The 72089-nt window shown below is 42.6% G+C and overlaps 2 protein-coding genes across 6 annotated transcripts in view; one reads left to right on the top strand and one right to left on the bottom strand.

Annotated features, from left to right (window-relative positions):
• ap3s2 (adaptor related protein complex 3 subunit sigma 2) overlaps positions 1-5868 on the bottom strand; it is a 6261-nt gene extending 393 nt beyond the window's left edge. The window contains exons 1-6 of one of the 5 annotated variants that reach the window (XM_071513557.1): positions 5693-5868; positions 4450-4541; positions 3868-3979; positions 3404-3475; positions 1156-1263; positions 1-783 (exon numbers count right to left, since the gene is read on the bottom strand). The exon at positions 1-783 is cut by the window's left edge and continues 393 nt beyond it. In XM_071513557.1, coding sequence (XP_071369658.1) covers positions 658-783; positions 1156-1263; positions 3404-3475; positions 3868-3979; positions 4450-4541; positions 5693-5761 — 579 coding nt within the window. In that variant the 5' untranslated portion in view covers positions 5762-5868 and the 3' untranslated portion in view covers positions 1-657. The remainder of the gene's footprint in view (positions 784-1155; positions 1264-3403; positions 3476-3867; positions 3980-4449; positions 4542-5692) is intronic. The other 4 variants (XM_071513559.1, XM_071513558.1, XM_071513562.1 and 1 more) reach the window with 4 other exon arrangements.
• A 6347-nt stretch (positions 5869-12215) lies between these two features.
• LOC139639465 (insulin-like growth factor 1 receptor) lies at positions 12216-68822 on the top strand. The gene is made up of 21 exons (XM_071513567.1): positions 12216-12520; positions 20231-20794; positions 52923-53226; positions 53725-53861; positions 54368-54512; positions 56069-56277; positions 56576-56702; positions 57155-57390; positions 58393-58560; positions 58769-58976; positions 61108-61418; positions 61898-62031; positions 62428-62587; positions 62888-62987; positions 63419-63489; positions 63688-63917; positions 64225-64332; positions 65388-65550; positions 65911-66040; positions 66440-66574; positions 68273-68822. Exons 1-21 carry the CDS (start codon positions 12430-12432, stop codon positions 68820-68822), a joined length of 4281 nt encoding a protein of 1426 aa, XP_071369668.1. The 5' UTR covers positions 12216-12429.
• Positions 68823-72089: the final 3267 nt, after the last annotated feature.

The following is a 72089-nucleotide window of genomic DNA, read 5'->3' as shown; positions in this document are numbered from 1 at the left end:
CTGACCCCAGATAGTGAGAGTACGGACACTTACAACAAGAGGTACGAGATCTGAGAATATAATAGTCGGATACAGAAGCCCAGGATCATATTACAGTGAGGTCTGCAGACTCCATAAGCTCATTCCAGACACAAAGGGAGGTTTTTAAAACTCAGGCAGGAAAACCAGTGATGAACTTTAGGGAGATTTGGAAAAGTTATGCAGGAAAAAAGTACAATGGGCCAACACACTTCACTGCTCATTTAGAAAGAAGAGAGGCATATTGTGCGAGAAGAAAACAAACAACTCTACATGGAGAAATAGAAAACGAAACATGAAAGGAATAGCAGAATATACACGGATGTCAATATTACTCTTTATGCTTCATAGCATCAAACTTTACAATGTTGTGCAAATCCCAAAACTGGAGTAATCTGTAACTTGAATACAGTAGAACTCAAAAATAATCCACAGCTCATCTCCCGTACATGTAAAAACATTGGGTTGGGGGGGAATGGCGGCGAGAATAAGCTGCTGCGGTTCCATAGTACATATATAAAAACATCAGTGTGCTCCGTGTTAATAGCAGAGCTGGTTGGAGGGGAGCTGCAGGGAAACAAAGCCATCAGTAGTACATCGGCCCTGCAGAGTTCAGCCGGGACGCCGCCCTCCGTCCGCTCAGAACGGGGAGAGGCTCGGCACTTTGATATTGATGTCTCCGATGTTGATGTTGCGGGGAATCTCCGGGAGGTTCATGTTCTTCACGGCAGAGACGGCGCGGGCCGGTGCCGCCGACAGCCCTCCCTGTCCGAACAAAAGAGAACAATATCATCACAACATCACACATCTTTCATTACCTGTTGCATAACAGAGGTGAAAACTGTGCAGTGTGATGAAAATCAAAGAGGACACACACCAAGTTGTGAAATGAACACCGGCCCCATGCTGGCCAATTGTGGTTGCAGCTAGTAAGCTACACTGTCTAGTGGTAACCAGGCTGGGAATACATTACACTGTCTACTAAATACTGGTAACCAGGATGGGAAATTCAGAGTCCTATTTGATGCTAAAGTCTAGTTTGGCAGTAAAACAGTGGAAGTGGAAGATGCATTTTGTGATGTGTCAGCCATTGTGGTGATGGATGAAAATGCATTCATGTGGCCAGCAGAGTCTGACCTCTGACTTCTCCATGCGGTTCTGCAGCTCAACCTGGGCTACGATCTCATTCATGTTGGTCTCCAGCACCATGCCTCCCATCACCACTTCCTGCAGGATGTAATGGACCTGCAGACAGAGCAGAACCCAGCGGGAAACACACAGTAAGACAACAGCAAAACCCTGTGCACCGCCGTACATGTCAACTCATTTACTGTCATCAGAAATGGCAGAAAATGTATGCTTCAATAATTAAAGTTGGATCCATTTAAAAATGTTGCCTAGTGCAGCCGTACAATTATGATGTATAGTGTTCAATAATAAATTAAAAAATTGTTGTACTGCCGGTAACACATTAACTTGATATGAACAATAAAAAGACGACTACTTCGGTAATGGTTTCCTGAGTTGACACGAGGACAAAGACGCTATAAACTCATAAAAACTGGTGATGCAGCCTGCAGTGAAGAATAATCAGCTCAGTAACTTAGACAGTGAAAACACATTTTTAGACAGAAAATAGTTGCTATTTTACTGGATGGCTTCTAAATACAACAGCAAATATAAACCAAGCTCAAGAATTAGTTCATTCAGTGTGTTCATGACATACTACGAATTTTATGTTTAAAAAAAAGACTAACTTTAAACTATCTGTTGAATATTGCGAATGTGTATGAATTACAGGGTAACCACATTCTACAGCGCTGTCCGGCCAGGAAGAGTTCTCTCTGTTAGAAAGCACAGGCCTTTCTCTGGGAGGGAGATTCCCAGGTTTCATCTCGAGGACATTCCTGTTCGGCGGATCACAGCGCCGACTTCAAACGAGTCCTCAGCCCAAACCCCTCAGCACCACATGACATCAATTTCCTGCTGGGAAAATTCAATCAAGATGGCCGTGGATGCGTCTGATCAGCCTCCAGCAACACATCTCACTGAGCTCCGGGAAGAGACAAGTAAACTCCTATGAAGCCTGAACACTGCAGTGCTTCAATTTAACACCACCTTGCTCTTAGAACCCTCTTGGCCTGCACTGTCAATCATGTATAACTGTATATCCAAATTTTAGCTTCCACAATTCAAGCCACAATATGCAACTTTCACATTAAAATAATGATACCTAAATAGGATAAATTATATATTATGTCTGTGTGTGACCCTGTGTTTGTGCCTACACCCCTGCATTTGCCTAAAATTGTCTTTTTTCGGTGATGTTCGGGACATTTTTGGACGTACAATATTTGCTGTGGGTGTGGCCAGTGGTGAGCTGATTGTGGCTACCAAGGTGACGCTAAACGTGCTGCAAGTAAGATAAGACCCTGTCAAAAACACGGGACATTGCTTTCACCACAGCGCTGGAAAACATGAGGTGGACTTCTTCAATGAGAAGAACGAACACTGTCTTAATGACGGGCAGTGATAAGAATTTATGCATTTATTTTCCTCCAGCAGTCCTCCCTAGCCTTGGCAGCAGCAGCAGCAACACTGTTACTTTTCACTGTTATCATGTTTTTCTATTGCTCATATCTATTCATTATTTGTTTGTTCTTCTTGAGAGAAGGAAGACAAATGTTAGCAATCCATTTCTTTCCCATACCCACTTTTACAATCCACTTAGCGTGTTGAAGCATATGTTTACATAATCCCATAATTGTTTAAAGTCTATTGTTGTGTATATTGTTTGATTGTTTTATTAATTTCTATCACTTTATTGCTTCTTTTGATATTCTAGTTGTGTGCTTATAAAATCTATCCTTTTCCCTGCTGAATCATAGGTAGGCAGACAGCTCATTGGATGGAACTACGTGGAGTAAAATAATGAAGTTTCCAAAAATCATCACAATATCTAGCAAAATAATAGGTATTACCATTTGGGCCATATAATAATCTAGCCCTAACCCTTCCTCCATGCTGACTATAGAGCCACACCCTCATCAGCAAGGTTGTCTGGTTTCAAACAGACAAATTTAGGCAAGGACCTAAGCCAAGGTCTGAGAATGAGCCGGAAGACGTGTCGACCAGCAGTTCAGTCTAATGCAACAGCTAATGCTCTGCTGCTAAAACAAGTGCTAAATCAAACCCCTTCCAACGCTACTGAACTCAGCAATGTCAATTAATATTTTATACTTGCAGTAGTAATGCACTGCAAAAATACTTGAACATGACCATCGATCCGAGAAGCAGAACTAGCCATCATCTGTTGGAGCCACTTCAGCAGCTTATCGAACAGACAGAACCCCAGAAAACAGCCGAAATGCGGCCTTCATCTCACCTTGTCCATGTGGAATATGAGGTCCAGCTCACAGACGTTTTCAAAGCATTTGTCCAGCGTCTCCACAAACACCTACGAGAGGGTTTACAAGGTCAAGAATCTCATTTCTCATACAAACGACCACATATGGAAGAGTGATCCTTGAAGTGACATTATCAGAAACATGATAAAGGCATATCAGCATTCCAGGCGATAACTCAGCCAAGCCCAGTTTAACCAGAACTGCAAAAACATTACAAGCAACCAAGGAGGTCAAAGGTCAAAGATTCAGCTAATACTCATGTATGATAGAAAAGAGCTAGATTAGGAAATAAGAGCTGAGGGGAGAGGTAATTTATTAATTTGTTTTTACAAGACTGGACCATTTCCAGAGCAGATAGAAGATAATACGGGAAAGGGAGATGCGATTTCACCTCAGAAAACAAGTATTAAATATCTACACAGAGTAATAAGTAGCAGCTGACCTGGATCAGGTCCAGAATGCCAAGCTCACTCTCAGACGAGTCCACACAGAAGACAAAGTAGAGGGTGGCGTAATGCCGGTAGATCAGCTTGTAGTCGGAGCCGCCAATGAGACTGCAAGCAAAAAAACAAAAAAACCTTCCGATCTAACTATATGCTGTGTTTAGTAATATTGGGACAGCAGGAATGCCATTCTTTAACCAAACAAATAAATGCATGCTCTGAAATTAGTTGTTGGGCCTACATGTATGTAAATGATCATAGGTAGATTCACACAAATTCTTCAAGAGCTTGGATATGGAAATTAAAGCTTTTTCCAACTGTAATAACACAGCATGACTCAAATTACAGCTGTGGTTTACTCCAGTGTTAACAATCACTGCCAATAAACTAGAGTCTCAAACTCCATAAACAAATCCAGTCATGTAGCAGCATATTGTCAACAGTGGTACATAGCTGGCCACTGACAAACCCTTTTGGAAATCCTTTTGATTATAAATAAAGAAATAGGCCTAGGTGCTTAATTCTTCAAATGTGAAAATGTGAATATCATCCAGAACCACAGCAGACTCTTCAGTACTTGCCTTCCCCCCTCCAAGAAGTTGCAGACATTGTCGTCCCTCTTGGACACCAAATGGAAAGTCTCCCGGATTATCTGCTGCTGCAGATCCTCCGCCTGCCAGGGAACACGTGACACAGTCTACTAAGCACTAGTAACCAGTCTGTGGCTGGTAGTCAGTCACCTCTACAGGTACCCAACCATCATTTGGGGTTCTATTACATTCTAGTTGGCTTTGTACACCGTGATCATTGGTTTTACCTAACCAACTGTTAACTTCCCACTCACAGTCAGTAGACACATAATAACAGTCTGTACTAAATCACATTTAAATGATTAAATTCTTGATAGCCAAAATACCTAGGCTATGTATTTATGTTCTTTCTACATTCAACACCAAAAAAAAACATTCAACACAGCTCCTCTAATTTCGAGAAATTAGAGAAATAATTTCTGTCATGTCACAAAGCATAGTGAGCCAACTACAGTGTCTAGCAAGCTAACAACCTCTATTCAAACTTCAACTGTGGTTTCTGAACGCTTTCATTAGCCTTGTCAGACACCCAGCAATTGACTGACTTTGATGTAACAGTAGCTTGGCACAATAGTTACTTGCTACTGTGGTTCAGGGCCAGCCTTGATCTTTAACCTTGCTTCATTGAGCTCTGTTATATAAGTATAGGTCTATAGGTCTATTATATAGCTATAGGCTGAAGTTTATGTCGGGTTACAAGCAGTGTTGCAGTCTAAACTATGACCCCCAGTCGGTGACCACCATAAGGATAACGACCATCAAAATATTTTCAGAAAAGCATCATTTATGCTTTGTTTATTTTGGCAAGACCACATCTACATCAGTTTGATACTGCTTACTATGATTTACACTATGAAAATATGTCACAAAGATTCATTTCAGCCTAAAAGGGGGTATTCTGCAAATAACGATGTGGATAAAGTGAGTTTAGGTCCAGTACACCCTTGAAACTAGCATCAGCTAACGTTAGCATCTGTGACTTTGACAAAACTGTATCTCTTCGTTAAATGTTAGACAGCCAAGACAAAAAATACAGAACGATGGGTTAGCTGCTAAGCAGTGATAATGATTATTATTTTGATGATTAAGGTGATGATAATGATGGTGGTGGCAGTACTAGCAGACAAAAGCAAGTAGGAAGCTGACTGCTAGCTAACCTAAATGAGATTGAAGTTACTGCATTAGCATTAGCCAACAGGCTAATGTTTTGAACAGCATCCCTCATAATACTCACAAAATACTGATAGAACCTGATCAGCCGCGGTTTCCCGTGGTTGTTGAATATCAAGATGGCTTTAATCATTTTTATACTCTGGTGTTTTCAATGACAATATTAAACACGCTCTAATTTAACTGGGACGACTTAGATAGCGACGGTGCTAACGGTCTCCCAGCTGCCAGAAAGGTTTTTTGGTTACATCCGGTTGCGTCTCCATTTTCAGCAGTCGACCTCTAACAAAGTCCTCAAATCATTTGTTCCGCACGGGTCATTAAAATCACGCAGACTTATTATGCGATATGTTATGAAATATGTCATGTAATATGTACATGTAATACCCACTGTGTAACATTAGTGAATGGTCAGTCAGAGAAAACTTTGCAATTGGTTGATTCCAGCAGCAGGACAAAATGAGCAATGCAGCAAAGAATTAAATCGAAAATAAATAAGACGTGACTAAATGGGCGGCATTAAACACAACTCAAATGACTATGATACAGTAGGTAGGCTGTTATGTCTTGCTATAATCTGTTTTTGTGTGTCTTGCTCTTCCTGATATCCTATATCTTTCTTCTCTATGGTTGATTGTTGATCAGTTAGATCTAGTTAGGCTCATTCTCTGTTAAGTCCTTTGAGACATGCTTGTGATAAATAGCTATATAAATAATCAAACTTGAACTTGAAGTAAAATATATGACTGGAAAAAATAAAATAAAATAAATAAATACATTTACAGCATATACACAGGGTGTACAGAACTCAAAATAAACCCAAAATTAAAAAAAAGTGGGGACAAATGCTAACTCAAACACAACTCAGCTAACATGATGCTCAGCCAATACTGTATTTTATAAATCCAAGTGTGAGAGTCTAAGCAAACCTATAATGACCTCTACTGGTAGCATAACAGTCTGCTTGTAAAATGAAACACCATTTACCTCCACATACTGCAGTGGCTAGTCTGCGGCTTGTAGCTAGTGGCTTGTGGTAAAGTCTTCACCCCAGTTGCCAAAAGAGATAAAGTGACTGATTAGCTTGACAGTGATGGAGTTGTGTCAAATCTTGTCAAAACAACAACCTCCTCTGATCTGTAGTGAGACTGGGATACACATTTTACAACACACACAGCATTCAGGTAGTAGCCATAGATCTACATGTGCTCAGTGGAATATTTGCATGTGCATGTCATTTTGTCTCTATTTGGGGTATAATGGTCCTGTGAAATTTTATCTACACCCTTCAGCTCTTTATCGACAAGTCTGTGTTTGCTCTTCTATGCTTAAAACTTCAATGAAGCAATTTGTTGTGCAGCATAATTTTTTTGTCCCATTAGTAATTTGGTGTGGTGATGGTCTCTAAATATATATTCGTCTTGTTTGTCAGCTGGTAGAGGAGACTGGGAAGCCTCATTAGGGGACTTAATGTTACTTTCACACATTTGTGGGCAGGAACCTAGACGCTCCAGAAGTTGGCTTGTGACGGGAAGGACGCCAGTTCAGAAGCCCCCGACCAGCTGGGAATCTGGTTGAGGAAAGTGTATGATTAATGCTGACCAACTCACCATGTTGTAGTTACCTGCTCTGATACTAAATAACTAACACTACCAATTGGTCATACCATCCAGTTACACAGCCTAGTTGTTAACTATAATGAACAATGAGACGGCAAAAGCTGCACAACATTTTGTAATAGTAATATTTTTCTGGTATGCTCTTGATTTACTAATTTACCTATTGTAGATGAATATGCAGATCAAGTTTTAATCTTCCAATTACCAAATCTACCAAATACCTACCTGGCCCCAGTAAACTAACTGCACTAGTGTCAAGCCAGCCAGGCTAGTTGGCACTGTCAGCAGGGTTACAGTACAAATGCTATGCTAAGTTACATGTCAGTGTAGATTTACAACAACTGATTTATGTTGTTTTGATATCAAATAGAACCACGACAGTGTTGACTATCTGTGTTAATAATAATAATGAATTTTATTTATATAGCACACTTTAAAATACAACGAAATCTCAAGGTGCTTCACAGAAGGAGTAAAACAATCATAGTACGATGTTAAAACTGGACAATTTACACAGAAAACAAACATGCGCATAACCAAAATAAGATATAAAATGAGATGAATAAAATTAGCGACAAATAGGGACCCAAGTTTAAAAAATGCCTTGGCCCAGAGAGTTGCTGTATGACTCAGTGCTCCACTGTGTGCGACTGATCACAGCACTGTATGCAGTATATGTAAGGGAGGCAGCAGGTCTGTTTTTATCTGTGTAACATTATTATGTAAGTGTCACTTTTACCATTAGTGAAAGACAAACTTTTAACATGGCTTTTTTCAGCCTGTTGCTGTTAGATTAGTCATACTGATAGTATTATCATTGATGGTGTTACTGATTATATTCATATAATTATCAAACTGACAATCACACTATTGTCAGTTTTAACAGTTATTCTGTTAAAATGGCCAACATTGTTATTTATGATATTGCAATTCATGAAATATGAATAATGACAAATAAATACAATTTCTCAATCTCAAGCCATAAGGTTACCTAGTTACATCATAGCAACAGAGAATGAGCAACAGAGAAAGAGCATGGTGCTCAGTCAACCTATTAATAATAATAGTTGCTCCTGAAAGGGGAATAAACACTGATGTCTACAACACCTGAAAACTGTTGCATCAGGCTTCTACTATATTCTCAGCGTCCTGCAGGAGGTTGGACACACTGCAGTATTTACTGTTCGCTGTAGCAGTGATTCCCATATTCTAGAGGAGTCACCATCAAAATGAGAAATAGTTCGCTTTCACTATGATTTCACTCCCTAGACGTTTACACAATGACAGAATGTAGAAATGACTTTTCTGATCACAGGTTTCTCTCTCTCCTTAGGAAGTCCTTAGGATAAATCTTATGGTGGTCTGTGGTCTAATGTGAACCTATTTAGGGGTCCTTGACCTTTAAAAGTTTGGGAACCCCTGGGCTACAGGCCAAGCTTTCCGACCAGACACCATCCTGTATTCCTGTGCGATTAACCTCAGCAACATCAAAACGTCCGACCGCATTTCCTGTTCCGATTTCATATCCATTAATGCTCTGTTCTGCGTTTTTCCATCATTAGTGCTGCAGAGCCACCGGAGCTGTTGTCTGCATATCATCTATTATCTCCCCCCCCCACCCCCCCCCCCCCCCCCCACCCTCTCCACCCAAAAAAAAAAAAAAAAGATTTCCCTTCTTCCTGCATGAGCACAGTGGAAAACAAACAGACGCTCATTAGCATGTGTGACCCGTTGGTGGTAAACAGGCTTATTTCCACATGAGTGCAGTGGGAGAATGGATTGCACCGGGGCGGTCGAGGTAGGTGGGCCCGCCGCCTGCCTTCATGGGGACTTTAATAGGGACTTAACAAATGCAAGTGGACAGGCACAACATTCTCTGGCACAGGGGGTCATGTTGGTACAGTGAGCACTTGTTAGAGGGTGACTCACTGTATTTGGAGTCTTGGGTGGCCACTGATATTCACTTCATTTTTAATGTGGATTTTTTTTTTTGTGCTGATCGTCGGAATGTGACGGAAGCCGAGCGCTGCCTGCCAACGCTGAGGTAATGCGCGGCGTTCGAATAACGCTTCTGTGCTTCTCCTCTGTGAAGTGATGAAAGCGGCCTGTAATTACAGGGATAATCAAAACTGTCAGGGACTCTTCGGCGGGCGGTTTTTGTTTTGCCCCTCCGCCTCTCTCACAGCATCACAAGCTGCCGGCCCGATAGTCCTGCTGGCCTTCCGCTTCTTCAGACTCTCCACAGTTCACTGCAGATGTACCTGCATGGGTCTCAAACAGCTTAAAATCACCGTGACGTCATGAGCTGGTTAGGAGGAGGATTACACCAAATTTGGGGTTAGACTTTAAAATAAAACAGTGGAATCCCTACTTACTGTATGGACACAACTTGTTTGATTATGAGTTCAAGGTTAAATGCTTCACTTTAATTCTACTGTTGTATCCATGCATATGTATTTCATGTGCACTTTTTGTTTGTTTGGGCTTGTCCATAACCTTTTGATATGTAAGAATCATTGTTTACTGTACAAATGTGTCTTATCTTTACATTAACATTAATATTTCTGCTTGTCTTTCATGCGTATAGCCCATGACAAAGTGGTCCTAATTTTTTTATTTTATTGTATCCTGGTTTGAAACTATGTGCATATGTTTTGGATGTAGATATTGTGTTTTAGTGGGACGCCAGGAAGAATAGCAGACACCCTTGTGTGCAGCTAATGGGGATCCTTATCAATAAACAATGAACAATAAACAATAAACAAACAATAAACTTGGGTTCTTCTGTGTCCCAATATTGGTAACTCAATAGGTAGAGCAAGGCACTAACACTGCAGGGTTAGGGGTTCAGTTCCCATGCTAAAAATGTATTTAGTTTTGGTTTTGCAAAGCAGTTTGCATAAAAGCGTCCAGCATCATTTTCCAAAATATACTTCACACATTGCATTTCTTAATAGTTTCCATGAGCAGCAGTATGTTGTTTTCACTGTAGGTTGAACAGTCTGCAGTGGCTTCCTCAGGCCTCCAGGTGGCAGCAGCTCTGTGACTTTTCTAAAGGAAACCCAGTGTTGCAGAGCTGCTTACCACGATACTCCCATAGAGATTAAGAATTTGCTTAGTGTTGTTGCTGTTTTTATCTCTATGGATACTCCCCATGAGAAACGTTTTGTCTAAATTGTGTGATTTATATTTGAAGAGCTCGTTTCCAAAATGCTGCATATCCATTCTGGAAATAACATCATCTCTGAAGTGCGTCATTCCATATCTCTAAAGTCTGTAGAAGCGCTTTCATTTTATTAACCTAGGACTTAAATTTATTATCTTTTAAAAACAAACATTTGTATTGATTTTCTGCTATGTGTAGGTGTCATTTTTTCATATGGTGTCCCCCTGCCTCGTACCTCTAGGTTGGTATGGAAGACACCGTTCCTGTCCCAAACTAAAGAGCACATGTTAAATTATTAATATAGTATTGTCATATATAAACACACTGGTGACTGCATAACAGCTCAAAATATGACTTCATTCTTAAATAAGAGGCAGATATGAAACTGCGTGGTGCAGACATATTAAACTGCGTCTCTGCGCATGGACGGTCCTCTGCTGTGAATTTGTGAGCAGCAAAACAATCCCAATCCTGGATCAGCCGTCCGGATTCCCTTCCCACCGCGTCGTTAAACGGAGCCACTACGACGGGAACCAGAGAGGAGGAGGAAACACAGAGCTCTCACTCTGTCTCGATTTGCAGACCCCACAAACAGAGCAGAGTTTGCTCTCGATATGTTGTCAGAGATGTAGAGGGGAAAGCCACCTGAAGTCACTTTACACACCTTTTATTTGCAGAATAGAGTTTTTCAGGCTGAGCATGACTATCAGTCTTATGTTGTCACGTAATCTTGTTTTTAATACTTGCTTCAAGTTGAGACTTTTAAGAAAAAAGCATAACCTAATGCTTTTCTGAAAATATAATTGACTTTCGTTTATATTGGTGGATGTTGCTTATGAAAATCTCTGACCAAGCACCTTTTTATTTACCACTACATCAGTAATTGGCATTAATGGAAAAGGAAAAGTAGTGTGATATGGCCTTCCTTGCTGATATGAACGAAAAAATAGGAAGATATATGGTCTTCTGTTTCTACTGTTATATATATATATTATCTAAGGTTTATTTGGGCCAACGTACAGATATATAACTGACCTTTTTGTGATGAGTACCATATTGGTCACTATGGTAACTGCTATGCTAAGGCTAAACTACAGGAGGCGAGGGTTAACGCCCACTTTTCCAGACTGGAAGGCGGCGCAGTTTTTTTTTTAACCATAGAGTGGTTAATCTTCTAAAACGGAGACGATCTCGGAGTACGGCTCCTTGTTTACAGCGAGCAGAGCAGACTGCAGACTGACTGAAGGAGACTGGGTATCTACCTGTCCATTAATCTGTCTATCTATCTATCTGTCGACGGAGGACTTTAGATAATCAAAGGAACTGGCCTGACCCGAAGCGTTAAGCTCGACATTACCCTTTCCGTCGATATGAAGGCGAATTATACCTTAACATCGCGGTGTGTGTGCATGATGAGCGGCTGAGGAGGAGGAGGAGGAGGAGGCTGCGGTCTGAAACCAGATTTTATCCTGGACATTTTGGATCAAACGTCGTGTCGTTCACACAAGGAGGCTGTGCACCTATCTGTTATGTTCATTCATGTGCTAGACCGTCTCCTTCCAGCTCGGTTTTGACAGGGTTTTGACCTGGTTCGTAGCCACTGAGGAGTCTCCAGCAGCGGGACGTTGAAGGTTTTTTCCTCCAGATATGGAGTGTGAAGATGCGGATTACAGAGGAATCCCCACCGCTAGTTTAGCCGCACTGGTTTCTGTGCACACAGCATCGTGGTGTTATTGTTGGCAGAAATAAACGGGACTATGATGATAGTCGTGTATTTTCTGTCCAAGGGAATAAATCGGTGATTTTGGAGCTTGACTGGACTCCCATTAGCTTGTGAGAGCTTTCCAGCTAGCCTGTTTGTTATAGCTATTAGCTCCATTAGCCGGCTAACAGCTAAAGGCTAAACTGGCTGTAGGTTTAAAAGCTTTTATTTAACAACCCTGACCAGGTTCTACCGACGTTTCCTCTCGTCAACATATTTATTTACAGGATCTGGAAGGATTTATTTCTCCAGGAATGAGGTCTCGGATGGAGAGGGAGCGTTTGACCTTGTTTTGGGGTCTGATGCTGGGTCTGTCCTCCTGCCTCCGGCCCGCCACCGCAGAGAGTAAGTCTGCCACTAACACCGTTAACTTACTTTACTGGGAAAACATTTTCATGCTACATTACTGTATGAATGGAGAGAATAATATCAGCTTACATGACTGTGAAAACATACTTTACATAGTACATTTTTGTGTTCATAGAGCAAATAATGTGAACATTATTATATTGAATATTTGAATGGAGAACATAATGTTAACAGTTACTGTATGTATGGAGAATATAATGTGAATTTACATTACTGTAAGAAAACAGTATTTTACATTGTGCCTTGCTTAATGGATGGAGGAAATATCAGTGGGAAAACGTAGTGTTTTTTATACCCTAGTACTTTACTGTATGAAAGGAGAAAACAAGAGTAGTTCACATGGTTTTAAAATACTCACTGGTGAGTACATTACCATGACTCATAATGGGGAAAGTAAGCCTAGTAGGGGGGCTGCTGTTGACTTGTTTTTAAAGTCTACCACATCATGTGGTGAATACTTTGCAGTGACTCAAGAAGGAAAGGCAGACTGTATTTAAAACATGTGTTGGTAAATACATTATTATGACTCAGCCCATGGAGGAAGCAAGTCAAGCAGTGAAGATAGCCTATATTTTAAAAACAAAGCTATCACATTATGTGTTCAATTCAGTGAGTGTGACTCAGAATGGACAAAGTGAGTCAAGTGGTGAATGTAAACTTGTGAGCAGGCTCTCTCGGCCCTGGGGTCGGGGCTCCACGTGCGCTTCCCTCATATGAACATGGGGTGCCGGGAGTATTCCCTGTAAAACTAGGAGGAATGTAACCGGCGATGTAGTGGGAAATAAAATGGTGGGTCAACTATGAGCTGTCGTCAAACAACCAGCAATATGAACAAAAAGCAATTACATTTTCAGTGTATGTCCCTGTGATAGACTGGCGACCGGTCCAGGGTGTTTCCCTGCCTTCCACCCAAGGTATAGACTCCAACCCCCTGTGATCCTGAATAGGGATAAAAGATTAAAGACAATGAATACATGAATGAATTTTCAGAATAGCATCAATTTTTATTTTTTTCCTTTTTAAAAGAACGTTTTTAAATAATTTGACACTACAGATTTATGTCATGAAGATTATGTTAGCCAAACTATTCCGCAAATAAAATGCTAGGTAAAGAGAGATTAGTTCCCTCCACTCCTTCCATGATTGTGATATTTACAATCATTTTGAAATGAAAAAGAAAAAACTACTGCCAATTACATGCGAACAGCGGAGCATGGGAAGACACTGTTAAAGCCTTACAAGAGCAACCTGGAAATCAAAGCTCTATGCACTCTATCATAAAGCAAACATTACAACGCCAGGACGCATTTTAATTGGTGGGAGTCTTAGGAATTTGTTGACCTCCGTAGGGTCACACCTGCTAGAAAGGGTTGGGAAGCCCTGCGTTACTGTTGTTCAGCGACAGGCATTAACAAACTGTGCTGGTGTCTGGAATGGTTTCACTTCATGACAGCGTGGAAACCTAAAGATCTACAACATGGCCTCCACCGCCTCCAGTAGCAAGCTGGTGCATGGAAATGTTGTATTATAACATATTATAGGCCTTACACAGTCCCACACTTTATCATTATGGTGCTGAAATGAAAGCTCATCCATGCCGATGGCCAACAGCAAACCATCAGAGCTTACACCGATGAAACAACATTGAGCAGTATTTTAACGAATATGTAAAATGTTACTCTTTATTCATTGCATGGTAGAAGTACAGCTGCTTGGTTTTGTGTTGTCCATTGTCAATGGCTGCAAACTCACTCTTATAACGGAAGAAGCACAGAGAAACATATTAACCTAATGATGACCTGTTTCTGCTTGCTGTACTAATCGCTTAGAGGTCTTCGAGTGTGCATTGTTTCAGCACAGTTATAAAGTGAGTGGTGTTAGTTTGGTTTAGACTTAGTTTAGATCACAGAATATTAGATTTCCAAGAGTCCTGGTAAGACAAACCTAGACCCAAAGCCAGTGGGATATCCACAACACAGCCTTGACTGTTAATTTTCAGGATTCTGGTGTGTTTAGGTGTCTATAACAAAAGGTTGTCCATTTTAATAATCCTCCTACAATATTGACAGACACCACAGGAATGAGCACTGTTTGTATGAAAGCGTCACTGTGTGTGTGTGCACCTATTATTTATTATCTTTTGTTAATCAAATTTGAGATGCCTTTACCTTAGAAATATTTGCATGAGAAATTGCGATGCCAGGCTGCTGCAGTTCCACAGCAACATCGTCCCATTATACCCGTCATGGGACCACAGGAGGGCTGAGGTTATAGATGTTTTCCCATTGAAGTAAATTATACTCTAACTGCTAACTACTGAAACTTTGAGAGACTTTTGAGAAGCACAAATTGGTGCCACACAGATGGCTTAGTCCAAGGAATAGGACTGTTCTAGTGATTAATAGTGCTGGTGTGCCGAAGTTCACATGCTCCGTGAGCTTGTAAACTTTCAAAATGTAAAAAGGTTTAATAACTTATAACATATAGCATTTTTGTAAAAAAAAAAAAAATCTCCTTTTATGTGTTACCACCAGAAAATTTCCATGTTTCCAGGTATACTGCAAACAAGGCTTCCCGATTCATCCCATTCATCATGAGGGGGAGGGGGTCTGGGTTTTAAAATAGAACAAGCCAAAGTACATTCGCAAGCAAAACAGACTTGGTTCTGTTGATTGGAAAGAGTGAGGAGTTTGTGAACTGTGTGTTATGGGGTTTACTGTTAACCCCAGCGGTCACAGGACAAACCTGGCAGCAGCAGAGAGGTTCTCCCATCGAAATCCTACGTTTATTCTCACTCCGGTGTGGAGCTATCTGAAGGTTCCTTGTGTGGCCAAACTCTGAATATTCTGCTGGTTTGCTGTATCAGTCGGGGCTAAGGGCCAACCGGCATGTTTGGGTTAACTAAGTTCAGCTCTGCTGCTGCAGACCCAGCCACGGCTTCTCACATGAACCTAACGAGAGTTCTATCTGTCAAGAATGATCTTTTGTCAAAGCTTCCCAGCTCATTCCTTCTCACCTTGCCTCTCATGTGGAAGAGTATTTGTGAATAGGTTTCCCCTCGGGGCAGTCTGTCACTAACAGGATGGAAATGAGGAGTAAACAGGCTTGCTGTAGTCTAGTGGCAGCGGGTGAAGCACCAGCTCAGAGGGCTTATTGCTTCCTGTATCTTTAGGAAACGTCTAATGTGGCTTCCTGCAGATTTCCTCTGGTTGTCTGTGGACAGTCTGGGCGCTGCAGCCAGCTGGGGAAAGGTTATCAAAAGTAAACATGTGATCTGGAGGCCCATCAAAGCTCTGGAGATAGGCTTGTGTACTCAGCAGTGTGAAATGTGTCAGCAGAGGGGGGTTAAGCCGCTACACCTGCTAGCGGTATTTCCACTTAGCTGGTGCGCACGACGTCAATTTGGATCCGAAACTTTGTTTAGTATTTTCGAGAGCGAGGTGAGGAGCAGTTCCCATGAAAGACGTCCATGCTGGCGTTGCAGCGAGGCCACAGAGGGTGAAGCTGTTTGGCTGTGGTGATGTAACCTGCGGTACGTAACGTCACAAGGCAGTGTGTCTTTTTACAGGCCCGGGTGTTGTGGATTGTATTAGCAGGTAGGCAGCACGCTCTGGGCTGCTGACAGTGTGCGCTGACAAGTAGATTACATAGAAAGACATAACAGCCATACCAGCACACTGGCTGCCCTAAATCATACCAAAGGCCTTTTGTAATAGCACACCGAAGGCCCTGACGTCCTCTCTGGAGAAGACTTCAACTCACAGCAGTCTCATTCAAAATGCCTCCGGCTCTTAACCCTCTTTTATGTGAGAATTGAATCGTCCTCAATTATAAAAATGAACATTGTTGAAATGAGCAGCATTACAGGTGAAATATCAAAATAAAGGAAACACCAATGTAAAATGTTTTACTAGGGCACTGGTCCATGACAAGCCACCAGAACAGCTTTAATGTGTTTTGGCATTGATTATACAAGTAGGGCTGGAACCTTCTGGAAACTTTGGGAATTTATGCTGTTCATTTTATTTTTGATTTCTATAAATTCGCTAGGCATTCAATTGGATAAAAAAGAAGTAGAAATGCTCTGAAACTTAACGTACCTCAGTTCGTTTTTTGAAATGGATGTGGTGTTAAGTCAGGTCAAGTTTGTTTGTTTGTTTAGCCCTTAATCACAATTACAGGCTCAAAGGGCCTCACAACGCCCACATTATGAAAACAATGCATGAAAACATTGCTGTGTTTGCCTTTGTGTTTTAGGACTCTGCTGTAACTGCAGGCATTTTTAATAAAGCTAATTAGGGAACAGGTGAGCTTGATACATCTACCCTGGTATCAAGTGAGAGAGTTTGCACATTTGATTTAATATGCACGGTGTTTTTCCACCTATTTGAAAAATACCATCATGGAAAACTACCAAGGAGAATGTCTGTAAATTAGCAGGAATATCACCTCCCTTTACAACCCTACACAAGTGACTGAACTCTGTTGGAGGGATGCCACTCTCTCACACAAGCATCATGTGTTATGGAACGTTCATTGAGTAATTATGTGACTAGCCCCTGCTTTATAGTTTGTACTTGTAAACTACGTATGTTTCCTTTATTTTGTCAGTTACCTGCCGCTTACATGAGAGCAGTGTCATACAAACAATGTAACCTGAGTCTATCTTTGGAACTGTTTTTTCATTAACTGACTCATTGACTGGGACTGATTTCAAAGCCATATGACTGCATAATTATGGCTAAAAAGAAAGTTGTGGTTTTGTTAGATATTGTGTTCATGAGTATTAATCACATTAGTCTTGATGATTTGAGGAACAAAATTATTTTACTGTACTTTGGCAACTTATATTAATATTTTGACTATAATGACAGTGAGCATTCTAAATTAAATTAAATGTTTTAATACTCCTGATATACCAATATTGTATGATTATTGACTGTGGAAAATAAAATCAGGATATACAGTTATACATGACTCATTGTGGAGCCCTACAAAACCAGGGTAGTGGCTGGTGAACAGTTTAAAGAGCCAGTTTAAAATACAGTAAACGCTGATGTTTTTGTTTTAAAGATTGTTTGTGTGGCATTGCTGCATAGTTTCCTCAGATATCTTGCTAGTTGCTGCTCAAAAGTCTTTGTCACATGTCTGTAGAAACAGCACAAATAGTCAAAGTCAAAAGTCAATTATGCCTATTTTGATGTCAGTACTGCATATTTATTACAAGTTAAATAGTGGCATGTGCTTAGTTAAACTATCAAATTGTGTCAGTTTTCAGGCCCAGGTGGCCTGCCTCTGTGTTTTGGAGAAGTACAGACTTTGGTATCAGCAGGGCTGTCTGTAACTGATCTCGTATTTTGGATTGAACCTTTTTAGGAGAATTTCCAGTGTGGTAGGGATTAACTTTGTTTGTGGTGATCTTTATTTAGTCTGAATCATCTAGAAGCTGTCCTCACATGCTACTATTCTGAATATAACGTCCAACATCAGTTAGGAGAGCAGTGTTTGTTTTTTCTTTCTACTCTTTAACATGATGCATAAAACATATTATTACATTATTTGCCATAAAATGCTAGAGAGATGGAGAAGAAAAGAGTGATAATTGTTTTGATTATGAGTTTATTTCATACTACACTCAGTACTAACATGGACCTTGGAAAAGGCATACAGTAATGTGTACAGCTCTGTGGTGTGACCATACACTGTAAAAGGGTCGGACTCCTATTGTGGGAATGTAACTACTGCGCATTGTTCCAGCTCCAGGTTTTACTAGGTAATGAAGTAGTTGTTCCATCCCTTGCCATAAATTAAGTTCATCATTTGGCATGTCATTTGGCATGTATTGCCAGTCCTAATGTTTACATACAAAAGGTGTAATTAAGAAAACAGTTTATACATGCATGTTTTTTTGAAAAGGTTTGCTGAGCGTGCACGGTCTTCCCAGAACCTCCCCGCTTCACATTCGTACCGTTAAACTTTAGAGTAACATTAAACAAGTAGTGTGACAACCTGCTAGCCTGTTGGTGTGAGTTTTCCATGACTCATTGCCCTCCGGCCTTTGAAGTCTGAATCCTCCTCACGTTGATGTGTGATAATGACCTCCATGTTTCTGTGGGTGCTGCTGGGGCTTCAGGCTAAGTATTGTTTAGAGCACAGCGCACAGGTGGGAGTCAGTCGGAGAGGTAAAGACCTATCATCACCGCGCTCTTAACGAATTCTGTACCAAGGCTTACAAATAGTCGTTGGGAATTTTTTCTGTTCCGGGTTCTGCTTCTTCACAGACCACACCGATTCCAGATCTTTGTTGTCGATATTATTCTGTACGTGCAGTTTCCTTTTCCAAATAGAATCAGACCACGCTCCACTGTTAAATGCCTTCAGGCTTGTAGAAAACCTGAGCTCCCACTGTGAGAATCCAATATTTTGAAGAATTGATGCTTTAAAATCAATATCAATACCAACAATCGGTACAGTACAGATGGGTATAATTTTCTTGATACCCAGACACACTTATGATTTACTGAATCAGTATGGACAGACTGGAAAGGAGTGCAAAAATAGGCTACATATTATCAACTATTTTTAATGATAAAATATCCAATTTGTTTAACTAACTTTTGGTTATATTCAGAAATGAAAATGTAGGTTTTTAGTGTTCTTAGACCTTTCTTAATCAGCCAGAACCCAAAATACAGTTTTAGTCCAGTGATTAAAAACATAACAAAATGTGAACAAACCTTCCCAGCCTCAACATAGCCTACATGAAAAAACTTGTTTTTAGCTGTCATATACCATCAGTCCTTCGATCAGAACCTCAGACATTACAGTTCTGTTGAAGATAAGTCTTCAATCCAATAGCCCACTATGTGAGCAAAGCCAGTATCAGGGTGACAGTCTTTCAACGGGGGGGCGCTACACTGTACAACTTAGGTCTTTTATGAAATATGATATTGTCACAGAACTTACAAAAACATTACCACATAATCCACTTTGCCTAATCCTTGTTTAAAAACGTTGTTTCATCACTTCAGCGTATATTTGATAAGCTGACAGGGTCCAGGTGTTTTATGGATGATGTCTTTTATAGTATAGCCTAATCATTTCTAGGCCTTTGAAGTTGTGCTTTTATTAAAGCTTGATAAAAGCAGATAATGAACAATAAACTGTGGTGACATTAGGTGGACATAAGAGCAACAATAGCCTGTAGGCTGAGTAATCAAAGCTTCATTACACTGTTAACCTATGCTTGAGTGGAACCTGACTGAAGTATTTACTTTGTCACACCGTATTGAGCTTGGCATTGAAAATGAGAGAACTGCAAGGCAAACATGGTCTGTCAACAGCTCAAGTGTACTATCAATATTTGAAAAATGTATTGGATACACATCTCATTATAAATATAAGTATTTCAAGAATGGAGTACATTGTTTTGTAATAACTCATATTTAACTGGTATTCATTGCATAGAGAGTGTGTAAACAGCTTTTGAAATGTCTTCAGTGACCGAATTATTTGTAAAAACGACAGTTGTGACCTGATGATGTTACAGTGTTTTCATGAGGTTGTGTTGCTGTTAAACTTAAACATTTAGCTAAGATGAAGACCTCATATTGTGATGATGATTCTATAAAAACTGTATTCTCTCAATCACCTCACCCTCTCCCTTTATTTCCCCCTTCCGTCCAGTCTGCGGCCCCAGCATCGACATCGGCAATGACATCAGCGAGTTCAGGCGCCTGGAGAACTGCACGGTGGTGGAGGGCTACCTGCAGATCCTCCTCATCGGCGACAAGAACAACAACGTCAACCAGGAGGTCTTCCGCTCGCTCAGCTTCCCCAAGCTGACCATGATCACCGACTACCTGCTGCTGTTCCGGGTGTCGGGCCTGGACAGCCTGAGCACGCTCTTTCCCAACCTCACCGTGATCCGCGGACGCAACCTCTTCTACAACTACGCCCTGGTGATCTTCGAGATGACCAGCCTGAAGGACATCGGCCTGTACAACCTGAGGAACATCACCCGAGGCGCCATCCGCATCGAGAAGAACCCCGAGCTCTGCTACCTGGACTCGGTGGACTGGTCCCTCATCATGGACGCCGAGTTCAACAACTTCATCGCCGGGAACAAGCAGTCCAAGGAGTGCGGTGACGTTTGTCCAGGCATCATGGAGAACACCCCTCAGTGCAGGAGGACCATGTTCAATGACAACTACAGCTACCGATGCTGGAACTCCAACTACTGCCAGAAAGGTAAGCTGTCAATAGCACATGATAGCACATCAGGGATTTGAGTTGGAATTAGATCATGCAGACAGTTTAGCCTTTGGCCTGTTCTGCATAGATGTGGATTTGGACGTGTAATGAAAGCTTCTGCGCGTACAGCTGTGGTCTGTTACCTGTCACAGTTGCTGCTATTAGCTTGGACCCAAAGGACACATTTGGCACCTATTTGCTGCTACAGTAATGTCTTGTTTTGGCTGCAGCGCTGTGTGGTGACAAGATGGAGAAGGCCACTCTGATGTGTTTTTGTATTTGGTTCATTTAGGTTAATTCCAAGCCGAATTCCAAGCGAATCAGGGCTTATAAGCAAAAGTCACAAGGACTCATGTAGCTTGTATATTTAACAGAGTTTTAGTAACCTGTCATCCCGTGAGTTGGGAGCTTTTGGAGGGGAGGGGGGGAGGGGGGTAGTCAAAACAAATCCAAGTCCAGTCCCCATACGATGATGGACTTGTCTGTGCTCTTTGCTGTAATTTACTCTCTCTGGTGTTCATACCAGTTAAGAGCATATGAATAAATAGCTGAACATGAGCATCAATCCAGATTGCGATTTGCCCTCAGTTCATATTGTTATGCTAGTCCTTTCGAACATGAGTAACTGTTGGCTATCAGATGTCAACATCCATTTACCTATACCCATAAAACCATATGTTTTTGGCTTGTTTCCTGTAGTCTGTTTGCATTGTGTTCTCCTTCCTAACACAATGCACTGCAGTTCTCATGGAAGAGGACCAAGTTCTGCATTTTCAGGCGTCTCAATGCAGTTGTTTAGAGTCACCCAAGTTCAAATGGCATTGTTCTCACCTGATCAAACAAACAGAACCAAAGGAGTAAACGCTCCAGTGTTTACACAAACCGCTCCAAACATGCTTGTGTGAACGCGCCTTTCGATGGTGTGTTTCAGTGGAGTTTTAGATGGTGTGTTTCAGACGGTGTGTTTCGGCTGACAGAGTGTGTATGTCTGGCTGAATTATTTCCGTGCCGACCGGCGACCTTGCTGCTGACTCTGCATGTTGATGTTTTCAGTCTTGTGACTTGGGACTGTCGCAGGACTGGCCTGTATTACATGCATGTACACATACACACACACACACATGCACAAACACATACGCTAGCGTGCACAGACACAGATGCACACACATCGATATACAGACAAACACACAGACACATAAACATTTCTGTCTGACGCACACACAAACACCTCGCCTGCCTTGTGGGTTGGGGGAGGGGGGAGGAGTGTGGGCATGCTGGAGAATAAATCAGAAGGTGGAGTTTGGTGGAGGAGGAAGTGTTGGATGGATGGAGGAGGTGTCGGGTGGAGCAGAACTCGGCCATATCTACTGTTTCTCCAGTCAGCAGGGAAACACTATAGATAGTCCACAATAACTCCATGATAACATAAAGCCTGCACCTGGATGACCCTTCCCTCCTCTTCCTCCTATCCTCCTCCCTTTCTGTGTATTGTCTGGCTGAAGCGTCTGGAGGTCCTGACAGACGCCATGCACCAAGCACAACATTCAGCACTAACTTTTTGTGTGTGTGTGTGTGTGTGGTTGTGACAGGGGAGACAACCAAGCCTTGTGTTTTATTAATGTCATGTATTTGGTCCAAAGAAAGACCAGGTTTAGCACCTAATAAGAAATGACAGCTAGCCAGATCCAGTTAAATTAGCCTCCTCTACTTATAACCAACCATCATTTGGAGTCCTATTCTAAACATCTAGTTGGCTGGTAAAACAGTGAGACTACCCAAAAGCCCTATCTACTGTTGTGTCTTTGTTAGTATCAAGGCCACCTGTCTTCCTTCCTGCCCCACCCTCAACTCTGCACTGAGCTTTCACAACACGTCCCTGATTCAACAACACATTAACATCTGCGTTCTCTCTTATCCAGTTAAGTCAGTAGTAGAATAAGCTTCAATTCCTTATTATTATCAACATTACCAGCAACCAGTAGTAAGCAGGTCAAGGGTGACAGCACTGTGTTGACAATCCATAGTTTGTCTAAAGTGTTGACCTCTCAGATGCAAGACCTGACAACAGAACAATGTCTCCTGATAAAAGACTGTTCTATCTGTTAACTCCACTCTGTTGAGACTAGACACTTACGAATATCTCAGCTTTCTCTGCACTCTGCCATACTGTCCTCCATATTGCGTGTGTGTGTGTGTGTGTGTGGGGAGGAGTGGTGGTGACTGAAGGACAGAGAATAAATGTATATTGTTAAGCAGCTATCAATACTAAAGGCCTTGGCTAAAAGTACTACTACTACTACTGCTGCTGCTATTACTACTTGTACTGCTGCTACTAATACAATTATTACTACTATTTCTACTCCCACTAAGACCAACAGAATTACGACTGCTGTTGCTACTACTGCTGCTACTGTTGTGGTAACTACTACTATCACTACTACTGCTACTACTACTTCAGCTACTATTGTTGCTATTGCTACTACTGCTTCCGTTACTACTACTACTACTACTACCGCTGCTACTACTACTTCAACTATTGCCACCACTAAAACTACTATTACTACTACTCCAGCTACAAGTACTCCTGCTATGACTACTGGAGCCGCTTCCCTCCTGTGTGCTGTTAGTAGCAGCTCTACTCTGTGCTGGACTCCATTCAGTTGCCACTAAATTGTAGCAATGATGAACTTTCCTCCTCTGCCAGCCACACACCCTCTCTCTATGATGCCAGAGCCCAACACACATGCACACACACACACACACACACACACACACACACACACACACCTCTGCTCCACTGGTGCTTTGACTGGCTGGTGTCAGCACAGATAAAGCGGTGTCTGTGTGGAGAATCTCAGGGCTATGCATAATTTTTGTTTTTTCCTTAAAGGGAGACTAAGTAGTCCGCCTTTAGTATTTTTATTCTTTATTTAGACAGTGGGAAAGTAGAGAGGGACACAGGAGGGAAAACTGTCGGGACTGAATCCCAGGACAATGAAGATAGATGTAGTTCCAGAAAGGGACTCATCCGCTCCACTATGTTGGAGCGTGGGGCTCCAGATAATTAGATCACACTTTCCTAAATGCCTCCTGGTCCCAGTTTGTCCCAGGTCATGTCACAGGACCTGACTGGCAGGACAGATGACACTTTGAGGCAGCTGATGCGTTTGTGTCCAGTTAGCGTCTTCCCATCCAAGAGGATGACATGTTTTGTTGTTAGCAGTCAGTGTAAATAAATAATAAGAGCGACTCTGTGAGGATGTTTAAGCCAATTCACTGAGCTCTAAAGGGAGTGTGTCAGCCGGGGCAAACGAGCCATCAGTCGCCACCGCTGACTTAAAACAGAATTGATCTCAAACAATGTGAGCCCTACTGCTCTCTCTGCGGAGGCTGCATTGTTGTGCTATTTATTAGGCAGTTTATAGGAGCGGTGCATTGCTAGTAAAGCCAGGTTTCATTAAAGGGAGGAAGTCAGATAGCCAGAGTAGTTGAGCTGGCAGTCCACACAGTGTTCATCCCCTCTGGCAGGTCCCGGACCTCCTACAGATCAGAGGCTTTCTATGGTATATAGAGTCCCGTGTGTTCCTACTTAGTCTGTGCCAATGAAAAGGGTAAAGGCTGATGCTGCTATACTGGGAATCATCTCTCTTTACTTGGCGTTGGTGCCAGCAGCAGCAAACACACTCGGACCTCCCTTTGGATGGAAGCAATAGAGGACCATATTATCATTATTATCATTTTTCCCTCCTGATAACATCCCAGTGTCAGCACAAGGCTCAACTAGGTGTTCAGCAGCAAGTTTTCCTCCGTTCATTCATCAGATTGATTTGTCATTCGTTCATCAGATTGATTTGTGACGTAAAGGAAAAACACCAGCACTGTTTTCACTGAATCAATAGAGAGCTCACGCGTTCAGTCTGAACTCATTCATAAAATGATTACCAGGCGAGTAGGGTTCAAAACCTGTTTCCTCTCTGGGAAAGCTGCGTGCGCTCGTTGCGGTGGTGGGGGCTAAATTCTCCAGTGTTTACTTCCCTCGTTTGTTTTTGGAATCTGGTTTGGATGTTTTGTCTCGTTCATAACTCATAAGCCTCTAAAGGAGAGCCATGTCTGTGCATGCTGGGAAGCAAATACACATTCTCACACACTCTCATACACACAAACGCACACACACATGCTCACTCATTGAACAGCATGGGGGATGTTTTTCTGGTGCTTTGTATGGTCTGGGGAGATGAAAGCACATCATTAAAGTACAAAGCAGGTCTTCTGGGGTTACTGGAAGGACTTTTTGTCTTTTGTTAACCCCTGGCTGGAGGGATTACACATTAAACTAGAGGAAGATCATCATCAGGGCAGTTATTCAGCCTGACACTAGACTAATTTACCACCTTTTACATGTCAGCATTTGCTCATTTACATTTACATTTTAGTCATTAAGATGACAGTTTTCTCCCTACAAGACAATAGGGCTCATGCATGAATGTTTTCTTTTTTTACTGTTAACTTTGTTCTTTAAATTCAGTTTGTGCTATTGGCAAATTAGATTAGACATCTTTATTGGACATCTTTATTGTCCACTCACATGGAAATTCGTCTTTGGCTTCACAGACTTTTGGTTTCAAAGTAGGGCTGAACGATTTTGAAAAAATATCTATAATATATATAATTGCGATTATTTTGACTGATATTGCGATACGATTTGCGATATTAGAGGGAATGATACTTTTTACATCATTATTGTCAGTTTCATTGAAAAACGTATTAAAATGACTAGCCTATGGTGTGATTTTTGCGGGGATCTGTACCAAATAAAGATGTTTTCTTAAGTCTGTAGAATATGATGTGTAGACCGGGACATCTCTGCAGCATGACAATATTTAATTTAAAGTGGTATTTTGAGACACATTTCGCCTTTAACAAATATTGCGCCTCCTGCGATTTGAAAATTGCAGTAGGCCATATTGCGATTTTGATAAAATATCGATTAATTGTTCAGCCCTACTTCACAGACATACATACACTTAAGAATTTCCTCTGCCATGGATTAGAATACATGAGATAAAGACAATGAATAAGTGGGCCTGTAGTAGTAAACGGTTGGGATGAAAAGTGCTAAAGTATTAACAATTAATACATATCTTAAACGGACATAAGACAGCAGCAGTCACTAATATCCAATAAAAGGTCATTTGTTTAGTAAGATGACAGAGGATGGGATAAAAGATCTCTTAAAAATGTTTCTCGTTGCTATGGGTACCCTATATCGTCTTCCTGAAGGGAGTTTTTCAAATTCAGTAAACAAAGGATGTGAAGGGTCCTGAACTATTAATGTTGCTTTCCTCCTGGTTTGTGTGGTGTACAGCTCCACCAGCTGTCTCTGGGGGTTCTGTGTAATCTTGCTGGCTGTATTAACTATTTTTGTGAACTTGCTTTTGCTCCTTGCCCCTAAATTTCCGTACCAGCATGTGAATGTTGTAGGAAATTATACTTTCCACTAGACTAGTGTAAACCATCCTCAGGACTTCTTTGCTCACGTCAAAGCTATTTAATTTCCTTAGAAGGAACAATCTTTGCATTGCCTAGGAGAGGAGTATTATTGATCAAATAATGGTTGAAGGAAGCTAAAACAAATTTATTAACAGAATCTTTATTTCATTCTGCAAATGTCTTGTAAATAGTTTTTTTTTTAAAACCATGTGCCCTAACTTGACACCAACATTTGTGCATGCTGAAAAGAGTGTTCCCAAGCTCTCTCTTACCTACTAAGAGAATATTTATGAATGCCAAAAAGTTGCTTAACTTGTACGTAAAAACATTTTAATTTCTAGATCATTTCTAGATCACCAACATTATAATAAAAATACCTTCTTAGCTTGAATGATAATCGTGGATGACTAAGAAGTATTTTTTTGAGCAAAAATATAAATTTAAAAGCTGAATACATTGCAGGTGTAATGTGTGTGACAACTAGCTACCTAGCAGGAACACACACTTCTCTGTGTGTGTCTGTGTGTGTGTGTGTGAGAGAGAGAGAGTGTTAGAGAGAGGGAGAGAGAGAGAGAGAGTGAGTAGTGGATGCAGTCCCAGCCCCCCTCCCAGTCCTGTTTTCTGGTTGGTTTTGGATGTGGCAGACAACCTGTGGTACATCCAGTGTTTATTTGCTCAGTGCTTCTCTAGTGCTAAATCTGAGGCCGTTTTTAAACATATATTTTCTTAACCTGAGCTAGCCTTTTCCCAGTTTCTGTCTCACCAATGTTTTTGGATTTTTCTGTAGTAGACCATCTCTGCTGTACTTGAGTTTCTGTTCTCTCCCAGCATGCTGTGGATGGGGTAGCTGGGATGGGATGGGTTATTATGTGATGCTGTGTTATGTGTATGGTTGTGTTATAATGTGTTGTATTGGGTCATGTTTGGTTGTGTTGTCTTTAGGGTTGGGAACTGAGACCTGGTTCCGTTGAGGAACTGGTTTCACTGTTTCCAGAACCGTCTGTATGGAAGCACATTTGCCTGATTGATTCCCGTTATCAGTTCCCAATTTCTTTTCTGCAGTTTTTTTTTTTTTATAAATAACAAAATGTGCAGTTTTTAATGCACTATCATCTCTCTCTCTTCATTCCTCCCTGGTCTGCTGTGTGAGCAGCTGAGGTGTAGTGAGTCTCAGACAGCACAGTAGGTTCAATTCAGTTCAATTCTCCGCAGCACAGCAGCAGTTTCCTTGTTGCTGAAGCATGTAGCAACATAGTGAGCAGGGGAAACATGAGAAAGGAGAGATGATAAGTGTGGCTACTTTTCCATAAAAAGTCTAGTTGCTCTGCTGCTATGAGTATAGCCGCTATAAGGAAGCTGCTGCTATACCACAGAGAACTGAACTGAACACTACGAAAAGATTGAGTTCAGTTTTATTGTAACACAATAATAAAACGGTATCATATGAGCAGTTACGTTTTTTGGGGGGTTTTTTCAGTGTAATTGGGATTTTTAGCTGAATTTCAGTCAGTTCAGGTACGGATTTTTTTGCAGTGCAATAAAGGTCTGTATAGGTGATATGAGAAAAACTGATAAGGGAACCACTAAAGAATTGGATTGTTAAGAAGGAAATGTTAAGTAATTGACTTTGATAAAATCAAACTCCCAACCCTAGTTGTGTGTTGTATTGGGTTGCGTTAGGTTAGGGTATGAATACTTTTTAATGAAGTTTAATGTTAATGTTAAGATGAAATTTAGTGATTCCCTTTATTTTTTTCCTACCTTAAGTCTCTTATGTGTGTGTATCATAACACATTTTTTAAGGCTTTTATCAGAGTTCTGTGTCAAGGACACTTCAGCAGGATATATGGCTGTTGATGAAATATAGATGCTGTTGTGAGGATCAAATGTGTTACCCTCTGGTTACGGGACGTGTGCGTACGGGTTTCTCTAAGCACTTGGCCAATGGAGGGAAGGAAGGAAGGAAGGAAGGAGGGCGTGAAGTATTGAAGGAAGGAGGGAACGGATGAATGAGTAAAGGAAGGAGAAAGGGAATGAAGGAGTGATCGAGGGAGGGAACGGATGAGATCGGATGAGATCAGCGCTCTAATAAGGTCAGACATTAATTGAGAGTATTTCTGTGTGTGTGTGTGTGGAGTGACTTGGCATGTCCTGATAAATATAGTATGGGAGTCAATAGACAGGACGGGCTGTTCTGTCTTTTCCACTGAACAATATGGTGGAGGATCTGACTGTCCTCAGTGTCAGACTGTGCATAGATTGTAACAATCTGTCACATCTCATTTTGGGGATGGGGATGTGCTCTAAGCTGCATGTATAATAAATACTGAGAGGTAGATAATTTTCTCTGACAAAAACATAATAATAAAATTCAATCAGTCGTTCAAGTCCATTATCAAACAGACATTTAGCAGGAGATGCAGGGCAGGTTTAGCACCCTCCTTTTACGTTTGGTTTTATAAATGTTTTTTTAGCTGACACTGTCATCTGAAGAAGAACAAGCTTCACTTCCTTGATGACCAAAATTGCAAGCAACTAATAGTAAGGGAGTCAAGGGCCAGAGGTCACTGCACCTTGACAATATTCCTGTGAGCCTTGAATCAGAATCCCTTTCATCACCAGGTACAGTAAATGCACAGGAAGGTGTCTTGGTGACATTGGTGCAGAGAAGCATTGAAAACTAATGCAGTACAGTACATACTGACACACATGGTACAGGACAATAAGACTGCGAACAGATTAACATAGTAGTACAGTACATACTGACACACATGGTACATGACAACAGGACCTCACATAAAGGGCATAAGTACAGGGCATACCAGACAGTAGACTATACATATCCTGCTACATGATTATAATAAAAGCTGCAGCTGTAGTGATCACGTAAGAAATAAAAGCAATAACTAAGGAGAGATGGAGGAGGTGTTTTGGAAGTAAAGTCAGTAGCGGTGCCCAGCTCTAGCAGAGAGGTCATGTTATCCAGACAGCCTGACCTGCATGAGCCGATGCTTAAGGCTTAAGGAAGCCCAGTCAATAGCAGTTCCTCCTGCAGTCTGTCTAATCTCGGCTATGATTAGCTCCGTACCATGATGTACTGAGGAGGCCAGACACCCGCTCTCTGACTCAATACACACATTGGCCTGCTAGTCTAGAGCTGGGAGAAGCGGGCTTGTTGTGAGCAGAAGGTCACCTGTTTGAATCCCCAGACTGGCTGGGGAAAGTGAATGAGAAATGCTCTTCCCTACCTCAACAGCTGCCAAGATTAAGAAAGGCAAGTTGCCCTGAGGAACTTGTTCCCTGGATGTGGCTATTCTAATGAGTGAACTAGTAGAGAGGGTTCAGTATCTTGCTGAAGCCTGAGGACTGACCCCGTCGCCATGGTGAAGCAGGTCTTTGTAGGTGAGGGGGAGAGAGAGAGAGATCAGATAGGTGGTTTAGATCTTTAGGTGGCTAGTTGTGCTGAGAGCTGCTAGTCAGTCACATAGATTAAAACTAACTGCAGCGGTGCAGTGTAGTGATTAGACAGACCGTCCTACAACCAGAATATCCGGGTTCAAACCTGCTGAAGTTTTCTTGAGCAAGACACTGAATCCCTACCAGCTCCAGAGCTGCTGCTCTGTAGCTGACCCTGACCTCTGACTTCCCTGAGGAGGCGGAAAGAGGAAAGGGGATTTCCGTACAGGGAGCAATAGAGGAGCACATTGCATCAAATTAAAATACAATCAACACTCTTTGTTGCTTGTCTTTGAAAACAGCACACATGAAGACAAAGTCAATTTTGCCTGTTTTGATGTCTTTTTAAATAGTTATGTATATTTTTGACAAGTTACATAGTTTCATCTCTTTAGTTAAACTATCCCATTGTGGCAGTTTTCAGGCCCAGTTGGCTTGCCTCTGTGTTTTGGGGAAGTACAGACTTTGATATCAGCAGGACTGCCTGTAACTGATGTCATAATATTTTGCATTGAACCTTTTTAGGAGAATTTCCAGTGTAGGGCAGATTAACTTTGTTTGTGCTGATCTTTATTTGGTCTGAATCATCTAGAAGCTGTCCTCACATGCCACTATCATCACCATCAGCTAGCAGAGGCGTGGATGTCCAAGTCAGGGCCTGACTCCGCTGAGTGTTTCTTTTGTCTTTCTACTTTCAAATGAGGACGGCAATGATGGATCCATAAAGTATGTGGTCTCTACCATGAGGACAGTAGATGTGTCTATGTCCCGCAGTCCTTTCAACATTTGAGACTCTCCAGCTGCTGTCAGGCTATAGCAGGCTCAACCTCAATGGTACAGTAGTGTTTCTGTCTGTCTCTCTCTCTCTCTCTCTCTCTCTCGCTTGCTCTCTCACTCGTTCTCTTTCTTGCTCTCTCCCTCTCTCCCTCCCTCTCTCTTTCTCATGTCTAATCATTGAGACAGTGTGAAATCACAGCAGTTTAGGTTTTGTCCACAGGCCTCTGTGAACCAAACCTAGCCACCTGTCAGTGAAAGACCTTTGACCTTGGGCTGGTTGCAGGTAGGGATGCAGTGGTATGGGATTTTGATGGCACGAATATAGTCTGAGGTTTCAAGGTTTTATACTTATTATGCTGTAATAATTTTTACAACACTAAGGACACAGAAAATCAAATGAGCATTTTATAATCAAAGATATATTGTATTTTTTCACTACATTTCTTTTGGTCCTGCAAAAAAAACATGTACTCAATATTGAGAACACGGTTGCCTTTTAGAGTTCACAGTAGTACATATGGACGTTAGTGGGGAGATAAACTACTCATCCCAGAGAGAATTGCGCAATTGAAGTCCCCCAATTACTAGGGATGGGACAATATATTAAGAAGAAAGAAAAGCGTGAGTGCTGGCTTTTCTTTCTTCATATATTTGGCCGTGCACCTAAGGAGGATTTTTTGATTGAGTTGTGCTCGCACTTGGCAGAGATGGGACAATATATTGAAATCCTTCTGCACAGTCATACTTTGTTGTCATTGAACTTATGTTATTACATTGTCGCGTTACATTGTCATGTATCGAATCGTGAACCACATATTGTGTATTGAATCGTATTGTGAGATAAACATATTGTCCCAGCCCTACCAATTACAGAACTCAGAGAGGCACTGTCATCTTGTCAGGTGGGAGAGACAAAGTACAGTATATCTAGAGCTAGTCACACAAGATAGACCTAAGATTACAACATTAAAACAAAAAGAACATGGTCCAGTGTTTTGTACCGTTTTGTAACCATCGGTCAGGAGTGCACAATTGCACTTCATTCTACCACCTTCCTTTGTCTCAGTCGGCAAACATGACATGACCCTATATTGAAAGTTTGTTTACATTCTGTGAAAAACATGCATACTTATAATATAATAATTCTATGTCTATTTGCTTGACGCACCTATCAAATTGACACCCACTACACACTAAGTTTGTTGTGCTATCACCATAGTAACGGCCTATAAGGGTCATGGATATTGTAGTGCTTGGTGCTGTTTGAAACACAGAAGCAACAGAAAAATAATAATTTCACACTTAACGAGGTTGAAACATTTGTAACCGAGGATTGTTGAGTGTCATTTTGTCGGCATGCTTTCCAAATTAGATATCAGGTCATTTTTTAATCCCTGGAGCATTCTGAATCCCTGTAGGGTCATTTTATTTTATCTTTCTTGCTCACAAATGAAATGTATTAGTATTATTGTTTTTGAGGTATCCAAAATGCTCCCACACTGCTGATTTAGGGTGCTTTTTTGGTGAATATAAGGCTGGGATATCGTCTTCTCTCTGTTAGTTAATGTAACCTCACACAAACACGCACAAACAGCGTGATTCACTCTTGTGAGAAGTTTTGACAGGTGCAATTTCTTGCAAAGGCAAGACTGCATTCAAAGAGCATAGAACCGTAGATATAGATACCATAGCTTCTGAAATGCTTAAAGTCAGAAAACCATGGCATTTTAAAAACAGTTAACAGTGACATTGGTTAATTGCTGCATCCCTAGTAGTAGGTATGAACATCACCCTGTCTGAAGATGAAACAGTAGAGTGTTCAGGATCTGTACTTGTCACGAAAGGCTAATCTCCATCATCAGCTTACCCATTACAGATAGATTAGCAAGACCAAACCGGGAAAACCAAAGATTACAGGTTCGATCACTGCAATAGCCACTGTGTCCATCAACAGCCATGCGACATGTTGAAATATCCTTGAATCCCTTACATCATTGTAAGTAACTCTGGATAAGAGCGTCGGATATTTGCAGTAACAGTCAGTAAGCCAGTTGGTCAGTAAACCAGTTCATCAGTCAGGGTTAAAGTCTTAGATCTTCTCATGTCTGTAGCAGAAGACTGGACATGTGATTGACCTCTCTCTAACACACACACACACACAGGTACTAAGTCACTGACTCATTTACACACTGAAACACACCCACACACACTACTGTTACACACACACTCATACTACAGCACTGACTACTGTTACACACACACTCATACTACAGCACTGACTCATTTACACAAGTCATATTGATAGTGATATCAGTGTATGTTCAGTTTCTGCTGTCACTTTTACCTTTTCCAATTTACTTTTACTAGTTTACTTTTCACACTCCACTTCCATAGTGAAGCAGACCAGAAACTTTCGGGAGACTTACAAATCAGATTTAGTAAAGTAATTTTGAAGAAAACTATTTTACTGCACTTTTGGCATCATCAAAACATAGTTCCAAAGTGCTTTTACAAAGGAGTAAAAAAAAATAAAAAATAGTTTAAATTGATCAAAAAGCAAAAAGCAAAAGCAAGGTAAGAAATATAAAACCAAGGCAAAAGAAGAAAGATTAACCATGAAAGGGAGATCAAAGACAACTGATAAAAGATCACTGCATAAAAGCAAGAGGACTCTCTGATCTGGCTCATATGGGATTAAAAGGTCTGTGATGTAGCTTGGTGTCAGACCCATTCCTGCCTTGTAAGTGATCAGTAAAGTTTTAAAATAACTTCTGAAACTAAACAGATGTTAAATTAGACTGATGTGATCTTGTTCTTTTGTTATTATGTCAACATCTTGTCTGTTTTCAACTACAGTGGGCATTTTACATGAAATTAAATCTTTCAGCATTGCCAATATTGTACAGTTATTAATTGTGGAAACTAAAATGGCAATGTATGACGATACACAACTAATTGTGCAGCCCTAACCCTGACCCAGAGCCCAGAGGCTGTCAGGGACGGTAATTGTAGGGATAGCATTGTAAACCAGGCACATCTATGACTCCCTGCTTTTAGTGAACAGTCACACCCATCCCTGGAATTCCCAAGAGAACATTACTGGTTTGGCTGTGTTGAGGTGCCCACTGTAATTATGTGGCCTTTAACTGTGCTCTGTTAACACCGTTAGATTGGGATGAGCTGTGAGCGGCCACAGGGACTTGCCGACGAGTCTCTCTCTTTGTGGATCTGAGGCTGGTTGGATTTGGCTGGAAGAGTTTTTGTTTTATTATAAAGGCCCCTCCCCGTTCTTTCCTTGTGCCTTGATCGCAGGAGAAAAACAGAATGACAGAGAGAAAAGGCAAAATCTAGCCTATCAGCACCTTTGGAAGTTTTATTTGCCTTCTAGTTTATAGCTATAGTGTTTTGTGTTGTGTTTTTATGTAATTAGTTTCAAATTTCACAATTTTCTACTCAACAATTTTCTACTTCTTTGTTAGGCCATTTTATGCTTTTAACCAATTTCCCTTCAAGGAAACCATTCAAGTTTCAATTTTAACTAATCTAATCTTTACTCTTTTCCAGTGTTCATCTTCATAAGTTTCTGTCAGCTCCATTAGTGTTGCTGTGCAGCTCCGAAGCCCAAACCTTTCTGCTTAATCCAGGCCTGGACTGGTACCTCTCCTTGGTGATTTAGCTGCGGTTAGGTCACTTTTGACTCTAATATTGTTGTAGAACAGCTAATAGGATTGAACTGCTTCTGTCTGTCAGTCCGTCAGCTCAGGCCTAATCACTGAGACACTGTGAAATGACAGAAAGACAGAGTCACAGTTTAATGTCTGCAGGCTTTCTGGACCAAAGCTAGCTACCGACCTGTGAAAGAACTTTGACCTCTCCCCTCGGGCTGGTTGCCGGCCCATTCCCTGAGAGTTCTCATACTGACCTGATCAGCCTGTCTGAAGATGGAGTGGTATAGCATTGAGGATCTCTATGTGTCACGGAAGGCTAGGCCAATCACTGTCATCAGCTTACCCATTATAAATAGATTACAGAGACTGACCTGTAAGCCAAAGGTCACAGGTTCGATCACTTCAATACTCAGGGTGTCATGTCTTGTTTAAGAGTTTTTGAGCAAGACAGTGAAGCCCTACCTGCTCACTTCATTGCTAAGTGCCTTAAATGTCCGGTTTCAACAGCAAACGCTCTTCTGATTCCTTCAGCACTGAATGAAACCATTTTGCACAAAACATTCAGGCCTTGAATTGCGGTTGTGGTCAATGGCCCAACATTTTTTGAAGCTGCCAGTGAGGTAGGTCATTAGCACAGCCAGCCAGGCCAGGCTGCCATAAGGTGGATGGGAATCTTATCCTCGGGCCTCCTCCAACCCTTCCATCAAATTCCAGGGATATTTCGGTCTTCCCACGCCAAGTAAACACACAAACACAAAGACTTAGGAATGTGGACAACTCCTTCTGATGTAGGCATTGGGGAGGGGGGAGGTTAAAATGCACTAAGTATAAATATTGGGTTAATTTGACCCACAATTTTATTGATCAGTTGAAAGTATTATTTGAAAGTCCATTATAGTTGAAAATGGTCACGATATTGATATAATATGCAGGAAGTCCATTAAAATCTTTCTTGTGATCACAAGATCTAGCAAAATAATTTGGATTTTGGTTTAGGCCATGGTTTTGGCGACCATTGTCAAAGTATGAAACTAGAATTCGTATGAGCAAACCAACTAAAAATGGTAATGTTTAAACCTTTCATGAAATAATCACTTTATACTTTGACCAAGAGTTATGTGTCTCCCCTTGGACTAGTCACATTCCCAAAACAGTGAAAAAAAGATCACTCAGTGATAATCTATCAACAATATTAATAAAAACAGCAAAAAATGGTCCTTGAGTGGTTGAAAATATCATGTAGTATTTTATTGAAAACTTATTTTAATTTAATGGATTTTGGCATTTTCTTGCTCCTAAGGGATATTATTAAAGCTTTTTAATGTCAAATGGAAGATAAACATAGTAGTTAATGGCAGTATGTTGAGCCAGGCCAATATGGTCAGGCTCCTGTAGTGTGAAGCAGTACAAGACTCACCAACACTGAAATCTGAGAGTGAGGCTGGCAACAACCAGTGGGAGTTTATATACAAGGGGAAGAAAATGAGACGGAGCCAGAGGAGAAGTCACTTTAACAACAACAACACCCACTCAAGCAGATAATTTACGTCCGTAAGATTCCCAACCTCATTTGCTCAACTCTTGATAAGTTGCTGTCCCAATCCAGTTTTTGGTCTGTGATACCGATCTGGGTTATTAAATTTTGAGTATCTGCCGATACCGAGTACGATCCGATATTTTTGTAATTCATTGAAAAGTGTTTATTTTTCAACACTGCACTTAAAGCTGGGCAGTCAAACTCAACAGTGATATGGGCCAAACCTCTGAGCTCCAAATGACTGTAGTGATAACTTAGGCTACAGGACAGTAGCAGGAGGGCAGCAGTGTCGGTTGTTCCAAATGTCCCATTAAATAGCCAGGGCCCAGATTTTCCACCAGCAAGAGGGGCTGCTCATCCAGTGCAATAAATTCAATAATATTCCAGTTTTTTTATTTTTTTTTTAGCTTTTTCACTGTGGTGGGGGTAATTTATCTTATTTTTTCAGCGCATCCTCTAATTAGTTTGCAGCCTGGGCACAGACTTCTTCTGAGCTACTATTAGTGAGAACTCATAATCATTCGAATGGTGTTTCTTCAAGTGCCCGATTAAAGTAGTAGTATTGTAGTTACCTCTGCTGCTAGCTGTTTGACTGCTTTCGATCTCCAGTTCAAAGTAATTCCAGACTGCGGACATCACTGCTACCCAGCTGCTTTCAAACAGTGCTGTAAGTAGTGGACGATGTTTGTATACCTCAAAATTCACCTGGACCGGCTCCAATTCCAGTTATCTTTGTGACAGCGTCACAAAATATGTATGTAATGTAAACTAGCTTCTGTACAGTGAACTGCTCTGATAGAATGGGGAAATGTTATTGAGTGACAGAATCGGGTAGTGTGTGATCTCTCGTCTTCATGTGTGATCTCTTGTTTTTGCCCCGTCACGTAGTGTGAACAGCTTCCCGACAGGATGGCAAACAGACCAGTCGTTTAGTCTGAACTGCCCTCATTGGGCAAGATGTGAACAGTCTTGAAGTCTGACCTCGGCTTTACCTCAGAGATGACAGACTTTCATTGTGGCCATTCTTCTCCCTGGAGCGCTGGTTTTGTATTCCTGGAACTGGAGCCATTTTGGGTGCCTGTCCTCCATCTTTGTGAAGCTGCAGGTATCAGGTAGTGGCTCAGGTGACAACACCTTGTATTCCTCAACCTTCCCTCCTCTGTTTGGGCTCTCTGGAGGCTCTGGGGACCAGACCATTTGATTGTTTTGTGTTTTCCAGGTCAGGAGGCGGGGGGATTCCAGGAATTCCTTTTGTCTGGAGTTATCCTGTAGTGTCAGCTGATCTGAGAGGATGTGGAGATGGTGGAGCTGATAGTGTTTTCCCATAGAGCTGTAAAAGGCTACATGGCCTCCGTCTGCTGGCTCTGTTAGGAATAGTTTTAACATCATATCTTTCTGATGTTGTTGCTTACACTTTGACTATACAGGGATGATTTTACTGTACAAGCTGTACAGGTAGTATTGCTGATAAGCTTGACTTTTCTCTGTTCTTGTGTCCCGGGGGACTGTATGGTACCTTAAAACAGAGTGACCGGTGAACCATTTGCTGTACACCTGAGTTGTAGGCAGGTAGGTAGGTGCTGTAATGCATCTTACAGGTGCTATAATTTACATATCAACATACTGTATGACACTGTACGTTTGTACAGTACATACATACAGTGCCAAACAGTATGTTGATATGTAGATTGGTGTCGCTGGTGTAAAACATTGGTTAGGGTCCATGTAGTTTCCAGTTTTACAGGGATGGAGGCTGCATGAATATACTAAAATGACTGCTGGGATGCATTGGGTTTCTGGGGCCGAGTTCAGTTATCAGTTTTTTTACATTTTAATCAGGCGATCACGGATCGCTGACTGAAATGATGCATTTTACCCAGACTTTCTACTAACAACGGCACATCATGTAAAAGCGCACAGCAAGTGCACAGCAAGCAGAAATACCAGTAGCAGTAAGCAGTAAAATACCAATAGAGCACTGTGTTTAACAGATTGTTCTCATGGCCGCATGACATAGCTAGCCTATCAATGTGTAAATAAATCATTGGTTTTATCCAAACCAAAAAATCCAAAAAAGTAAATCCATGTTAGTATGTGCTTGATGACTCAGTTGTTTACTCACCTATTGCCACTGGTAGCACATGAAAAGCTTATCATTGCATCAACATAGGCTCTGTCTGATGTTCAATATATTAAACTGGTTCTAATATCTGATCATAGGCAGTGAAATTCAAAACACGTCAGAAATGAACTGTCAGTGCCAGATGGAAGACATGCCTATGCTAACGTTCTGCTGCGAATTGGCTCATACCTATTTACGGCATGCGCTCCACTGCTTTCCTGATCCGGCAATTGAGACTTTTTTTCCTTGATTGGCAAGATGAACTATTTAGAACCAATGTCCAAAAGGCAAAAGGTAGCACACACACAGATCTTCAATACAAAATTGACAAATAGATGAGTGAAGAGCGTGATGCTCTGATTATGCTCTGATCTGATGAAGGCCACTAGGCCAAACCTTTAGCATGTTTGTTTGGCATGGCCAAAATAAATAAAGACACAAGGTAATTGTAAAATATGTGTATTCTACCTTTTGTATTTTGGATATTGGACCGTGGAATTATGTTTTTGGTTTAGCACGACCAACAAAGAAACACATTCTTTCAGGCATCAAGACCTATTAAGAACATTTTTTTGGCAGATTGGTGATTGCTGGCCGATTAAACGATGCCTCTAATGACTACTACTGCTAGTACTATTACTGCTGCTATTTATTTGCTATCAGTGTGGAAATTTGAACCAGTGACTTTTTGATATCTTAGATCAACATCTTGCAAGTGGACATTCTAGATTATATGAAAAGTTTTAATATTGCTGTTAAGCCAATATTCTACTGCTGTTGACTTGGAAATAAAAATGTGATTAATGAGTGCAGCCCCAGAAAAATAATCTGAGAGAACCACGGAGGAAGCACCTGATCAAAGGAGTCTGGTCTCTGTCTTGGGACAGTGTCCTCTTAATAGCAAATGGCTGATTCACCTCCTCCTTTGCTCCTGCCTACTCCTTTGGGCAGCAGGCCTAAAGAGGATCTAAGACCTGTTAACATTATCTAATTGCTTTATCTGAGAGAGAGAGTTAAACCCCTTTCCCTGCAGACCAGTGACCTAGTAAATCTGCAGGTCGATAGTCGGCGTGAAAGGGTCAAAGGTCAGTGTGAATGGGTCGACTCGTACAACCACCCCGTTCAAGGTCAATTTCCGGTCTGCTTTATGTCAAAGGTCAATTTTTAACCTGTGATGATATGTGTCCGGAATGTCATGTCCTCTGCCATGTTGAACACAGAATAGAAACCTGTCTGCTTTTGATGATGTCATTAGGTGACCGCCAGTAGGACATTCCCCTGTACAAGGCTCTGTGTGAATCTCCTCACACTGAGAGACAGGGAGAGAAAGAGAGACAGAGACACCATGTCCCGCTTTTTCATCACTAACAGGAATGATGTTATTAGAGCGTCTCACCTCCATTAGTGATCAGTGTGTTTTCCTCTGAACAAACTGTAATTATCAGCAGGAAGCTTCAGACCACACCTCTCCTCTGGGACGCCTCCTCACACCGGGAGGAGAGGAGGAGGAGGAGAAGAGGAGGTCCAGCAGTACTTTGATGTCCTGTCAGCAGCACTGTGCAAACTACAGTTTATTATCTGTATTGTACAGCTGGTGTTTAATGTTGAACTGTGCCTGTACTTGTCCAGGTATCTGCTTAGGTGTTAAAACGCACCGTTTTAAACTAACCTAGACATCTGATCCCACATAAGAGCATTGTGAAGCCGTTTAAAGGTGGAGAAACCCTTTTTTACATTTGATTACATTTGACCCTTTTTTACCCTTTTTTACATTTGAGAGCCATGAGCACTAGCCATTGAATATTGTACTGCCTCTGTCCTGTTTCTGCTCAAGTGGATGTCACCTGCTGGAAGGACCGTACCTCTTTTCCTGGCTGTAAGAGGTTCACGCTCCCATCCCATCCACTCCTCTCGTCCTAGCAGAGAGAAGGCGGAAACCATCCCCTCTCTAAGGCTGCCTTCACATTATTCTGCATTTTTTGCATTTAAGTCAATGGGGAGCGGCTGCAACGCGGATGGAAAGCATAGCTTTGGAAAAGACGCTGTACCTGGCTTCTTCATAGATATACTGGAGAGAAAAGCACAATTAAAATGGTGTAGTGGTAGTAAAGTTGGTAGTAGTTGTTATTCTAACTGTTTGACAGGCGGACATCAGTACTATATTAACAGTGGTAGAATTTAGTACTGTTTGACGTAAGTACTATAGTAATAGTACTATTTAGTACTGTTCAACACAAGTACTGTAGTAGTTGTAATAGTATTATTTTGTACTATTGGACGCAAGTAATATAGTAGTAGTATTTAGTACTGTTCAATATAAGTACTGTAGTAGTACTATTTAGTACTGTTTGCTGACTGTGGCAGCTATTGCAGCTGGTTACTATGGAAACAAACCCACTTTTCATTATCAGCACAAAATGAGGTTGAGGCAGCGTTTTTTGTTTTTTTTTCTTCTACAAAACACAGGAACAGTGTGAATACAACCTATAGGTAAAACAGTCATCAAGGCCACCAGACAGTCCAAACGCAGTGTGTCTGGATGGAAGCAGCTTCTCTGAAGACGTAGCAACGACGTAGCAACAGAATATGAGACAGAACCAGGTCTGCACTGATGGACTGCTTTGTTACAGCCGTGTTGTTCCCTTTGAAACTGGACAGCCAGAAATACACTACAGCATGGCTCTTATAGTGAGATCTCATATTACAGCACGAGAGGCTGAATGATACTGATAAATTTAAAAAAAAACGTATTTTTTTGCTGCATATTGCAATATAAATCATGATATGTGACTGACATGGTAATGGTGAAGGTTTACAGAGTGAAACGTTCTCCACTGTGTAACTTAGGCCTAATGTTTTTCTACAGCAGCAGAAGGCCTTCTTTAGGAAACCATCTGTCTGAATATTCAGATTTTGATTGTTGAATCAGCCTGCAACAAAAACACTAGGGTTGGGCAATAATGTACATCCTTCCATCAACCAATCGTCAGCAAATATATCGCCAATCCCCAATGTGTTCGTCATCATGCTGCAGGATTGGACAGGGTGTTACTGAATCACTGACTGATTCACTGACTGACTAACAGATTGACTGACAGACTGTCTGTCTGCCTGGCTATAACAGAGCATGCTTTGTACCAGAATGGAAACACAACAGTATTGTTGTGTTTTCTGTCCATCATTAAGCTCTTGTTCTGTCTGAGGAAACTGTGCTGGTGCTGCTCATTTGCCAGATCAGCCTGGCTACTGGAACACACTGGGGAGGACCGGGAGTGGGTGGGGTTGGAAATGGGGCGGGGCTAATTCCAGGTTGTTTGTGTGTGTGTGTGTGTGTGTGTGTGTTAGGCTGAACTAAGAAATGAGCAGGACATATATATATATATAAGAAAATTGCGAGAAAGAAAGGAAGGGCATATTCTGATTGATCTAACTTCCCTGGGAGGGGGCGGAGCACCAGCTAATGAGATGAGTGATGAAAGCAAGATGGCAGCAGGTCCAGACATGTAATTCCCAGAGAGGAAATAGCTCTCCCCCCCAAGTCATAACCCTTCTGAGCAGCTGAAGGCATTCAAACGCCATTTTATGAATGAGCGGGAGGAAGGGAGGGAAGAGAAAGAGGGTGGAGGTCAGGTTATGAGTTGGGGTTGTTTTTCCTCTTTGTGCCACATTCTTGTTGGCCTGGTCTGGCGTCTGAATCGCTGTTGATTTGATTTGCCACAGTGCTGGAAGCTGCTGATCCTCAGCTCTGCTGCTGCCTGACAGCCTGCTGGTTTTATGGAGAATCAACTTTACCACCACATTTTTCCTGCTTCAGTGTTTAACAATTTTGCATAGTATGATACTACTGCTACAACTACTTCCACTGCTACTACTACTACTACTACTACTACTACTACTACTACTACTACTACTACTACCACTACTAAATAATAATAACAATAATAATAATAAACATATTGCACTTCTATACATATAGCAAATTTGCAAAACAAAGGTTACAAAGGACTTTAACAATAATTTAACAATCAGATAAAAGCAGACATCAAACTCATAAAATATTTCAAACCAAGTAAAAACAAGATGGCACCACAATATAAAAGAATAGAGATTAAAACAGTATAAATGGTAAAAAAAAAAAAAAAGATAAAAGACAAAGCCTAAGTTTTAAGAAGTGATTTTAAATATGATAGTGATTGTGTGAGTCGAAGTTCATCAGGCAGACCTGTTCATCCAGAGCGCAGGAGCCCAACCCAGCACACACACACACACACACACACACACACACACACACACACAGAGTGAATAAGGCTGTATAAAGTTGAACTGAACAGTTCAGATATTGTTTCGTCTGCTGGTCAGTCATAACAGAAACAGTCATGTGTTGTGGTTGTTTAGTGTGTGAATGGTGAGACAGGTCAGTGCCTGGACTCCAGTGTTGTCCACACACCTCTATGTGTTTCCTAGAATCAGCCTTTCCATTTCCAAGAAAGTTTCCTTTCACTATCAGCTGTTCTCCAAAAGGAAAGCAACATTCATCAGAGTTTCACTCTGAAATGAACAGTTTGAAAAAAAAGTGGCAGAGGATAGTAGCTAACGTCAGTGATCCTCTAGATTAAAGAGCTGTTTAATGATGAACTTTTTTTTTCTCTAATGGATACACAGCGTTTTGGAATAGAACTCTGGATTTGTCTAGAATATTATTTTTCAAAGGGGTAAAACGGGAGAACTGACAGGGACAGGGTCTTCTGTAGAGTCTATCTATCTGTTTGAGCATCTACCAGCAGCCTGGGCCTCATTAAAGCAGTTTCCCTTTCTCTGTTCCCCATCCAGAAGAGCCTCAGCGGGGCTGTTGGGTCCCCGGGGCCCTCTGGTTTGGGTGGTCATCGGCTGTCTTTGCCGCATCACCCGTTCCTGCAATGACAGCACAGCCTGCCACATCATAGCCAGTCACGGATAATCCTGATTGATTGCGATGTGTGTGTATAATCGTAAATCTCTGATATTTTAGTTTCCGCAATCAGTAATCGTACATAATTGACAATCTTGAAACTCTCATTTCATTTAGAATGACTGCTGTAGTTAGAAATAGTTCAGATGTTGATATATATATATATATATATATATATATATATACAAAATTATATGTAAAATATGTTTTTTCCAAAATATATGACGAATAATTTAATAAATCGTGATCCCAATGTCTAGTAAAATGATCTGGATTATCATTTTAGCTGTAATGGTACAGCTCTACCACATACCGGGCCCACTAATGACAAAACCAAGTCCTACAGGAAGTTGGGGGGGGTCTGGGGGGGTCTGGGGGCCTGTTCCTGGCAGCCTTCGTCACCAGAGCTGCACAATTAATGGAAAAACCATCACAGTCCCAATATTGACTACTGCAATTTCCAGCTAACGTCCTAAACAAGGTAGTCTGATGCGGCGGTGAGTCTCTGCTCTATGAAGATGCGCCATGGAGAAAATCTTTCGTTTTATTTCAACTGAGCAAATTTGAAGTCTCAGCTTCTCTCCACACACACATACATTGAAGCACAAAACTTTTTAAGTGCTAAAAAGAATGTAGAAAAAGTTTTGACTGTATGTATTGTGATTCATATCACAATCACAGCACAGAATATATGCATCTGATTACTCAGTATCTATTAGAAGAATACCGCTTCAGTCTGTCTTTTGTATTGAATCTTATTATGTTATTATGTTGCTGTAAAAATTGCTAAAAGTTGCTGGTTTTCTGCAGAGCAATTCCAACCTTAATCCTGTCTTAATTCTGCTCTTAGATTGCTTTGGACAGTGAGCTTGTACAGTAGCAATAAGATGGAGAGGGGAGGTAAATATGTAGAAAGCAATTCCAAAATGAGATTTAAATAGATTGAGACCGACTCTGATAAAATACTTGCTTGCATGAAAGTAAAGCATATTATGGGTTTACTATTAAAGTTAAGGAGTGATCTTTGCTCACAGAATAGTTTGATATTTGAGGACTGCATCACCTTTGTTTCTGCAATATTGACTGATGAATTTCCGGCGGGTGGACATGTAAGGTGTTGGAATGAAAGCCAATACAGATCTCTATCAGTGCTGCTGAAGCGACTCTGCTGTCATCAGTCTAGACGTCTGCCCTGTCCCTGCTGTCGTTGTGCTGTGCTCATCAGTAGTGCAGACTGTGCTGCTGAAGCCCGGGGCGTCGTCCCAGCAACTCCGCGCGTCTCTGTGGGAGATCCTGTTCATGTCACCCCAGGGCGGGGGCTGGAGACGAGAACGGAGCACGAGGACTCCCTACCTGGTCGGCCAGCTGGGCAGGAGACAAAAATACAACAACTTTTTGTCCACTGGTTATAGTCCAAAATCCATCAGCCACTTTAACTATTTTACCAAGTTTATTAGATTTATGGAGTAGAATAGGACTCCAAATGATGGTTGGTTACCTATAGAATAGACTGACTCACCAGCCACTTTAATTATTTTACCAGCCAACTAGATGTTTAGGAATTGTTTAGGACTAATTTAAGACTCCTAAGTGATGGTTGGTTACCTGTAGAAGTGGCTGCAGGAATAGATTCATTTAAAAGCAACAACCAAAAACCTTTACCACCCTTTGACTGGTGACGACTGTGAATTTACCAGCCTGCCTTCACGCTGGGCTGGTATTTCTGTCTCCCTGGAAGCCCTGTGTCGGCTGGTCGACCTACAGCAATGAACTTTATCCCACATCTAAGAGTGCTGAGGAATGACAGAACAGGAAAGACTAAACGGCTTTACCGTGCGAACACCAGCAACTCCATAAATACTTCACTTTCTACGACCAGAGAAACTTCGGGCGCCTCTTCTCTAAGTTGGCCGCAACTGAACTTATAGAAGACGTCACCCAGCAGCAGCCAATCACATACTGGTGTTGCTTCATGTGCCGCCTGTTGCCGCATCCCTATTGGCGCTCCAGCTGTCAATCAGCCAGATGAAGTGGGTGGGTAGCTGTTAGTCCTTTGTCATGCAGTCAGCCTCAGTCTGAACACTCAATGCTGCTGCACTGAATGAGCATAGATATACACAGATCAATTAAAAAAAGAAACTAAATAAATAGTATAAATGTGACATAATAACACAATAATGCTGACTATATTTAATATTTAAAGTACATTTCTTAAAAGTGAAGAAAGGTTGAAATGTATAAAATAAATCTGTTCAGGTTGCAGGCTGTTGTAGAGGCTGAATTGTGACGTTGGCAGGCAGACAGGCAGTTAGCAGGCAGGCTGTTAGCAGGCTGGCAGACAGACTGATAGCAGGCAGCCAGACGGGCTGGTAGCAGGCAGACAGGCTGAATCTGCTGCCTCAGGTGAGTTCCCACAGTGTAGATTGAGGCAGTAGATAAATAGGTGCAGGGTAATGAGGGCCAGTGAGGATTCAACCCGACAACCATGGAACACCTCCACCAGTACTGGCCTCCATCGCAGGGCTGGACACTTTATATTCACCAGTTACACTGACCAGACACCAGGCCGTCCAAATGATGGTTGGTTACCTGTAGAATAGCCTTACCAGACACTTCAACTGTTTTACCAGCCAACTAGGAGTTTAGAATAGGCCTCCAAATGATGTTTTAACCTGGAGAGTAGACTAACTTAGAGACAACTAACCCTCTCCTCTCCTCAAGTCATCCACAATAACCACCCTGCACCCTGGGAAAGTGAGTGTATGAGAGATTTGTAATTAGTTTTGTAGGGATGAGAAATTGCATATGCTTTGTGAGGCAGCCTGTGTGCTCTATAGCTGTCAGCTACTTTGCTATCTCTAGGATATTGAGCTCTTTGCTTTCTCTTTGCTTTCTACAGTTTACTTTCAGTTTAGTTTATTTTTGTGGTGATAAAACGGAAGTGAAGTGACAAAAAACTTGGTAAAATATGGTGGTAAAAGCCCAGAGAGAAGAGATGCAAGTTTTTTGGTGTGCAGGTTAGGTAAAAAGCCCAACATGAACATATCCCCACCTCAAAACAAGAGAATGAAAAGTAATCCTAGTTTAAACTTATTTATCTTCGTCTTATTTATTGTCAGGAATTTTTGCCAAGTTCTGCTTTTGTAAGACCAAAGATGGACTACAGCAGTTACCCAACTAAACACCACTATTCCCAATTTAACCCATTGTTTTCACTATAATAAAGGCAAAATTATCAGAGCAACTAAATTAAAATGAGACTGTTAAGTCAAGTCAAGTTTATTTATATAGCCCTTTGTCACAAGCATGTCTCAGAGGACTTTACAGAGAATGTGTCTAGCTAGGTCTAACTAAACACAATCAATGGTGAACAAAGTTATGTAAGACAAACATAGCAAAGAAAAAACACAGGTAGGCAAGAGCAGATTTAGCAAGACAAACAATCTACCTATTCTACATAGCCTAACCTACCCGGCACCCCCGCCTTAGACACTAAATGCACACAAGGAAAAACTCCCAAGAAAAACCTTAGTAGGAAAACTTGGAAGAAACCTTGGGCGGGCTGAGGCAACTAGGGACCCCCCCCCCCCCCGGGACGGCTTATTGTGCAGTAGGTGCCGGGCAAAACATTGACAGAGTCATGGGCAACAATAATGACAGAAGCAAACAGCTTCTGTCTCTCTGTTGAGCCTATTAATCCTTTCATCAAGCTCAATGCTTTCCTCCTCAAGTGACTTCAGTCTGTTCTGTTGAGGCAGAGCTGCATTCTCCACAGCGGCAGCAGGTTGTGTTTTCAGTCTGGCTCCCCCTGCTGGCAGCCCAGCCAACTGGTGTGTGTGTGTGTGTGTGTGTTGTTTGCTATGAAAAAGACCTGAGTCATTAAATGGTGGTTTTAGTTTGATGACTCCCTGCTCATCTTCCTCCACTTCCTCCCCCTCTTCTTCTTTCTCCTCTTCCACCTCTTCCTGTCCTTCCTCCTCACCACGGTCCCCACCACTGGTCAGTCAGTCTGTCAGTGTGTTGTGTCTAGACTAGTCAACTGCCTAGGCAGAGATTAACTCTGTAATCCTGCCTGCCACTCTGCAGCTCTCTACAGGCCTGTGGCTGTACATTACATTACAAAATTACAACTTGACCACCCCCCCCCCCACCCTACCCCCCTCCATTCCAGAGGTCAGAGGGCGTGATGGGGGCTGCGGGTGGAGCAGAGAAAGAACATTCTGTGCCAGAGAAATGCAGCCCTGTTTCCCTCCTGCTACAGCTGATGGGACCATATAGACTGAAGGCTGTGATTGGCTGCTCTGTCAGGGGACAGGCTGGAAGGTCGTCTCAGGGTCACCGCCTGATGCTGCATTCTTGTCATATGGGAATGACAGTAGATTCCTCCAACTTCCGGAATTTTAATGTCACCAACAAGGAAATACCTATTGTAAATGAGCAAAATGAACCATTTTTATAAAGTCATTTTGTGATCACAGCTCTTAAAATGCCATGGCAGGACACAATTCTTGGATTATTGGTTTGTGGTTGATATTGCAACATTTGGTTTGCTGTAGAACAAGAAGTCAAATGGCTTTTAAGGTGTTGCATTTAACTGTCCAGGGGTTATTCCCAAATGATCTGAATGCAGCATTAAGCACGTTTTATAGTCGATCGTAATGTAAAGCGCGAATGTAAACAGAGAATGTGCTTACATGTAAGTTTTTATACTTCTGCATTGATGTACGCGTAGCATGTTGTTGAAAATCCCGTACACAGGGAGGCAGTGTAAAAACAAACATGGACGTGACTATATCAATACAGCTGGAGTTGGAGCTTGAAGAGTTGGATGCCGTCATGATCGCCTATGATCAGCCAATCAGATTGCGCAACTCCACGTAGACTCGTAGACCACGCAAAGTTGAGTCTACGGAAATTAAGCCTGAGCCAAGCCCAAGACCATGACATTCAGGCTTTACCCGAAACTAAGACCAACTGTAATGTAACATTTGAAGCCCAAACCTGACCATAAACCCAAAATTAAAACGCGCCTATTAAATGTGTTCTCTTCCCTTTCAGAATACACGCTGCTCAGAAACACACACACTGGACGGGAAGTTCTGCGGGCGCAGCCACAATGCTTTGCTGCTGTGTGAATAAATTGATGGAAATAAAATTACAGAGCTTGGCCAATAATAATTGAAAACTTATTGAAGGCTATCTTCCTTCCAACTGCCCGGAGAGGGCCTATCACACACCACACACATAACCTGATATTCTTGGACCAGTAATCAACACATTGGCCTTAGGCCTACCTGTTTGAAGAAAGTCTACTGAAGCTGCAACAGCCTAATCTTCACCAAATGAACAGGGCTATGATGATCTTAAATAAACAGAGATCTAATAAATCCTCTTTGCCCACTGAATAAGGCAGCAGTTAAAAGTAGTAGGCCTTATCTTTACTCTTGACTCTTGACTTGAACTATTTACAGTTATTATATTCCATCAGAATGAGTTGAGATGAGAATGTTGAGGAAAAGAATTGTGTCCACTGTAGATGGCTTCAGTGCTGTCCTCCTTTGGTCCATGTTCGTCCCGCTGCACTGAAATTTTGCTGCTGCTGCTGATTGCGGGGATCCTGAACGCAGAGCACACAAGTCTGGCTAGCAAGGGCACAGACGCCTCGTGAGATTTCCACCATCCCAGCATCTTCCACTGCGTCGCTGAGCACTTCATCCACAGTGTCACTGGTGGCGGACACGTTCTCCCACTCCTCAAACTCCACCAGTTTTGCTCTCCTTTTGGCAGGGGGCTCACCGGCAGCAGCTGGTTCATCGGCTGGTTCTTGGTGAAGAGGGGGCATGTTCACTGAGAAGCAGGCTATCTGAGCCCCAGCATCTTGGTGGACCTCGTCTCTGTCAGTTGTGGGCAGCATTTGTAGCTGGCTGAACCAAGCTTGTTGAGGGCTGGACCTCGCCCGCCCCGAGTCCTAATTACTAATTTAAAAAACAAGCCCTACCCGGCTAATTCCCGACATCAGGTCAGGTAGCAGACCCCTAAACTGGGTTTCAAGTTGTCACTCGCCTGTCGCTCCTACTGGGGAACAAAGGAATGTTTCTGCCTCTACCTCAGCTCTTTGCAAACTGATACTCTCTGCCCAGTGAACTATTGAACTGGGAAATCGAAGTGTAAGGATCAAAGTTCAATGTGAAAGGTTTGACCCATTTAACCCATGAAACCACTCCAGGTCAAGGTCAGGGTTTGTCTGCTGATTAGGGGACAGCCAATAGGACTGAGTATGAGGCTTAATGTGAATCTTTTCACACATGGGATGGACTTGGATCAGCATCCCAGAGCCGGATGTCTAAGTAACCTTCTCCTCCTCCTCCCTCACCTTCTTCACCTCCCCGTTGGAGGATACCAGGTCCTCTGAACGGCTGAACTCAGAGTTCACTTTGACTCTTTAAAACAGTGTTGACCTCACCAAGGTGTCTCTCTCCCTCCCTCCCTCCCTTCCCATCCCCCTCTCCTATATAGTGTTTCATACACCTCCGTCCAGCCGGTTGTGTCTTTGTTCTGTAGTATAAATATCAGTAGAGACACAGTGTCACCTGCTTTATTCCATTCCATTTTCCACTTGAAGCCCTCTTTGTACAGGGCATCTGCAGGTCCTGGAAAAGTTTTCAAATGTTTTGAAACATATTATCTAAGTTCAAGGCCCTTAAATATAGCCTTCAAATCTTAAATTCAATTGTTGACATTTTAATAACATGGTTTCTCCATCATTTTCTGGTGAGAAATTAGCCCAGTCATGCAGACAAACAGGACAGTTAGAATCTTCAGTACAGCTGTTTTCATTTTCACATTGAATTTATTTGCAAAATTGTTCTTATGTTTCATTTCCATTGGCATTACAAAGGTCTTAAATTTAACTTGATGATATTTGCAGGCATCCTGCTTGTATGAGCACCTCTGAAGGATGTCTAAGTTGGGAAGCCGGCTTTGAAGGATAAAATTCAACAGTACGTTTTATGGTAGCCTTGTTTTCTCAAACACACTTTCCTGGAGCGGTGAGCGCCAACCTGGGGGGGTAAAGGGTCAGACAGATGGCTGGACATGGGATTCTTTGTGTTCCAGGCCTGGGGAATGACTTCCCTTTCCAATTCAACATCTGCTGTTGAGAGGCTTTTATGCAAGCAGCCTTACAGTCGGTGTCCGAAATTGACTTTTTGGCTCATGTGCCAAGGACTGGTAAACTAAAACAAAATTATCTGCCAAGAATGAATGTCACGGGCCAACATAAGTAATATGAATTTTTCATAGAAGTATGTCCCCCTACCCATTTTCAGTGCGATTTCATGTATGGAATCAGGTTCTGTGTGCTAATTTAAAACTTGTTCACTCACTTATGCGTATAATGGATCAAGTTTTTAATTCATCCTAAACTGCAACAGAACTCAAATCAACCAAAGCATTCAAATTAATCTCTATCAGCTCCAGTGTCTTCTGTTCTGTAACTGACCCTGACCTCTGACCTCTCTATGTAGGGGGAGAGAGAAAAGAGGATTTCCCTACAGGGTTCAATAGAGGAGTACATGTTGGTATAATTAGCATTATTCTTATTATAAAGGAATTTAAGCTTATTCTACAGCTGCATAGTGCAATTCTCTATGGCTAAATGACTGAAATATAGATGTAGATGAAGCGGAGGAGTTCCAGTCATCTCCTCAGGGAGCTGGTGGAGGCAACATGTAGAAACGTGTTGCAGTGTTTTATTAGTCAGCTTCATCTAAACACCCCCCCCCCCCCCCCCCCCATCCACCCACCCACCCACACACACACACACACACACACACACACACACACCAACACATCATTTCCCATAATTCTTCTTTGTTTGTTTTGTGCTGAAGCATAGCCTCTGGCCAATCAGCTGTCAGCACCAGCTTAAGTGGATGACATCATCAAAACCACAGTCCTTTGTCCATGCAGGTGCTTCTGATTCAGCTATGGTGTTGTTGTCGTGTTGTCATGTGTAGGCCATACAGAACACACACACACACACTCAAATAATTTCAAGCAGTGATCTACCTACTGGTTTGAGAGTGTTTACACAGTGATTAGTATTCTGTTCTGTGGCAGACAGTACAGCCATTTTCCAGGTCTGGGATGTTGCTGTCTGCTCAGTCAGGCAGTTTGAACCAATCAGCTACTAACTCTCTACTTTATGATGATGAATGATGATGATTTTTATTAGTTGTTTTTGGTGTTTCTTTTGCCAGAGGTGGGGGACTCGTCACATGACTTGGACTCGAGTCAGACTCGTCACAATTGTAATTAATTGAGACTTGACTTGACTTTGGTTCTGGTGCTTGGGACTTGACTTTGACTTGACAAAGTCTTGTGTTTGTGTAAATGACTTGAGTGATGAGATTTGTTCCACCAGACAACTGAATTTCAATTCTGTTTTCTGAATTTGTATTGAACGATTGAATTTTTTTAAGTTGAACTTGATTGTAGAAATCAAACTCATGGTGCACTTAGAAAGTTTTTATCCTATTAAAACCATATTGCATTGAAAAGTCCTAGATATTAAATTGATATTGGACTCTTGCTGGATTTGTTGTTGTCTTGGTGTTCTACATTTAGACTTGAGACTTGACATTAATGCCATGGACTTGACGTGGACTTGACTTGGTAATCTACATTTAGACTTGGGACTTGACTTGAGATTTGTGCCGCAAGAACTGAGACTGACTTGGGACTCGAGCAAAGTTGACTGTGGAATATGCTGTGTGGTAATCGGCTAAAAGGAACTTCTCTTATCACTATTGGCCAAGCGTTAGTTACTGCTTTGTTGGCTCACTGTTGGCCATAGGATCAGTTTTGTCAGTTTTTGGCAATTTTTGTCAGTTTTTTCAGAGAAATAACAGACTGTACAAAGTGTTAATCAGTCTGGGAGTGAACTCTTAATGGTGTACTGGCTACACTCCAGGCCAGAGACCGGCCAGCAGCTCTGTATGGGAGAAAAAAACATTTCCTCTCTCAGCACACACAAATTTATTAGCAGTAGTGTAGACCAGTGGTTTTCAGTCATTATTCAAGGAGGCCCAGTAGTCTGCAACAAACACTGCAGCAGCTCATTTCACTAATTAGTTCCCCCTCTCTGGTTGAAAGTGTATCAACTAGTGAAATGAGCTGCTGTAGTGTTTGGTTGCAGCCTCTTGGCCTCCATGGTGCATGACTAAAAATCAGTGGTGTAGAGGCCAGGGCCACCATGAGGTGTAGCTCCATCCTAAGCGTAGGTCAGTCCGGTGCTAAGGCCGGTGTTTTCCTTCTGGAGCTCCTGGATCAGTTTTTCCTGTCTTCTGTTACAATACGCTTTTATTTAGAAGGACAGCGCAGCAACTGGATGAGTTATTTGTAGCCGAGCTTGCTGGAAACCCCGGAGTAGAGCCGTGTTTGTCACTGTGGATCAGGAATGAGCCCACACAGCACTGCAGGCCTTAACACCAGCCTTTCCCAGCAAGCAACCGCTTTCAGATCTAACCTCTGTGGGAGTTAGTTTGTTAGGTGTGGTTTTGTTTGCTGTATTTCTGTTCTTTTGGACAAGCAAAAACATCCAAACAAGGTTGTTGGTTGGATTTATGGTTGTAGTGGCATGCCTTCCTGCAGAGCATTCTGGGATGTGAGTAGCCTGCATGCCTTCCTGATGAGTGCCTGTTTTTGGTCTTTTACAAGCTCTAATTTGGGCTCAGAGAGATAGTGAGTGTGTGTGTGTGTGTGTGTGTGTGTGTGTGTGTGTGTATGTGTATGTGTGTGTGCATTCACCCTCCAGTAAATGCAAATCATTTGTTTAGGACTGTGTCCAACAGCATCATGCCAGGGGCTAATTCAGGCTGAAGACTGCCTAGTTGTGTCTGTCTGTTGCTCTCTGAGTTCTGCTAATATGGGGGAATGCCCCTTTATTTTGGGGAAACAGGCAGACAGGCTGTGCTATGTTGACTGCTAGGTTGTGGACTTGCGGTCACAAGAACAGGGACATCCAGGCGTGTAGTATGTGTAGTATAGTACAGGTAATTTACCTCTTGAAAATGTAAAATCCTGAAAAACAAACAAAAATCTCTCTCTCTCTCTCTCTCTGCCAGAATGCCCAGAGAAGTGTGCACGGCGAGCGTGCACGGCGGACGGCGAGTGCTGCCACCCTCAGTGTCTGGGCAGCTGTACAGTTCCTGGCAGTGACACGGCATGTGCTGCATGCCTGCATTACTACCACCAGGGGCGCTGCGTGGCCGACTGCCCCGCCGGCACCTACAGGTTCGAGGGCTGGCGCTGCATCAGCGCTGAACTTTGCTCCAAGGTCCACCTCCCCGACTTCGACAGCTTCGTCATCCACGCCGGAGAGTGCACGCCCGACTGCCCGTCTGGATACTACCGCACCGTACCCGACAGGTGAGCTGCAGCCCACCCTGGGTTGTCAGGCTGACATGGAGCCACTAGGGGGAGCTGCGGTGAATTACTGTTGCCATGACTTTGGTACCAATTCCAGTCCCCATCAGTTTCCATTCTAAAATTATATCATAGCAAAACCTGAACTAATATATAGCCTAAAATATCATGAAGTGACACTTAAAGGTTTTCAGTCTAAAACTTTATCTATTCTAAACATCTGGTTGGCTGGTAAAATAGTGAAAGTGGCTGGTGAATTTGGGGATTTTCTCCTTTGTGGCATTTAGCTGACACTGTGTAGAATGATAACGTAAGAGAATTTCCAAGGGCAGAAATAAAAGATAAGAGCCAAGGAGAGAGGTAGAAGGGTTAAGGTTAAAGAATGAATGTAAGTTGATGGAATGAGTTGTCTTAGTGACTGGCCTTATTCTGGAGATCTCTTCACCATTTGCTCTCTTTATGTTTCTGTTTCTGTCCCTCTCTCTATCTCTGTCTCTCCAGTATGTTCTGTACAGCCTGTGTCGGCCTATGCGATAAGGTGTGTGAGGAGAAGGTCATCGACTCCATGGTTGCCGCCCAGTCTCTCAAAGGCTGCACTGTTATCAAAGGCAACCTGCATATCAACATTCGCAGAGGCCGTAAGTACTGCAATACTACTGCAAAACTACTGCAATACTAGCACTGCTACGCTGCTCCTGCTACCAGCAGTTGATGGTAGTTGTTGAAGGAGGGCAAAACAGTCCTCATTCACTTCCCCCTCCTAAATTTCCCAGCTGGCCTGGAGATTTGAAAAGGCCTGTTTGTTACATACTGTAGTTGGAACTATCTGTTGACATCAACAGCACCCTAAGGCGCCGTACGGTTTTTCCTGTCTGGGAAAGTCCGTTGGAAATCCCACATCTCCACAAATACTTTTCAGTAATAAAGAAAAAAGGTCCACAAGTCCAACAAAAACAAACACGGACACAACGCAAAAAAGAGGATAGTAAAAAAAAATGCATAAATACATTCAAAAATCAATAAAGAGAAGAAGAGAAGGAGAGGACTGTGAAGCTGTTGACACAATGCTGACCTGTGTGTGTGTGTGTGTGTCTGTGTCTGTGTGTGTGTGTGTGTGTGTGTGTGTGTGTGTGTGTGTGTGTAGACAACATGGTGGCGGAGCTGGAGAGTTTCACAGGTATGATCCAGAGGGTGACGGGTTTCGTCCAGATCAGACACTCCCCTACTCTGGGCTCCCTGGCCTTCCTCCGCAGCCTGAGATACATTGATGGAGACGAACTTCTGGACGAGTAGGGACACACACACACACACACACACACACACACACACATACTTAACTACAAGCATACGCACAAACAATCCCAATGTCTGTCAGCCCCAACAACTCACAGTGGCTATGCTACTTTCAAGTCAGTTGGTTTTAAACTCTCTCCTGCCTGTTAACCAGAGACTGGAGCTGAAGTTTAGTCAGTCCGTATTCTACTGTATTCTACTGAATAGTACTCTGCTGTACAGTTATATTCAATAAGCCGGACCAACTCTTGACTTGAAGAAAAGTCTATTTTGTTGTTGATCTTTTCTGCGGACATTCAACACACATCCTTGTCTACTTTCTGTCTCTCTCTCTGTCCTTCAAAAATGAGGAGGACAGAACTCCTCTTCTCTGGGCAGAATTCTACTCCCCCAGAGAAAGTTAACCTTTCTACCATTTCTTGTGAAAGTAGTGGGAGAACTTTCACCCAGAGAAAGCCAACTTTTCTGCCATTTCTTATCTAAGTTAGCTCAGTCTGAGAGGACAACAACAAATTATGAGGAAAACAAATTGGTTGATGGAGGTGGGATGTCGTTTTTGGATAATTCAACTTCAGTCTGATATTTGGAGGGGGCGATAACAAAAATACCATCTTACTTTTTTGGATTGATAAGTGTAATATCAGTGAAATTGAAATAATTCGGCACACTCCTTGTTTCTTGGAAAAGCAATTATACTGAGTGACTCTGGTGGCTGTAGACTGTGGTGGATGTGACCTCGCTGCTCAAGGCCTTCAGTACAGCATATCCTCCAACAGCTCAGGGAAAGTTCCTCAAACGTGGCTCCCAGGGTCATGGGAGGCCTTCACTCCCTATTTGTCCTCGTTCTCCCTGAGATTAGAGGTCTGAGGAATGTTACTGTCCCAAGGTTCACATTCCAGCCATTCCTGTCTGGATGCTACCAAACAAGTGAAGGTCATAAAAGCCCCACCTCCTTTCTATTCCTCTCCGATCCGTTCAGATCCGATCTGACAGGGATAATAGAACCAGATTCTTGAATTTAATTAGCCATGACGTTGAAGACAAGGCTCAACAGAATCAGTTACTGGTTAACCTGTTTATCCAGGTCATTTTCATCCCACTGTGAACCAGTCCCTCTAGTCTCTTCTACCAGCTGAACATGGAGATTCACTGGAAGGAGAGTAGCACTCCACTGCTACACCTTATTCAGTTTGCATAGGTTCAAGTTCAAGTTCACTTTATTTATAAAGCACACTATAAAAACAACAAGTGTCAACCAAGGTGCGGTACAAGTATATACAAAACAGAAAGACGTGACCAAAAAAAAATGGGTAGAAGAACTGAAGACCCTCACATTACCGATGTTTCCACTCTTAAATCCCCTCTTCCTCTTAAAATTTACTTGCAATTCACCATCATGCGCTCAAAATTAAGACATTGCCCCTGATGGGAAAGTTGGCTTCTAGCATGGCATACAACACAATACATAATTACAATAAATGCATACAGAAACATGCAAGACATGAAATAAAAGGGGCGAGCGGTACATTGACTCTGTCCATCCTGTCTCTAGCATGTATGCCTTCTCGGCGTTCGACAACCAGCAGCTGCAGTATCTTTGGGACTGGAAGCAGCACAACCTGACCATCAGGGCGGGGAAGCTGTTCTTCGGAGCCAACCCGAAGCTCTGCATGTCCGAGATCCGCAAGATGTGGCAGAAGACCGGCGTCCAGGGCCGCTTCGACGAGAGCGACTTCCAAAACAATGGTCACAGAGCCAGCTGTAAGAGTCGAATGAACCTCAAATGAAATGAATATAAACTTTACATCGGAATCAGTTCACTTGCCAAGTCCAATACATGTACAGAAATTAGTCTTGGTGACATCAGTGCAGAGACTTATCACCCACCTCCTCTATGCCTATGGTAGTCCGTTGGAGGTCCTGTTGTCCTGTACCATGTGTGTTAGTATGCGCAGGACTACTTGTACTACTACTTATTTGTCACCAAGGCTGATTCCTGTAGATTTATTGTACTTGCAGATAAAAGTGGCTGTGTTTTAACATCCTGCTGTCTCTCCAGGTGACAGCACCATCCTGAAGTTCAAGTCCAACAGCACCAGCAGTACGAGGATCAAGCTGACCTGGGAGCGCTACCGCCCCCCTGACTACAGAGACCTCATCAGCTTCATCGTCTACTACAAGGAGGCGTAGGTTTCCTCAGCGTAGACCACCTTCTTTAGCCCTAGGCCACCTCCACTACCAGGATAGACTAGACTGGGTCAGGCTGTGTCTTGGACGGTGTTGTTTGTAGCAGTGATAGGAACTGGAAAACATGGCCAGCTTTGAGGAACCAAAATATCATGACCAAGCATTCAAACAGCAATTTAGGGTTACATGCCTTGCTCAAGCGTTCAACAGGACATGAAATTACCACCTAAATTTAAAAATTTGGATTGTAGTTGGTAAGTTACTTTTACTTTACCAACCATCATTTGGAGTCTTTTTCTATTCTAAACATCTAGTTGACTGGCAAAATAGCGAAGATTTCAGGTGGATTTTGGGGATAAGTTAGCCACCATGTTAGGTGGACACAGCTACTGTTCCTCTGGTCCGCCGGTTGCTCTGTTTAACCTCTGACATTAATCCCCCCTCTCCCCAGGCCTTTCCAGAACATCACAGAGTTCGAGGGACAGGACGGCTGCGGCTCCAACAGCTGGAACATGGTGGATGTGGAGCTGAGGCAGGACAAGGACTCGGACCCCGGGGTGCTACTGTCCAACTTGAAGCCCTGGACGCAGTACGCCATCTTCGTTAAGGCCATCACACTCATGGTGGAGGACAAACACATGCCGAGCGCCAAGAGCAAGGTGGTCTATATCCGCACCAGCCCCGCAGGTACATGTGGTTTCTGATGGCTTTTATAATGGCTTTCATAGATCAGGGGTGCGAGGTCACACCCTAAAGAAAACAACCGAGTAGCCTGAAGGAGTAGAAGATTGTTACTCTGTTTATTTGATGGTATAATATGATTTAAAAGAAAACAAATCTTAGTGGTACAAATGAGTGTTTGCAAATATATAATTTGATAGTTCAATAAAATTACCCCCATAAACTACCACAATGCCCCTACAAAAAAAAAAGATCAAGGGGGAAAAAATGCCATCTGATAAAAAGTTAATATCTTACCGTGGGATAATGGGTGATATGAGAAACGTCTTACTATAGAGTATGGGTAGTGTCTCTGCTGTTGTGACTGTTGTAGGAAGGAGATAGAATAGTGTAGGCCGGGTGGAGAGATGACCAGGGCAGACAGGGAAGGAAGAGCAGTCAGTAGTGGTAAGTACTGGAACCTAGGGATTAAGATTGGAAACTCATGTAGACTGCAGTTCCACTTGTTCTAATGTGATTGTCATCATCCTATCACATCAGGATACGCTTAGTGACAAGTCTAGTAGTCTGCATACACTCCAAAGACAGTGTAAGGATATACAGAGGGAGACAGCTTTAACTGAATCCAGCTGCAATGTAAAGAGATGAAGACAGAGACTGATTTAATTGAATCCAGCTACAATATAAAGATATGGAGACAGAGACGACTTTAAATAATAAACAGTCATGTACAGGTCAAGTGTGGACACACAGTGTTTTGATCTCAGAAAATCACACGTTTGGGGTATCAGGCTGGTCTAGTGGTTAGGCAGGTAAGGGAATTTCCGTTTTTGGTGATAAATAAAGTTTGTCACATAAAAAAAAAAAATCTGAATCCGATCTCAAAAATCAAGTGTAACTGTGGCCACAGGGTGATGAAATCAAAATAAATCAAATCTCTCTCTCTGTCCCCCCCCCCCCCCCCCCCCCCCCCCCCCCCCCCTCTCTCTCTCTCTCTCTCTCTCTCAGCTCCCTCCATGCCTCTGGATGTGCGAGCCTACTCTAACTCGTCCACCCAGTTGGTGGTGCGTTGGTCGCCCCCTGTCTCACCCAATGGAAACCAAACCTACTACCTGGTGAGATGGCAGCAGCAAGCCGAAGACCGAGAGCTGTACCAACACAACTACTGCTCTAAAGGTAAACACATGCACAGACAACAGGCCGAGGACCGAGTGCTATACCAGTACAGTTTCTGTTCTAAATTTCTAAATGTGTTGATGGCGGTAGTGTATACAGACTAAACATGGAAATACAGCAAGTTAGTGTTTCTCCTCGCTCCTTGATGAGGCTTGTCTCATCTTCCTTGTCCTCCTCCTCCTCCTCCTCCTCCTCCTCCTGGGTCCAGAACTGAAGATCCCCATCAGGATTGCTGCCACGGGGGTGGGTGACCAGGACGAGGACACCAAGCCCACCAAGCCGGACACCGACGGGGCAGATAAGGGCCCCTGTTGCCCCTGCCCGAAGTCCGTAGAGGACCTGGAGGCCGAGGCCGCCGACGCCTCCTACCGGAAAGTCTTTGAGAATTTCCTGCACAACTCCATCTTCACACCGCGGTAAGTTACTCATCATCATTACTTATTACTTTACATTATTACTTATTACTCCCTGGGCGCAGTAATTCATTACATTACTCATCACATTTCAGCATTCCTCGCCCTCTCTTCCCTTCAAAAATCAGGATAACTCTGTTACCTCTCCTGTGAATGATCAGGCAGCAAAATGTACTGATGTCCAATGTTCTTGTCATCCTTTTACTGGATAAAATCATAGTACGTGGTAATGTTATCATGATGCTACTTTGAAACTGTCGCAAAATATTTGATTCAGTATTGAATTTTAGAAACATTCAGTACTTCCACCAAATGTGTTCTGCAAGTTAAAATCCCATTTCAGTGTCACCTCCAGAGGGCGTATACGTGCAGTTGGCACTTAGACTGGATTAATTAAAAGGACAAGGAGGATTGGAATAGACAGAGCCACAGTCTGGCTCTTGACAGCGGGCTGCAGCAGTCAGTGCAAAATTCAAACAGCTGAGAACAAACAGTCCACCAGGTCTTGAACTGAATCCCAGTCCACCTAACACAAGTAACTTAGAAAAGCATCTTGATGATCGATATGTGGTCCTCCAAAGGGATTTCAAGGTAAAAACAGGCTTGCATCGAGCTAGGTTAATTTGACAGTTGACATGAACAAGGAGGATTTAGTCAATAGCACACTCAAGGAAATTCTTCCACCCAGAGAAAGTCAACTTTTCTACCATTTCTCATGTAAGGTAGCTTAGTGTGAGAGGACAATGATGAATTATGAGGAAAACAAATCGGGTTTTTTAGATAATTCAACATTTAAAAATAGTGAAAGTGTCTAGTAAGTCAGTCTTCTCTACAGGTAAGCAAGGTTGGTCCTATTCTATTTTAAGCATCCAGTTGGCTGGTAAAATAGTGACTCTAGCTGGTGAATTAGGGGATTCACCAACCATTGTGGACTGTAGTCAAAAAGTGAGTGTCCTGGTCTGTGTCCAACTCTCCTTTACAGCAGTGAATGGGACCCAGAGCAAAGTGTGGGCCTGTTTTTGGTTGGGATACAATACTAACAATTTTTTTCCTCCTTGTATTTCCAATATGAATTGTGGTACACGTGGACAGCTTTTCTTTTTCTTTCTTAAAATTGTTTCTTCTACTTCTGGCTGAAGTGAAAGGCTGCAGGCCTACTCCATAAATCAGACATCTGCATCACATTATCTCTCTCTCACACACACACACACACACACGCACACACACACAGACTATAATGAATTGGCCTAAGTCTGGTCCAGTTGAAGTTAGTTAGTACTCAGTGTGTTTTGCAGAGGCAGCAGAGATGGATGCATTTAGCGCTAAAGATACACAACAGGCTTCATCATCTTTTCCACCGGTTTCCATTCACTCTCCTCAGGCTCATATGTCATTATGTTAATTAGACCATATCCCTGTATGTTTGTGATTGTTCTTTATAGTTATTGTATCATTTACTACATATACATTTATGTTTTCTATGCTGGGTTGTCTTATGATGACAGCAGAATTACTTTGGATTGGTTACTCAAAGATTCACTGTCATCTTTATATCAGACCGAAAATGTCAGAACATTTTGTCAGGTTATTTTTGCCGTTCTTTGTTGTTGGCATCATTGTGCTTACAGAACATCTTGATGCAAACCGTGTTATTTTTGGTGTTAGCTGAAAGCAGAAGATACTGTAATGTACTCAGGTAGCACATGTTGTCATTGGTGTGAAACACCGCCACTGCATTCAGGTCAGCTTCCTCTGTGACTTTAGAGACATATTTAAAAACCTGAATGAAATCAGACTAATGTGTTTCCATGGACAAATAAATGGACAGATTTAGCAGAATGTAGATGTGTTAATCAGACCAAGGTGTTTCCATGATATTTGGTTGGGTCAGAATATTGCTTTACCAGGTTAAGATGTGATTTTTCGTGTGTATGGAAATGTAGCCAGCAAATTGATAGCCTGTCATACTAACCTAACCCTATCCCATGTAGCCCTACACTGCAGAACTCAACTTTAACTCAACTTTCTCACCATCCTCCTGTCTCTCTCTCTTTTCCCTCCATCTCCATCTCTCTCTCCTACCTCTCTCTGTTTCTCTCTCTCTTCATTCTTTCCCCATTCTTCTCTCCTGCAGTCCACCAGATCGTCGCCGCAGAGATTTATTTGGCATCGCCAACGCCACCCTCTCCCGCGGCGGCCGGCTATACGCCAACAGCACCACCGCCCCTCCTCTCCCAGCCGCCGGTAGCAGTAACAGCAGCACCACGGAGCCGGAGGCGTCGGATCATGAGTTTGAATTCATGGAGCAAGCCGTGACCGAGCGCGAGCTACAGATCTCCGGCCTGCAGCCGTTCACCGTTTACCGCATCGACGTCCATGCCTGCAACCGGCAGGTCCGACACTGCAGCGCCGCAGAGTTCGTCTTCTCCAGAACGCAACCTGCAGGTTAGGTTTTGTTTACAAATAGATATTAATTAAGAGATTATTTTTTGGTTACTGTATTGACTGCTTTATGAGCAGCTCCTGGCCTGAAGCTCACAGTTATCACATTAGTCCTTGTTATCAACCACCAGGTTAGACATTTCAATCTGCTGCTGGTTCAGTGCAACTCAACAAGTCTTTTCTCAACCACAGGGTTGTATATACTCTATTGATCTTTGGTGTTTATTGAAAATGTGTATGGATTTGTAGTTTTATTTATATGATTTCCCCAATTGTGTTTCATTGTTGATGTTAATTGCGGCTGGTGGATTATGGGATTACATTTACATTATAGTTTACCTTTTAGTCGTTATCCCAATCGACCCTGCTAATACTGCAACAAGTTGTTTCTACTGAACTCATTTGAAGTCACTCTGGATAAGAGGTCTACCCTGTGAGCTCTGTGGTCACCATGGTAACCCGGTCTCCCTGTGGTTCTCCAGAGAACGCTGACGACATCCCCGGCCCGGTGACCTGGGAGGGCCAGGAGGACTGGGTGTACCTGCGCTGGCCGGAGCCGTCTCGTCCAAACGGACTCATCCTCATGTACGAGATCAAGTTCAGACTGGCTGCTGAGGTAAGACAACCTCTCCGTCTTCTGGGGCTGGGAAGCTTGGAAAATGAATTCTGTCATTTCCGGGTCTGAACATAGAATTTTCTGAATTTTCAGAATTGATTTTAAGATTTATTGATCATTTATAAGTCAGGGATGGGTCTGGCAGACCGTTTAACCCTCTATGAGTCAGAACTTGCTGCCTACTGGCTAGATTAAAACAACAGGTCCATATTGGCTGTTCCCAAATCTAGATCATAGATGTGTACTGTATATTAGATTCTGGATATATAGATTGTCATTCATTGTCATCAGAATGATCTTGGACTCCTAAAATCACGTCACTTCTTAAAACTCATGTTTAAAGATTTTTTTATGTAATGATCTTTTATTAATTGTGTGTGTGTGTGTGTGTTTCAGGCTGAGAAGCATGAGTGTGTGTCTGGTCAGGTGTACCAGACCCAGCGTGGCGCTCGGCTGTCCAACCTCAGTCCAGGAAACTATTCAGTCAGAGTCAGAGCAACTTCACTGGCTGGCAACGGATCCTGGACCCACATTCTGGATCTCTATGTAGCTGAGCGTAAGAGACACACACACACACACACACACACACTAGGGGTTCTCCGAGGACAGCTAGTGGAGTGGCTAAATGCTTCGGAGGGAGGGGGTGAGCAGTGGCACCATTAATAAATAACAATTTGTCCTTTTTTCCTGCTTCTTTAGTGAATTTGGTTTTATTGACAGGATAGTCTACTGAGCAGGCATCTGGTTAGATCCCTGCAGTGTCCTAATGCGTCCACTGGCCAAGCAGATGCCATGTACTGTTGTTGTGGGTTCGAAGCCTGTTTGTAATAATCAAAGGAACTCTTTGATCCAACAGGATATGAAAACTTCCTCTACGCTATGATCTTCATCCCCATCGGCATCCTCCTTTTCCTCTGCTTCCTGGTCGCAATGCTGGTCATCTTCAACAGGAAAAGGTTTGTGTGTTTCTGTGCAGCTCAATGGGTAGAGAGAGGCACTGACACTGCCAGGGTTAGAGGTTCAATTCCCTGTGTAGCTCAGTAACACACTATCACTGCACAATTTTAAGTTCTACAGTTCTAAAAATGTTCACTAAAATGAAAATCTAGATTATCTTGCGAGGTATTGTCTTCACAATTATTTGTCTGGATAATTTAAGGAACAAAAAAATTTCACTGCACATTTTAACCACCAGTTCCAACCACAGTGGATTTTCTAAATAAATTCAATATTGTTGATTTGCCGATATTCTACTATTAATTGTGGAAACCAACATGATGATATATACGATTATACACTACAGCTGTGCAGACCTAGTTTGCAAGCGTACGTGTGTGTGTATGTGTGTGTGCGTGTCTATAAACCCTGTGTGTGTTTGTGTGTCCAGGAACAGCGACCGGCTGGGGAACGGAGTCCTCTACGCCTCGGTCAACCCAGAATACTTCAGCGCTGCCGAGAGTAAGTGAACATTACTGAGCATGTTCTCTTTTATTTGATTAATAAAGCACTTTGTAAACTGTTTTAAAAAGTGCTATACATATAAAGTTAATTTTAGTATTATTATTGTTATGATGTAGCTGAACTAAAAGCTGAACTGGTCGCCGCGCAGTGTATTGTTATTGTTATTATCGTCATCATGTAACGCTTTCTGTGCAGTGTACGTACCGGATGAGTGGGAGGTGGCGAGGGAGAAGATCTCTCTGAGCCGGGAGCTGGGTCAGGGGTCGTTCGGCATGGTGTACGAGGGCATGGCCAAGGGCGTGGTCAAAGACGAGCCGGAGACCCGCGTCGCCGTCAAGACCGTGAACGAGACGGCCAGCATGAGGGAGCGGATAGAGTTCCTCAACGAGGCCTCCGTCATGAAGGAGTTCAACTGTCACCACGTGGTACATGCACGCACACACACACACACACATGTTCAGATCATACAGAGCAGTGGTGGACAGGTTTCATTCTATTCTAGATTCTGTTCTGTTTTATTCTATTCTGTTCTACTCTATTCTATTCTAAGTATGTTATTCAGTCGATATTCAGAATGCCATTCTGGGGCTAGAGTCCCATAAATGATAATAAAAAATGATTATTAAAAAGTCAAATCAACGTTATGTCAAATCAACATCAAGTCAAATCATTAGACGAGGGAGCCAGTCAGTTCCTGTGTTGTAATGATGTACTGTGCTGTGATTGGTGCAGGTTCGTCTCCTGGGCGTGGTCTCTCAGGGCCAGCCCACCCTGGTCATCATGGAGCTGATGACGCGAGGAGACCTGAAGAGTTACCTGCGCTCCCTCCGACCCAAAGAGGTACCTGCCTTTAGCTTCTACCAGCCAGGTCACTAGTTTGTTCAGACAGAGGCACCCTGGGGTGCATATCATGTCCTGGTAGTGTTCTGGGTCTCTCTATCCCAAGCCAGCAGGCTTTGACGTCCTGTTAGCCTGTTGTTGAGACCAATAGTGAGTTTAGAAATGATTGTGTGTAATGTAGTGAACTAGAGATAAGCTTAAGTATAGGTAGAAGGGTAGTGTAGTATAGGTGTACAGATCCTAGTAAGGTATAATGTACAGGGAGCTGGTCATTATCACAAAATACGTCCCAATGGGGTGAATCAAGAACCCAACACAAAGCGGAGTGACCGGCTTGCTGTACATTATCTTGTTAATTACATGGCTGCTTACTAAATACATGAATCATTTGACATGAAATGTTGATTAATTTCAAGATTAATTTGCTAGTTTCCACCCAGAAAATAGTCCAGCCGGACTGTCTGCAGTAACCAAGCAGTAACATATTTTTGACACAGGGTGTCACCAATTAATTTGAATAAAAATCAACAAAATCGACCAGATTTTTTGATTGCAGAGTGATAAGGTTAGCTGTAACAAGAAACAGCAGTCTATTATTGAGACATGACAGACCTCAGAATGCCTTCATTGGCCAAACAGAATTTATTATTCAACAAAACCGTAGTTCTAGGTAGTAAGTGTTGATATATGGTAGTATACTATAGTTCTGTAGATACTAAGTATAACTAAAGTGTAATGCTATAGGAACTCTATATAGTATATATTCTAACTATATTCTCTATATTCTAACTATATTCTTTATATAAGAACTCTACTCTATATGGTATAGATATATATATATATATATATATATATATATATATATATATAATTCTCTCTACTCTAAGTATATGTACGAACTCTCTACGTAACACAAGGAAGAGTTACAGTGATGATTGATGGTAACTGATTGATGTTCATCAGGACCTCATTCCTCATGTGGAACTAACTCTCTCCCCTGTCTGTCTGTCTGTCTGTCTGTCTGTCTGTCTGTCTGTCTGTCTGTCTGTCTGCAGCAGCAGTGGTCGAGCATGTCTCTCCCTCCTCTGAAGAAGATGCTGCAGATGGCGGGGCAGATCGCTGACGGCATGGCTTACCTCAACGCCAACAAGTTCGTCCACAGAGATCTGGCAGCCAGGAACTGCATGGTGGCCGAGGACTTCACTGTTAAGATAGGAGGTAAAGGACCATAGGGAGGTCAGAGGTCAGCTACAGAACACAGCACCCTGCTGCCAAAAACTAAGCTGGTTTAAGACCTTCACCCAGGCAGTCACCTGTGCTGATAATTCCCCTAACCCACTTGTGGTGACCAGGGAGCTAGTTAGTAGTGTTTTTTTATTCTTATGAATGAGCACTACTTTGGAGAACAGTAAAGAACAGATATTTGATTTAAAGGCTTTTTAACAGTTAGAAATGTCTTTATCATTAAAGTGCTGTGGATGTGACCTGTTGACCATCGAAGCATTCTAAATAAATCACTTCCTCGTCTGTGTGTGTGTGTCTGTGTGTGTCTGTGTGTGTGTGTGTGTGTGTGTGTAGACTTCGGTATGACCAGGGATATCTATGAGACAGATTACTATCGTAAAGGCGGTAAGGGTTTACTTCCTGTCCGCTGGATGTCGCCCGAGTCGCTGAAGGACGGAGTCTTCACCACCAACTCTGACGTCTGGTAAGCGCACACACACGCACAAAACCAAACAAATATAGTGGCTTTGTTTTCTGTATATACCTCCTTCCATAAAATATGTTCTGAATATGATGTGATAATCCGAAGAGACACCAATGCACATGCACCTTGCACATCAAGTTCTCCGCATAAGTTCTCTACATGTTTTTTGTTTTTGTTTAATACATACCAGTGGTGTAATCATCAGTTGTATGTTTAATACCATAATTTTTATTCTCATTTCTATCATTTTTTTGTTTTTGAAAATTGAATATGAAATCAAATATATGAAATCTAATATTACATTTCCCTCTCTCTCTCTCTCTCTCTCTCTCTCTCTCTCTCTCTCTCTCTGTCTCTCTCGCTCGCTCGCTCGCTCGCTCTCTCTCTCTCTCTCTGTAGGTCGTTCGGGGTTGTGTTGTGGGAGGTGGCGACTCTGGCAGAGCAGCCCTACCAGGGTCTGTCCAATGAGCAGGTCCTCCGCTTTGTCATGGAGGGAGGATTGCTGGAGAAACCACAGCACTGTCCTGACATGCTGTAAGAGACACACACACACACACACACACACACACACACACACACACACACACACACACAAACACAGACACAGACATACTCTTAGGGAAACCACAACACTGTCCTGACATACTGTGAAGTTGAATTTCTGCCATTATCCAAGAGAACCTGTACCCAGAGCGTCTGCACTACACTCGATATGCTGTCATGTGTTTTGTGGATATCTCCATTTTGACAGTTCTCTCTGTAAAAACATCAGACAAAAATAGCCAAACCCTAGGCTCTAGTATCCCACAGCCGCCTAGGTCCCGAAAATGAAAACCGACTTAGTTTTTGGCAGCAATTCCCAACAAGATAGCCTGTTTCATGTCAAATTGACAAAAAACAATATGAATGTCTGTTTTTATACATCACAAAAATGGTTCTTCGTTGGGTTTGCACTTGCTTAGGTAATAATGTGATCAAATTAGGACTTCTGAAAGTTTCCTTAGGGGCTTGGCAGCTCAGTGAACCATTCTTGAGTGTATTTGACAATTCTGTTATTGAGCCAGCCAGGGGTTAGACCATGTGCAGATATCAGATGTTTCTAATGAGAACACTGCCACAACCATCCCATTCCACCTGATCCCACAGGAGCGTCATTGGGTTGAGATCTGGAGACTGAACTAAAGTCACTGTTATATTCCCGGAATCATCTTTATTCTGCTGGAATTTTCCATTTGAAAAAAGGAAGACTGTGGCCATGAAGGGTCAGCAATATTGTTTAGGTACGCTGTGGCATTCAAACCAGGCTCTGCTGGTACTAAGAGGCCTAATGTGAGCCAAGAAAACATTCCCCAACACCATTACACCACCAGTAGCCTGTACTGTTGACACCAGGCAGGATGGATACATGGATACATCCTAACCTCCTGGTCTTGCCATTCTCCTCTGACCTCTCTCATCATCAAGGCATTTTGTCTGACTGCATGGTTTTTGTTTATGGCACCATTATCAATAAACTCTAGGCACTGCAGTGCCAAAATCCCAGGAGGCCTTGATATGATATGAAGTTCAAAGTAGCTTAAATCACATCTTACCATTCTAATGTTTAGTCAGGCTATACTGAATCTCTCCACCCTGTCAGCATGCTTTCTACTTATGCTTTATTTATACCTGACTAACTGTCTGGAGGAGCAAGCTGTTTGCTTAAATGGGGAGGTAAACCTGATAAAATATTGAGTGTAAGTTTTCATTACAACTTTGATTCACTGATGAAATGTCAGGGTAAAACAGAATGTGGTTGGGTTAACACATGCAGTATCAGCAGTAACGGTTTCTCTCATTTGAAATGAATGAACTTCAATCAGAGAACAAGGCATTCAATACATCTGATGTGACATAGGGGTTCATCAGGCTTGGTTGTCAGAGTCCAGGCTTGGTGTAGAGCTCTAAACGTGTTGCATAGCGCCAACTGCTGGCCTGCTGAGGGAAGTGAAGGCAGCGTCGGCTCTCTGCTTCATAAACAAGCAGCGGGGGGAAAAAACACATACAGCCATTTTTAGCAGCTGAAAGCAAACATTTGGCAAAAGCAAATATTGGCTTGTCAGTTGGAAGGCAGAGAGTTCCTCTGGATGGAGCAGCTACTACAGGAGGACATGTTGTTGATGTAGACTAGACTAACCTGTGTGTGGGTGTGTGTGTGTGTGTGTGTGTGTGTGGGTGTGGGTGTGTGTCCAGGTTCGAGCTGATGCGGATGTGTTGGCAGTACAACCCTAAGATGCGTCCATCCTTCGCGGAGATCATCAGCAGCATCAAGGAGGAGCTGGACCCGGCCTTCAGAGAGCTCAGCTTCTTCTACAGCGCTGACAACAAGCCGGCCGACGCGCCGCAGCTCCACCTGGACACCACGGACAACATGGATGACGTCCCCCTGGACCCCCCCTCCTCCACCCAGCCGCAGCAAGCGCCGACCCCCCAACAGACGCCGCCCTCCCCGGGCTCCAAGGCTCCGCCCGCCCCCTCGTTAGCCCCCAGCCCGCCCTCCTCTCCCTGCTCGTCAAGCTCCGCCGCGGACAAGCAGGCCTCCGGCCAGCAGGCGGCCAACGGGCTGTCGGGGCCAGGCCTAGGGGCGGGGCAGGCGGCGGGGTCGGGGTCGGGCCCGGGGCTCGGGGCGGGGTCGGGCGCCATGATGCGGCCGTCTCTGGACGACCTGCCGCCGTACGCGCACATGAATGGAGGACGCAAAAACGAGCGCGCCATGCCCCTGCCCCAGTCCTCTGCCTGCTGATTTGAGGAGCGTCACCCCCTATCCCTCCACCCAAATACCCCCCCTAAGACTTCAAACCCCGCCTCCTGCTGCTCTACAGAGCCTGTTTTTCTCAGTGGGCGGGATCTCTTTTAAAAAAAATAAAGTAAAATACATCAAAAACATGACCGCCAGCTGGGTTTGGCTCCTTTCTGGGCAGTCAAGACTCAAAGGAAGGTGGAGACACCTTCACTTCTCTGTCAGTCTATCAGTCTGTCAGTCCATGTTCTGCTGTACCTCCACAAACTTTTTTTTTTTTTTTCTTTGCATATTTTTATTCTAGTTTTGGTTTCTACCAGCTGGCTGTCAGATGTGACATTGCCCCTTGCTGCTGAGGAGGAAGAACAGAAAACAGGAAAGGAGAAAGAATGAAAGCATTCAGGGGGGGAGGTCTCTCTCTCTTTCTCCCCCCCCCCCCCCCCCGTACGGCTGAACTAGTTTTATATATTGTTGTTTATTTGTTACTTTTTTATATAAATTTCCAAATAGGGAAAAAATGTGTAGGCCTTTATAAATGACCGGTGTTTTGGTCGCTTTTGGGCGGGCATTATGGTGAAACTGTTGCGCATATCTAACGGAGGAGCACTTCAGAGAGGTCGGCGTCTCCGGCGTCTAGCGGTTTGCGTTGCTGCTCTGCAGGCTGCGTGCCGGGTCAGCAGCCAATCCGCTGAAAAGCAAAAGGAGGGGGAGAGGTCAAATCTGCCAAATTTGTTGCCAAATTGTATTTTTTTGTTTAGTTCCTTTTCGTCTACTAGTCTTCCCCGATCATTCTCCACCCCACCAGATTGAAAACGGAAGCAAAAAAACAAAAACAAACAAAAAATCAAAAACAGTTCTTCTGGCGCTCTGTACTGTTACCACGCCGTCCTAAAAATCTGTGATTTACAGGGAGATTAGCTTCCCTCCAGTCCCTCTACAGTCCTACACTCTCCATCTTAGGCCACTGTTCATCGCTCTCCACATCTACTGCATTGATCTCTACTGGATAGATACCTACTGAGTAGACCTCTATCAAATTGATCTCCACCAAATAGATCCTGATTACATAGATTTCTCTGAGGTTGAGCCACACGCTGTCACAAAGTGCTGTTCCATAAGGGTCTAACCGCCAAATAACGTCAATAAGCAAAAAAAAACAAACCTCAAAGCGAGGACTGGGGAGGGAAGAGCATGAAGAGGCGAGCGAATACGAACTCTAGATCTCCGACTTGACCGACTCGGGGGTTCGCTCCGAGTCCAGAGGCGGCGGCGTTGTATACAAGCAGGTATTTTTTTAGATTAGCCATTAGTCTCTAAGATTTACAACATCTCTATGTGGGCAGAGCATTTACATACACATCAGTTGTTTGTGTCACTTTTCTAACTTTTTTACAGTTGGAGACATTCATCATGTACAGAAAGAAGCTGCTATTCTTTATTTCTCTTGTGGTTGTACTATAGCTGATATCTATATATAAAGAGAAAAACTCCTTCAGGTTGGATCTACAACCGTTTCCACTACAGTCCAGTTGTTTTTTTTTATGCTCGTAATTGTGTAAAAGTGTATCTGAGACGGTGTTGTTTCTATGTTGCTTAAAAAAAAGGTTTGACGTTTTGCCTTGTGTTTTCTAACACCGGTACACTCCCCTGTCCCACCCAACCGGACGGACGGCGGCGGTGTCTGTGACCGTCGGCGTTCCCGTCTTCTCTCGGGACGCCCCCGGCTTCCCCCCTCTACCCATAATTCTCTGGGTCGGAGGTCAGAGGTCGGGCGTCGCTGCCGAGTCCCAACTGAATCTCAGGTCAAAGAAAAGTTAAATCCTTTTCTACTTTTTTCCAGATGTTTTTCTTTTCTTCTTTTTTGTATTGTGCTGTCATACGCAGTGACATCCAGCCTGGCTGTGTTTGTTACCTCTCTGTCTGATCCCATGTCCTATTTCATTTCTTTGATCATTTGACAAGGCCAGTGTCTCTCAAACTGTTGGAACCACAATAGGTCCAGGGACAGTTTCTAAGTGTTTAAATAAGATTGGGTTCAAGGAACACAAAGTAAACACAAGATATCCCTCTTAACAAGTCTTGTAATCTAGTATTGAGCCTTAAAATCTTACTTTTTCTTAAAAGAAAGTGAAAAAATCTACCATTAGGATGAGATCATTCCACTTGGTTCTGCTGCAGATCAACACGTTTCTTGAATCGAGTGGGATTTTCTCAATGCTGCTGGACTAATCCACATTATTCTGTCTTGTTTCAAGATGCTGACGCTTGTATCTCGAAAATTACTGCAACAAGTGAAGCTGCTTTGTGGAAGATGTGGGATTTTCTCATCCCATTGGCAGACTCGCTCATGTGTTTTAAGAAAAATATGATTTTCAGGCCGAATACAAAATTAAGCCCAGGCCTTCTCTTCCTCGGAGCTACTTCTGTCAATAACACAGCAGGTCTGGATTGAGCCAGAGCCACACATTTTGGTTGAAGTCTGCTCCACTGTTGCGGATGTCAACTGGACTGAGATCCCTGTCTTTAAAACCTAGATGAATACCAAGTGAACACTAAACAGAATGCATTTTGTCACAGAGTTCAGGTTTACTGAAGAAACACAGCAGACTAAACTATAAAGACATCGTTATAAACGTAAGATCAGAGAAGGGACCACATGGAATAGATTTTAAAGGCTCATTCACCTCAAAACGTTACATTTGTATTCCCAGTTCCCAGCCCAGATGTTTCTTATTTATTTCATTTCATTTTGTGAAGTGTAAATCACTGTACAAATACCCTGCAAGTTTTTTTTTTTTTTTCTCTTTTGTTAATTTTTGTATTCCTTTGCTATTTGGGGGAAGGTTTTGTTATTCCTTCAAGCATCCATCTACCTCACTGTTTGTTTTCACTCTTATGTACGTGTTCAGAAAGACAAAAACATCTCATCTCTGTTGTCCGGCTGTAATGACGATCTTACCGAGTGCTGTTTATACGGACAAACTCGTTACCACACGAAACACTACAAACCACAAAACCAAACCATCCCGGAGGGGAGGGGAGAGGGGGCGGGGCAGAAGCGTGTTGCGCAATTGCAGGGGGGTGGAAATGAAAACCAGACTGATTCTCGTAAATGTTTTTGACGGCATCTGGTAAATTACCAACTATCATTTTGGAGTCCTGTTCTAAACATCTAGGTGGCTGATAAAGTAGTGCAAGTTGCTGGTGAATTTGGGGGATGTGCCAGCCTCTGCAGCCTGGGGATTGAAATGTTTTGATTGAAATGGGAGT

The sequence above is a fragment of the Centroberyx affinis genome, unplaced genomic scaffold, assembly GCF_046629955.1.
Source record: "Centroberyx affinis isolate AG114_WGS23_722 - 3 ecotype Tasmania unplaced genomic scaffold, CSIRO-AGI_Caff_v1 ptg007319l_1, whole genome shotgun sequence".
Classification (NCBI taxonomy): Eukaryota; Metazoa; Chordata; class Actinopteri; order Beryciformes; family Berycidae; genus Centroberyx; species Centroberyx affinis.
The sequence above is the reverse complement of the archived record's forward strand: the minus strand, read 5'-3'. Positions and strand labels throughout refer to the sequence as shown.

Bases quoted from the DNA above. Each gene is read 5' to 3' on its own strand.
- LOC139639465 (XM_071513567.1), top strand. From the start codon at position 12,430: ATGAGGTCTCGGATGGAGAGGGAGCGTTTGACCTTGTTTTGGGGTCTG. The intron at 62,032-62,427 runs GTAAGACAACCT...TGTGTGTTTCAG, and splicing joins AGTTCAGACTGGCTGCTGAG to GCTGAGAAGCATGAGTGTGT. The intron at 65,551-65,910 runs GTAAAGGACCAT...GTGTGTGTGTAG, and splicing joins CTTCACTGTTAAGATAGGAG to ACTTCGGTATGACCAGGGAT.